Raw genomic sequence first — 72,089 nt, 5'->3', positions numbered from 1 at the left:
CATTATTTTCTTTTAATATAAATTCAACTTGTATTAATCATTGTAAATGCAGAAGCAACTCCTAAGAGAGTTTTGGAGACAATGAATATTGAAGGAGTCACTATATCACATGTAAAGAGCCATCTCCAGGTCGTAACATATATATATGATTTAATTTCTTCATTTTTTTCAAAATATATGCGTATATATATTTTGTCAATTTTTTCATATTATGTTGGGGTTAATATGAACCAGTTTTATGTTTTTACCTTCATTTGATGTATAGGACCACCAAGCTTGATGAGTATAAAAAAGGTGAGTAAGTATTGTATACATTTCTATTTACTTTATTATTATATTATAAAGAAATTGTATTTTCTATAAGTGTGTATAAAAAAAATATTTTCAGAAATAAAAAATAATAATAAAAATATATGCTCATACCAGTTGAAGTTTTCTTAAAAAAGCATTTTGTAAATATTATATAGAAAGTAAAAATCTATACACTCGCATGTCCTATGGTATAAGAGGTACAAGAAATTCGAAGGGAAAGACTAACAAGAGAAATGATTTTGAGGCAAATTCAACAACACATTCGTCTTGTTCCGTAGTAGACTTCTATACAGTAATTCATTTCTGAAGTAGACTTCAATATTCGAACTGTGTTTTTCTAGGCTCGCATACAGTGCTGCGTGGCTAAGGACTTGGCAGATATGTTTCCAATTTTGGATGATGAGCAATAGGATCCGGATATTGTCAAGATTTTCAATGCAATCCATGACCCCCAATTCAAGTTTTCAAAAAAATTATTGGGCTCTGGAAGGTGTTCTGGGTTCACACATCGTCAAGGCAAAAGCAGGAAAAAGGAGCTTTCCTTCAGATGAATCAAACCGCAAGAAAACCTGCATGCACAGCCTCTGCCTCTGCCGCCTCTTTCGTTGGTGATCAATGGGTCGGAGTTGTCGCTACTATGAAAGCGCACTTTGACCAATGCTTCAAAAGCTTCTCAAGCAAGATGCTGAATGGTCTTGGTAGCTGTGAAAAGCAGATCAAACTTCTCACCGATAAGGTTTAATCAGTAGAGCATGCGGTAGAGGAGTTGATAACAGGGACGGCTAAACACACTGACGAAGAGGTTAAAGACAATGTAGAGCCGATCCAGCAGCAGGTCACTGGATCCAAGAAGCGTGAAGGGTTTAGTACCAAAAACCCTCTGACTATACGAACACATTTCATGCGATCAAGATCATCGAAAGATAAGAACACTTAATACTAATGTCATTTGAATTTGAACATGTTTAATAGTTATATGTACTGTGTGAGCTTATTTACTTATGTTTTAAAAACTAGTTGTTTCCAATTTTCAGACTATGACGAAACATGTTACTAAATAATAGCAAGGGTGTTGCTATTTGTATATTCATGCCTTTTTGTGACAATAAACTGCAGACTAATTTAGAAAAAGAAGATGCTCCTAAGAAAGATAATGTGAACATTGGTACGAGTGAGAGTGTTAATGCCCCCGGGGATGCAAAAGGAAAGAAGGCTGTTGTGGACCAAGAAGAGGCCCCTGATACAAGCGTTTTTGAAGTTGACCCGGCGACGTGTGATGTTGATTTCAAAGCGATTCAAATTGCCAAAAATAGTAAAGCAAGAGCAGCGGCTCAGATAGTGGCCCGGGCAAAGAGTGAGAGAAATCGTCAGCTTGCTGCAACACAGTAGAGTCCTTTCCTAGGAAATAGCACCGCAAAGACGATCATTCCAACGTCGGGTTCTCACAACGGCCATGGCCGTGGATATGATCCTTTCGATCAAACCGGTATTAAGGAGAAGCATGCGACTCTAATGAAATTTGTAAAATCAAACACGTAAGTAAACTTCTCTACTTATATTTTTTTCAGTACACCTATAAGTAGACTTCATCATATCCTTATTTTCCTTTGTCTGACTTGTTCACTTATACAGTGTCTGGTCAAAACGTCCAAGACACTCTACGATCGAATGGTTTTTTATTTTACGGACACCGAGGCAATGGCTAGCTGATACGGTTTGTGTTTTAACCTTTAATAGTAGATTTCATACATAGACTTCATACGTAGATTTCATATGTAGACTTATTAAGTAGACTTTGTTTGAAGACTTCCCTGATGTCTTATTTTCATCAATATGCAGCACATGGAAGCTTATATTAGCTAACTCAGGCTTCGACTCACCAAGCAACCTGAGTGGTTTGTATCCGATCGGATTTTCTTCCCCAACTCCATGTTTGCTACGGTTTGGAGGCGTGACTACAAAGATTTCGTTAACTCTGACCCGAATGAAGATGGTTCTGGCAGACTTCTACCACCTGGCGCGTTTTCGTACTTCACAGGCGAATTACATATCTACTGCATGACGAAAAAGATGTGAGCCTATTAAGTCGACCATTTGTACTCAATGTTGAACATCACCGGGGACCTTTTGGTAGCTATTTGGGTTTCATTTGTGACAAGGCATATCACGATATGGGATAGTCATGCGGGAACCAAACATGCATCTGACGTCGAAGTTGACGAAGCTGTTGAGCCCCTGGCTGTAATGATACCCTACCTTCTTCAAACATGTGCCCTACTGAAGACAAATGGAAGTTCCCCTACATTCCTTTCACACATGCTGATAACACCGTATTTTGACCACTTTTATGTATCGTTTTGAAATACTTTTTCTATGTTTTTTATTGCTTTCAAGTACTTTTATTACTTTTTTCTAGTATTTGTAGTTCCAAGACTCTTTTCAGGAAACTTAGGGAAAAGCTTAACAAAATGGATAGAAGACCAGATTTTTATCTCAGAGTCAAACCGTCAGAAGTTCACCCTCGATTGAAGGCCTTCGCACCGTTTGATCCAGCTCAAATTTGGAGATCTCAAAGATGGAAGTATCCGCTTTCTAGCATACTTTACAACTTGGCAATCCAACAGTTCAATCAAAAGATACGCAAAGAGCAAGATGTCCCATAAACCAGCCGGCAAGCGTTTCCACCCGCGGCCAACAGGCCATTTCCCGCGGTCATAAGCTCCCCGACCGCGGCCAGCCATCCATTCCCCGCGGTCACGCACATCCCGACCGCGGCCAGCTAACTCCAAACCCGAATGTCCATTTCTGAAGCCCATATCATTTTCTCAGCCTTGATTCCGGAACCATAGACCCCCATAGATGTCTTGAGCACTATAAATACATGTTTTAGGAACCCAAATTCGTATGACCTCATATGCTCTTATTGTTTTAGAATACTTTTTAAGTTTTTAGGTTTTAGAGAGAGAGAGATTTGTCTCTTGAACCCTTGTTCTTTCTTTTTCAATTTTGGTTTCTGTTCTACTTTTTAATACTATGTTTTTGATTTCGTTTATCATGTCTAAGTAGTTTTATTGTTGGGTCTAAGGGATTTTCGATGGGGATATATATGTTCGGTGAGGATTCCATGAGCTATTGAGCTGAATCTTAGAACTTTTTCTTCTGAATTCATATTTACTGCATGAGAGTAGCGTCATGAACTACAATCTGATCCAGATGCTTGGTGACACGAAAGTGTTCATCCGGTGTCAGATCTAGTTTGGGAGAGCAAAACAAACATAGGAGTGGAAACCTACCTATGGGCGATTTGTGAATGCTGACGAGTCTTAAACATAATGCATCTTTTCTTTTCCAGGGCCAGAATGGAAACCTACTGGTCAGGGTTGAGAGAGATAGTTGTCTATGATCACGACAGTGGCGTATTCATACGTCTGTGACTCTAGTTCGAAAAGTTTAAGCTAAGATCTTATCAAATTTACTCTCTAGCAATGTTTTGAATCGTTCATACCCCTGAGAAAACTTCCCTGAACCCCAGCGCCTTCTTTCCTATAGATTTACACCGATTTTTATTCAAACTTTCGTCTAGTATCTTTACTCTTTCAATCGATTTTCATTTAAGCAATTAGGTTTAGCCGTTTTTCCGTTTTTACTCGTTTTCGTTAAATTTAGTTATTAGGTCATTTTAATTATCGTATTTTCTCTTTAAGATTCGTTTTTACGTTTTAAACACACCCTCAACACTACAAGAATATTATGTATTAATAACATTAGAAGATAGCGTTTTATGTAGTTGTGCTATGCTTGGTTTAACATTGACTTTTATATAGCATTTGTAAAACTGTAAACGCTATAAATTTGTTCATTAAACAAAATAATAAAATGCGTTAATTTTTTAATCTCTTTAATTGCACATATCTCAATTAAATGCTATAACATAGTGAGCGCCTTAAATATTTTAATTTTTAAGAGCCCGCCTCCTCTACTTTTTTACTTTTAAAAATTTTCTAAGTCAAAAACCTAGTTTCATTCTTTTATTATTTGGCTTGTCTTTCTAAAAACAAAAATAATCGTATCTCATCCTCTCTTTTCTCTAACCGCACAGACTCATCATGAGCCATCACTCTCTCTCGCCGGTCCCCTCAAATTTCTAACCCTTCTCCTAATCTCACACTCCTTTCTCTCTTGCCACCTTGCCCAGTCTCGCCGTGAGCTTGCCGGTTCCCTCTCTCGCCGACCTCTCTCTCTATCGATTTCTCATTTTCTTGCTGCCTCCACACGTCGTATGGTATACCTCTCAATTTCTCCATGGATTTCTTCTTCCTCCGGCTTCAAGTCACCGGATCTTCCAGATTCGGGATGGGAGATCAAGTGGGAAAACTCTTTACAAGGTATCTCTCCATTCTAATTTTTATGATTTTGTTTTGTGGATCTAAGCTTTTCCTAACCCCCAAAATGTTTCGATTTCGTTTTGGTATTACTGATTGTATGAATTTCGTTGTTGATTTTTGGAATTGTAAGAGAGAATCCCCTTCTTTTTCTTGTGGTTAATTGGATGATTAGAAGAATTTGATGAAACAAAATAGTCTGTCATTCCTTGAAGATTCTTGGTGTTGGAGCAACTTCATCTCTACAGGAGATACGGAAAGCATACATAAGTTTGCATTGAGGCTTCATTCTGATAAAAATAAGGACAATGAGGTTAAACACACTTGCTCTTGAAGGCCTTTTTTACTTTTCTTTGTTTCTTTGCTTTTTCTTAGTTTTCTATAGGTCCATTTTAAGTTACAGGGAAAATTGATTTCCTGGCATTTTTGTTTTGACAGGAAGCTAAAGAGATATTTCAGCAGCTGCAAAAAGTGATAGCTATACTCTGTGATGAAGAGAAAAGGGCAGTCTATGATCAAACGGGCTCAGTTGATGATGTTGTAAGTCGGCTTCTTCCATTTTCTCATATTCTTTCGTGTTTCAGTTCCAATATGAATTGGTGAAAGAAAGCTCTCAACTTTAAGAAAATTGCAAGATGTTCTTCCAAACTGGTTTTCCCAGTTTTCATCAGGATCTTTCGGGAGACGTTGTTGACAACTTGTGAGGGATTTCTTCGAGGCCATGTACATAAGGTAGCAAACACCATCCATGATTGTTTCTCTTTTTTGGACTTTACAAAGTATATGAGTTAAATAGTTAAGTTCTAAATCTCAAATTGAGTACTTTATTAACCATTTCTGATTTGTCACAGGCTGTGTGATTTCTTACGAGCTGAGGCCAGAAGCAATGATTAGGTTATTCAAAGTAAATGAGTTTCAAAGAGAAAAAGCTCAGAATTCTGAGAGAAATAGAAAAATAGCAAATTTATACATGCCTAAGTTGATATATCATTCTCTAAAGCTTTCTCTTTTGTGATTTCAGATTTAATGGAGGATCTGATGGCACACTCATGATCTGGGAGGTACAACAGTTGCTGTTGATTGGAAGTTGTGACTGCATCCAAATTTATCTTCTAATTATATACTTGTGTATATTTGTGATTTAGGTCTTTTGTAATACTTTGGCCTTTGTAATACTTTGAATATCAATAAATGTCATTTTTTTTTGCCGCAAGAACAAGCACAGCTGAACAAGAAAGAACAAGTGTAGCATAATAAGTAACATAATAAGAAACTGCTATCAATCCAGAATGCTGTGAGAATATGATTATAGCAAAATCCAAATGCTATTGTATTATATACGATTGCAGACAAAAATGTGCTATATTTAATGTTGAATCGATAGCAATGCTCAAAACCGTTATCTAATGTGCCAGACCTATTATCGCGGGTGATGATAGAGCGCTTAACTAAACGCTATTATATCGTTAGATAGCGATTTTCAGCCGCTATTAAAGCCCTTTTTCCTGTAGTGCAAAACCCTCACAAACTCGCCTTGTTCTAGACTTCCTTACTTTATATTTCTTTCGAAGGCTTTTGCAGGAAAGATCCTCCTTCCCTGTGGATTCGATCCCTAAGTACTACAATCGATCAGCTGTGCACTTGCGGCTATTGATTTCATTTAGGGTAAAACTTGACAACCCTCACCACACACCACATCACATGCGCGAGTACAAGGAATGGAGTTACCAAAAATAGTAAAGCAAGAGCAGCGGCTCAGATAGTGGCACAGGCAAAGAGTGAGAGAAATCGTCAGCTTGCTGCAACACAGAATAGTCATTTCCTAGGAAATAGCACTGCAAAAACGATCATTCCAACGTCGGGTTCTCACAACGGTCGTGGCTGTGGATATGATCCTTTCGATCAAACCGGTGTTAAGGAGAAGCATGCGACTCTAATGAAATTTGTGAAATCAAACCCGTAAGTAGACTTCTCTACTTATAATTTTTCAGTACACCTGTAAGTAGACTTCATCATATCCTTATTTTCCTTTGTCTGAATTGTTCACTTATACAGTGCCTGGCCAAAACGTCCAAGACACTCTACGAACGAATAGTTTTTTATTCTACAGACACCGAGGCAATGGCTAGCTGATATGGTTTGTGTTTTAACTTTTAATAGTAGACTTCATACATAGACTTCATACATAGACTTCATATGTAGACTTATTAAGTAGACTTCGTTTGAAGACTTCCCTGATGTCTTATTTTCATCAATTTGCAGCACATAGAAGATTATATTAACTTACTCAGGCTTCGATTCACCAAACATCCTGAGTGGTTTGTATCCGATCGGATTTGCTTCCTCAACTCCATGTTTGCTACGGTTTGGAGGCGTGACTAAAAAGACATTGCTAACTCTGACCCGAATGAAGATTGTTCTGGCAGACTTTTACCACCTGACGCATTTTCTTACTTCACAGGCGAATTACATATCTACTGCATGACTAATAGATGTGGGCCTATGAAGTCGACCATTTGTACTCAATGTTGGACATCACCGGGGACCATTTGGTAGCTATCTGGGTTTCATTTGTGACAAAGCATATCACGATATGGGATAGTCATGCGGGAACCAAACATGCATCTGACGCCGAAGTTGACGAAGCTGTAGAGCCTCTGGCTGTAATGATACCCTACATTCTTCAAACATGTGCACCTACTGAAGACAAATGGAAATTCCCCTACATGCCTTTCACACATGTGCGAGTCCCAGGAACGGAGTTACCTCAAAACTATCAAAGTGGTGATTGCAGACTCTACTTTCTGAAGTACATTGAGTGTTATGCTCTAGATTTGCCATTCCCTCCGCAACTTTATGATAAAAACATCTGAGCAATCAGGGAGAAAATGGCTGCAGAGATCTTTGAAGAAACAGGTGCTAGAGGGGAAAAGAAGTTAGATTCTACCGGGCTGGATCTCTATGATAGAAAAGCGTAGGGTATGTGTATTTTAAAACTAAATTTTTTATCGCAACTTTTGAGTTACTTGCATAAATGACCTGCAATGTGATTGCAGGTCATTTTAACAATTGGTAGATGATAGGTGTGGAAGTTTTATGGTCACCAATCATATAATTAATATGCCAAATTGATTCTAAGAGAATCAAGGGTTACTTCTAGCTTCACGTTTTAAATTTATAACTCCTAAATATCTGCAAGTGCACAGATGTACGCTGTAGTACTTAGGGGTCGAACCACAGAGATTTTGAGCTTTCAGTACGAATCAATCAAGACTTAAGACTAGTAGAACAAGCAAATGGGGGTTTTTGGTTTTGGTGTTACTAAATCTAAATGCAAATCGAAATAAAGAAGTTGTAAAACAGTCAGAACTAATCGCTGGGTCTAAAGGGTTTTCGCAGGGGTTCATGAATTGATCAAAAGACAAACAAATTGATAAAGGTAATCATCTAGTGAGGATCCCAAACTCGAATAGACACATGTAAGATTAGCCAACTCTCGTCACCATAATCATCTAATCACTCAACACAGCAATTAACTCTCGCTCTCATGCTGCGAATAAGATCATGCAATAAACAGATCATTCGTCCACGCTCGCAATTCTCTATAGGTAGCTTTCGTCTCCTATAGCGATTTTGCTCGATCACTTCTAGGTCTGGTAATTCGATACATCACTCTCGTGGCTCCAATTACTGAGATCAATTTCTAAGCGGTTAGCAACAGAAACAGCATAGGGAACAAGAATGAACGAATGACTCCTAGAAGATTATGAATCCAATATCGAATAAAGCATATGATCAAGACATGAAATTCCCTTTGAAAAATTACTTAAAAACCCAACTTGGAAATTACTCAGACATAGCTGAGTTTAAGTTCACAAAAATATTTAGAATTGCAGAGAATTTAAGTAGACAAAGGTTAGAAACGAAGAACAGATTGAAGCAGAAGGGCCGATGGTGCCCCTCTTGGTGGGTCCTCTTCTAGGCGAGACTCTCTTCTAGGGTTACTGGTGAAATATGTGGCACACCCTTCTAAATAACTTAAAAGGGGTTTATATAATGTCTTGAGTCTTCAGGAATACCTAGGGCTTGCAGGAATAATGACGGGAATGACTTGAGCTTTAAAATGGGCTTCTGAAACTCGGAAATAAGCTTCCCGCAGTCAAAAAAATTCGCACCCCCGGCGGATGAGTTTTGGCCGCGGGTGAGCTTCAGACTGTGTTGATTTGCCTTCAGTGCATCGACTATATCTGGAGATCTAACCGTTGGATTGTTTTTATTCCACTTGCATTGGAAATCTGGTTGTCTCTTCTATCATGTTTCAAAATTTTTTGATGATCAGACGGTGAGAAAGCCTCCATTTGTTACCAAACTTCCGACGGTCTAAATTTATCCAAAGTTATGCTTTTTGCTCCCAAGTGCATTCTTTTTGTCAAAATATCCTGAAAAATCTTTTGAGATTCTAAAATATGGAAATCACTTAAAAAACTTTAAAACTGAGTGGAAACACCTGCATAAGATATTAAAAGTGATCCATAAAAGTGGTCAAAATCAGGTGTTATCACAAATATACTTTAATCTCGTTTTGGATCTTGTACTGAAGTCTACTATGTTTTTAAACATGTCTAGTATTTATAACTATCGATTAGCTTTGTAACACTGAATCATGTGCAATATTATTGAATATGTACTCTTGATCATGTCTACAGAATAAGTTTACTAGAAGACACAAATATAATATATTGCTTACAATAAATATAAGTCTACATAAGAAGTCTACTACATAAGTCTACTAATGTCAATTAAACATAGAAGGTGATACAAAAAAAAATTTCACACGGTCATTCATTTGCAAATCCAGGAATTGTTTTCCAGAATATGGCACATTCCAACTTCCAGAAGTAAATACTGCATAGTTTGTCACCATATGCGTCGACAAAGTTTTCATCATCTATCCAGCGCTGGTTTGGCAGATTCATACAAACACAACTCCTTGATTGTGCCTTAGCAAAAACCTGGAAGACCGTTTCGTGAAATTCGTGAGGCTTTTTAAGTACACGGAGACCTGTTGATGTGCTGCATAGTCTTCCTCATCTTCGTGGCCTCTGCCGGAAGTAGACCATGAATGCAGTTAAATACATCATGGCTTCCATCATGGTTAAAGAGAACATAACCACGGAGTAAATAGCCATGAGGCATCCTATTTTTGATGACACCTTTATTAAATCAAACCCTGCTTGGACGCTGTCTTCAAAGAAGATTAGAGAAACGCCTCTCAGGAATTGTGATGTTGGATTCCTACACTCCAAACAGCGCCTAAAGAATGTATCAACCCTCCCATGTTGATCACAGACCCATGGAATTTTCAAGGTTATTAGATCAACGGCTCTTAAAAAACCCTCTTCATCAGAAATCTCATTTTGATATTTGAAAAAAACTCTTGCTTTGTAGAGAGCACCGTACGAATGAGATGTGGTTTTTAAAAGAATATCTCACAGAATGTCAGAAGGGAGAGAGTTGAAGTTTATAAGGTTGTACATCTTCTTGGATCTGGAATGAAACTATACTTCTTGGGCATCAATAATTTATACGCAGAAATAACATAGACAAACTGACACAACGGCCGGGCATATACACCGTTCAAGGCGTTAAAGCAGTTACTTAAATGAAGTCGTTTTAAATATAGCATAGACTAATAGTAGACTTCTAGCATAGACTTCCACTGTAGACTTCCGGACAACAATAGCAGCCTTGTCATTCTATTCCGGAGCCTACTTGTTATTATCCTGGTGAATCTTCGACGTCTAAGTGAAACACACAACAGTTTAGTAAATAATTCTATGAATATTGGATTGGACATTATTAGATGAGTAGCTCAACTTACACAATTCGGTAGTGTATGACCAAGTTACTTGCATTGTGAGCAGATGTATAGTTTGTGCAGCTTCCTTGGGTTCTTGCTTTTCCTCCTAGCAATTTCTAGCCATGATTGCCACCGAGACTTCTTCCGTCTGCCTGGTTTGCGGTGAATGTCTGGTGGCAGAAATAGTGGTAGTTGGACTCCTTGGACCACCGAAATTTCAGGATATATGTTGGCGGAGTGTGCAGCTAACAAGTAGTTTTTCGAGTAAGTAAGACATACAAGAGAATCCAACGCTATCCCACCGGCTAATGCAGCTGCAATAGCATGTGAACAAGGGATTCTCTCGATATAAAACACACCACATTCACACATTCCATGTTCCAAATAAACAAGACAATTCCTATTTCCTCATTTAACATAGTATCTCCAAGCGTCAATTCGTTTCACCTCCATTGCATCTGCATAATGTCCACGAATCGCCAGCAAATACTCAATCCCCGAGTATTATGTGTTGTGAGACTCAAAGCATCCTCTCTTCGTTTTAAAAACCACCGACCAAGCTTTTCTCATATGAAATCCAAGATGAATGATATGGGATAGCCACGGGCCTTCTTAAGTGCAGCATTTATAGACTCAACGACATTGCTAGTCTTAATATTGTATTTGTCTCCAAAAAAATGAACTCGGTGACCAAAGAGAGACATCGGCTTCTTCCAAAAAATTAGCAAGATCAGGCTTGATTTATCTTAACTCCGCCATGTATCGGATGTAGTCATAGAGGTTGTAAGCATAAGCCACATGTTTGACCAAGTACAGCAACTGCTTCCCCTTAAACTTTGTTACTATGTTATGTTGTAGATGATAGTAGCATATCCCTTGTTTTGCCCATGGGAAAACAGTTTGACAAGCTTTCTTGATAGAAAGATGCCTGTCAGAAATTATCACCAAAGGATAACCATCTGAGACACATTCACGCAGTTTAGAAAAAAAAACATTCCCATGAAGCATCATCTTCACCATCAACAATTCCAAAGGCCAAAGGAAATATCTGAAAGTTTTCATCTTGTGCGGTGGCCACCAACAAATTACCTTCGTATTTCCCTGTTAGATGACATCCATCCACCACAATAACTCTTCTCATGTACTGAAAACCTGCAATCGATGCTCCAAAGGCAAGAAATAGATATTTGAATTTGTTATTGGAATCTACATGAAGAGCTGATACAGTTCCCGGATTGGCTTTGTTAACTGAATGTAGGTAAGCTGCGAGACTCGCATATCCATCTTCAGCTCTTCCCCTCACCAATTGTTGGGCTTATATCAAAGATCTGTATGAAGTAGTGTAATCCATCTTGATGCCAAACATATGCTTCATTGAATCCTTGAAATAATGAGGTGTAAGACCATCAATGATGCCCAAATGGCTTATAAACAGCTTGCCAATATACTTCGGAGTAGACTTTCCACGCTGAGCCATTCGCTGTCTGATGTGTGTCTGCGTTGAGGGTTGTCAAGTTTTACCCTAAATGAAATCAATAACCGCAAGTGCACAGCTGATCAATTGTAGTACGTAGGGATCGAATCCACAGGGAAGGAGGATCTTTCCTGCAAAAGCTTTCGAAAGAAATATAAAGTAAAGAAATCTAGAACAAAGCAATTTTTGTAAGGGTTTTGGTAGTGTCTTTAAAACGTAAAAACTAATTTTAACGAGAAAATACGAGAATAAATATGACCTAATAGCTAAACTTAATGAAATATACTAAAAACGAGAAAAACGGCTAAACCTAATTTCTTAAATAAAAATCGATTAAGAGAATGAAAATGATGAACTAAAGCTTGAAATAAAATCTGTGAAAATCAATATAAAAGAGGCACTGGGTTTCAGAGAAGTTTTCTTCGGGGTATGAATGATTCAAAACATTGCTAAAGAGTAAATTTGATAAGATCCTAGCTAAAACTTTTCGAACTCGAGTCACGGACGTATGAATACGCCATTATTGTGATCATAGATACCTATCTCTCTCAACCCTGACCAGTAGGTTTCCACTCTGGCCCTGGAAGAGAAAAGATGCATTATGTTTAAGACTCGTCAGCACTCACAAATCGCCCATAGGTAGGTTTCCACTCCTATGTTTGTTTTGCTCTCCCAAACTAGATCTCACACCGGATGAACACTTTTGTATCACCAAGCATCTGAATCAGGTTGTAGTTCATGACGCTACTCCCATGCATGAAAAGTAAATTCAGAAGAAAAAATTCTAGGATTCGGCTTCAATAGCTCATGGAATCCTCATCGAACATATATCATCCACATCGAAAATCCCTTTGACCCAACAATAAAACTACTCAGACATAATGAATGAAATCAAAAACATAGTATTAAAAAGTAGAGCAATAATCAAAATTGAAGAAGAAAGAACAAGGGTTCAAGAGATAGATCTCTCTCTCCCTAAACCTAAAAACAAAAGCGTAAAGTTAAATCTTTTCTAAAGTATTTCGTCTCTCTCTAAAAACGACCTAAATGATAAGTATTTATAATCTCCAATGCTCCATGGTGTCTAGGGTTCCGGAGTTAAGGCTGAGAAAATGATTTGGGCTTCAGAAATGGGCCTTCTAACTCGGAGATGGCTGGCCGCGATCGGAAGGGACGTGGCTGCGGGGAATGGATGCTTGGCCGCGGTCGGGTAGCTTCTGACCGTGGTGAAATGGCTGTTGGCTCCGGGTGGAAATGCTTGCCGGCTAGTTTACAGGACATCTTGCTCTTCGCGTAACTTTTAATTGAACCGTTGGATTGCAAGCTGTAAAGGCCTTCAATCGGGGGTAAACTTCTGATGGTTTGACTCTGAGCTGAAAATCTGGTCTTCTATCCATTTTGTTAAGCTTTTCCCTAAGTTTCCTGAAAAGAGTCTTGTAACTTTTAATTGAACCGTTGGATTGCAAGCTGTAAAGGCCTCATCATCGGTAGAATGTTCTGAATTTTCCTCAGACTCCTCACCTAAATCTTCATCTGAGTCTTCCTGGTTCTCTTCAGTATCCATCTCCACTCGACTAGACATACAAAGACGTACCATATGCACTCTACTTAACGCAATCAAGCTTGAAACTTGTTTGTCATTGGTGACATGCATTGAAGATGTATCTAGAGCCATAATTTGCAACATTTAGTCTGGTAGTGAGTAGGATAACTCGATCAGCTCAGTCTTCTTGCCCAGGTTATAATTATCTTGCACCATCTCAGTAAGTTCCAACAGGTGCAACCATCGTTCAAAAAAAACATTCTTCCACCTTTGCCACTGTCGACCACAAAATGCCATGATTTCTCCTCAATCTTCCATTCCCCGTACACAATAGGAATTTAAGTCATTCTCTGAAAAATAACCAGATAAACCATATTAGCAAATACTGCAGAAAGAATTTTGTATTTTGTAGACTTCTCCCGCAAAGAACATTAGTAGACTAAACCACGAAGTTTACTTTGATAAGCTAAGTAGTTTAAAAATCAAAAATTCTGATTTCGAATAAAATGAAATAAAATTCACTGGGTAGTTGAATCACTTGCTAACAAGCATTTCTACACCAAAATTTGAAAACAAAATACTTTATAACTGTGCCTAAAATGCATTTTAAAAAAAAAATACAAAAAGTAGATTTCTACAACAGACTTCAAACATAGACTGGAGCAGAAGTCTACTTTTTCCTATGGAAGTCTGCGAAAGAAGTCTACTTAAAAACAGGTTATTTTTTTAATTGACCAAACCGTTGACTTTTCCTTCAGTAGACTTCCGACCAAAAAGGTTACTTTAGCATTTGACCGGGCCATTGACTAACAAAGTAGACTTCTATCGTAGACTTTTAGTAATAGTAGGCTTCTCTGATAGTCTACTCTTGAAGTCTACTTTTTCAATAGAAGTCTACAGAAAAATTTAGGTTATTTTTGCAACTGATTGTCTTTAGTAGACTTCACAGGGAAGTCTACTCAAAAAAAGATTTCTTCTAAGTTTGACCGGAAAACAGAAGTAGACTTCAGCAAGAAGTCTACTGTTTTTAGACTTCTTTCTGAATTCTACTGCATTTTTCCGGAGTTTTCTGTATTTTTTATTTTTTTAAAAAATTTTAGTCAAACACTAAAATGATACGTTTTTGGTCAAACTACAAAAGTAACTTACAAGTAGACTTCTTGTGCAGACGAAAATAGTAGACTTTAGAAAGAAGTCTATATTAAAAGTCAAAATACGGTCAACTACAAAAATAAACTCTTTTATTTCGTAGACTTCTTATGCCTTCAAACGAAGTTCATTAGGCTTTTTTTTTGTTTTCAAAGGATATCGAGTAGACTTCTCGTGAAGTTTAATGAAGTCTACTTTTAAAAAGTCAATTGCAAAACTAACCTTATGTTGACTAGTAGACTTTAGTATACTTGACGAGAAGTCTACTTTCGCGATATAAAAACTGAAATGTGGAGAAATTGAAGTGCGACGATTACCTTTAACAAAATTGAGCTTGCCTACAGTTTTTTTAAGCACCCAGAACTCAGGATTTCACCGAAAATAAACAACTCGGGTGTCGAGTAACCAGAAATCACCGAAAATGCATCGCCTTTGGCATTGTAACTTAGCCCAGATGTTTTGGAGAAGAAATTATGAAAGAATGAGGAAGGTTATGAGTGAATGAGCTCAGATATTTACTTATTACAGCTTTAAAATTGGTTGAGAAGCATTTATTCCATTTTCGTGGTTGTTCATGGTGGTTGAAGGAATTGAAGAAGATGGTATTTTCGTAATTAAAAGGTCTTTATGAGGTCCAAGGAGACTTTAGCCAAATTAAGGAAAATCGAAATAATAGATGTATAATGTCATTTTCGTTCATAGCTTGAGTGGGAAGGATAAAATTATGACAAAATGGCAAAAGTTGGAGAGATATAAAAAAAGAGGTTAGTTTGGTGTTTGACTTTTATTTTTATGTTAAATCTGAAACTCTCCCTTAAATGATGGGAGAATTGGTTTCATCTAATCAAGTTTTGAAATATTTGGGTTTCCTACAATAAAGAAATTCTTCTTTTTGAAAATTATATTCAGCTTTAACAAAAACAAAATTCTATTCAAACATTTGGATTTATGTTACTCCTAAAAGCTTGTAAATCTCTTTTTACTTAATCATTTTTTTTTGTCGACAGCTTAGATACCTACAACGGTTCGGAGATCCAAACAGGAGGTACCGAGTTAACATACATAACATCATAAGGGTAGACTCGAGGACTTCGTACTAAATTGTCTGCCTTCATATTCTCCGCACGTGGGATGTGTGATACTGAGAAGAACGTGAAATGTCTCCTTACTCTTTGCAATCTCCTCCAAATGTAATTCAAAAGCTGGCCATTCTTCAGGTTTCGACACCATCTTCACCAATTCAGAACAGTCTGTTGCAAAAGCTACCTCTGTCTTTTGGTTTGCACTCAGACAAAGCATAGCCCATAGAAGAGCTTCTAATTCAGCATGTAATGGTGTTAAGCTCCTCCGTACATTTCTCGCCCCTAATATTTTTTCTTCTGAACCATCCTTGAAGTAGTACCATCCTAAACCAGCCGTTTTGTCCGTTTCTTTCCAGGATCAATCTATATAGCACCACCATCCTGCATAGTGTGAGGTGGTACAAGGGATGTTTGCATTTCGAATAGTGCATTCCAACTCACTCCGTTGTGTCTCTTCCCAAATTTTTGATTCCGTTTCCGCAATCCTTAGGGTTATTTGTGGATCCTTATCTATATTTTAGTGTAATTTTTCGTTTCTTGCTTTCCAAATATACCACACTATCCATGGAAATTGTGTATTTTTGTTCTCTTTTGGAAGTCTCCAAAAGAGATGGTCAAAATTTGCAAACACCGAAGCCATTGGGAAGCCTCCTGCGGGAGTGGGTATCTGAGATAAAGCCCATACTTGTAATGCTGGTGGGCATTCAAACAGAGCATGATTTATTGTTTCTTCCTCTACTCCACACCGAAAGCACAGTGTATCACATTGAATTCCCTGATTTTTCAAGTTTTTAGCCATTGGCAAGCATCCAGTAATAGCCTGCCAAATGAAATGTCATCATTTTGGTGAGCATTTCAGCTGCCATACTTGTGTCTGTAACTTTTTTACATCCGGTCCATAATGCACCTCTTGGGTGGTATGTGAATAATAGGTCTCCACTTGGTAACCAGATTTACCTTATAACGACCGGTCTTTGTAAAATGCCAGCCTAGAGAATCCGGTCTGTATGTATTGCTTATAGGCATACTTCGAATTATTTCTATATCCGGGGGATCGATAATTGCGTTAATTAGGCCTAAATTCCACGTCTTTGTTGTTGGGTCAATCAGGTGATTAACCTTTAAATTCGGGTAATAGTTATAACTCTTACCTATAGCAGACCTCAGGCGAGAGGAAGGTATCCAGGGGTCATTCCATCAGAGATAGATGTGCCTGATCCGACTTTTTTGATTAGCCCTTTAATAACCAGAGATCGTGACGAGATAATGCTACGCCATCCATATGACGGAGAGTATGATTTGATAGGATCAAGAAGATCTGACTTCTGGAAGTACCGTCCTTTTAAAGACCCTCGAGAACAAAGACTGTGGTTTGTCTATTAATCGCCACATCTGTTTAGCCAATAATGTCATATTAACAGTATTACGAAAGCCCATTCCTCCCTCTGATTTGTCTTTACACATTTGGCCACGCCAACCAGTGCAATCTTTTTTATTCCCATTTGAAGACCACCAGTATCGCGATACCGTACTAGTTAATTTTGTGGTTACTGCCTTTGGTAGACAAAAACATGACATAACAAAAGTTGACATTGCCGATGCCACTGATTCAATTAGAACCTTTTTGCCCCTTTTTGATAACAACCTTGAGGTCCAGCCATTTACCTTATCTTGTTGTATCTCTACTACGTAACTAAAGATTTTACTCTTTGCCCCTCCAAGACTTTCTGGGAGTCCTAGATAGTATCCCATGCCTCCTATATTTGTTATACTTAAAAGCTTTTTTAGCTCGTTTTGTATAGTAACAGGAATCTTGTGACCAAATTGTACCGATGATTTATCATAGTTTATTTTGTCCCGATACCTTCTCATACTGACTAAGTATGTTTAGTATCATTTGGCATTCCTCCTTTGTAGCTTTACAAAAAAAATAAGCTGTCATCAGCAGATAGCAAGTGGGATACCGACGGGCTTGCTCCCGCAATTTCAAGGCCCGTTAGAGATTTATTTTTTTCTGCTTTTTTAATATTTGTTATTAGGACATCTGTATATAGTATAAATAAATAGGGCGATAGGGGATCTCCCTGACGAAGACCCTTTTTTGGGTTTATTTGTCCTCTCGGTTGGTCATTTATAAGAACTTTATATTGAACCGATTTAATGCGCCACATCATCCATGTAATCTATTTCTCCGTAAATCCAAACAGCTGCAGGAGATTTTCGACAAAAGACCACTCTACTCTATCATAGGCTTTACTCATATCTGTTTTTATGGCAATATATTTTCCTTTACATGAATTGTTTGTTCAAAACCCATGAAACATCTACTTAATCATTTTTATGCAAATATCCTATAAAAGAATCTAAACCCAAAATTTATCAGTAAGTTTTTCTATTATAATGAGAGATTTTTGGTTCCATATTTATTTTATCGTTCATATTTTTTGAGAGACATCTTTTTTCAGAAAGTCTAAAAAATATATATAAAGAAATTTCTCCCCCTCTGAAAACTAATAGGAAAAAAATCACAACTATACATTTATTTGAAATCTGATAAAAATAAGGAACATACAAATGAAATACAAAGTATAATTTGGGTTTATTTTTTTTATAATAACTTTTCTTTTCTCTCTTATATTTTCCTTATATTTCTTCTTAAATACTATTTTAAAAGCTGCAGCAAATAAAAAAAATATTTATACGCAAAATGAGTTGTTTATAGTAGTAACTTAAATAATCCTAGTCTTTACCAGTCATACCCCCTAACTATTTCAGTTTTTAGCTACAACTATATACAACTTATTTTGCGAATAATTGTTTTTTATTTGCTGCAAATAAATAGTTCCGAAAGTATATAAAACACTAAAAATATATAAATTTCAGATCATTGTTGGGTTATTCACGTCTCTATAGTAAAACTTCTTGTTTATTTGTATTATTCTTAATCACTAAATTTTATAGAATTTTTTTTCTACCCATCATTGTTTTAAATTTATAAAAAGTACATAATTCAACTTGGTCATTGCTGTGCTACACAGTATTGAACTTTTGATTGTCTTGACACTATATATAGGATTTTTTATTCTCTGCAGGGAAAAGTCTCCTGCAAAACTAGAAAACGCATGGGCCCAAAAAAAAGGTGTGTTTTCCGATGGCTCTTTGACGCTCAAGTAAGAAAACAGTAAAGAAAAATATACTAAGTGGCTAATCAGAGAGAGAAAAGAGATCGGAAAACTAGAGTAGGAGATGGGCCTTTCTGGGAAATGTGGAATCGACTCGGGCCTTCAAGTGGTGATGGGCTTTGTGAGATGAAAAGAGAAGAAGTATAAGAGTTTCTGGGTGGGATTGCTCCACGGTTTAGGAATTAGAAACCACCGTAGAGAGAAAGTGAAGAGATGGTCGGAGTAATGACCATAAAATATAAAGTGCTGCAGCTTAAGGATTACAAATATCTAAAGATATAATATGAGCCTTAAGGTAGCAAAAAAAGTGAACTCCTTCCTCGTTAGAAAGAATAGAGTATTTATAAAATTTTACCTGGCCCGGGTTCGTATACTAGGTCAGTCCTTAGGCCGTGAGTCGGGCGGGTCAGTTCGTAATCAAGCCTTCTTTTCGATTTCATCGAGGGTATAGACTACTTTGTCCACGGTGGAGTCTATTGCTTCTGCTTTCTCTTGAACCTTGTGTACTCCATCCCAAATCTCTTCCACATAGGAATAGGTTTGGTTGTTGTGATAGTTAATAGTCTCTTCTGCTTCACCAAGTTTGATCTCTAAGGTGCGGATGCTCCAACCGGCTTTGCGAATGCGAACTTCGTGTGCTCCAACTCGTTCTTCGATTGCTTTCATCCTCTCCTGGACGGTTTCAGCACATTCGTTTAGCTGGCTTTCGACGGTCTTGACTTGAGCTGAAAGATTTTCAAGCTTTCTGTTAAAGCGTATTGACAAGTCGTCAATTCTCTCGTCAATTGTGGATCTTGCTTGAACGTCGAGTAAGTGCGAGACCGCCAATTCTAGTAGCTCCAATCGGTGAATGGGTTGGACGTTTTCATTCTTGTGAGGCAAACGACGAGCAGGTTGTTCAGGGTTGGCCATTTGAGGTGCGCAGGGTTCCTTCTGGGATGTTCTGTTGTCTTTGCTTTGAGTTTTTTCGTAGAGATCGCGTAGATGTTTCTCTCTGCGTCTGGTGGCTTGAGGAGTGTTATAGAAACCTTCCTCATTATGTATATTTCGATTTATAGGATCCATATCTTCTGAAATGGAAACAAAATAACCAAAAAATGGAAAGTTGCAGAAAAGGGGGTTCTAGAGTCGATTTACTAACCTTTCTCGGGGTTTTGCAGAAAAGAAAACGCGTGCCTTCCCCGGCAACAGCGCCAAAAACTTGATCGTGTGGTGTGACTTGATGTGTGTGTGTCGAGGGTTGTCAAGTTTTACCCTAATTGAAATCAATAGCCGCAAGTGCACAGCTGATCAATTGTAGTACTTAGGGATCGAATCCACAGGGAAGGAGGATCTTTTCCTGCAAAAAGCCTTTGAAATAAGTTAAAGTAAGGAAGTCTAGAACAAAAACGGTTTTGTAGGGGTTTGGTAGTGTGTTTAAAATCTAAAACGAAATATTAAAAGAGAATACGGGAATTAAATGACGTAATAACTAAACTTAATGAAAATGACTAAAAATAATAAAAACGGATATTCTAATGCTTAAATGAAAATGAACTAAACAGGAAAGACAATATTGAACTAAAGCTTGAAAGAAAATCGGTGTAAAACAATGGAGAAGAAAGCGTTGGGGTTCAGGGAAGTTTTCTCAGGGGTACGAACGATTCAAAACATTGCTAGAGAGTAAATTTGATAAGATCTTAGCTTAAACATTTCGAACTGGAGTCACGGACATATGAATACGCCATTGTCGTGATCATAGACAACTATCTCTCTCAACCCTGACCAGTAGGTTTCCACTCTGGCCCTGGAAGAGAAAAGATGCATTATGTTTAAGACTCGTTCTAATTCACAAATCGCCCATAGGTAGGTTTCCACTCCTATGTTTGTTTTGCTCTCCCAAACTATATCTGATACCTGATGAACACTTTCGTGTCACCAAATTGTAGTTCATGACGCTACTCTCATGCAGTAAAAACGAATTCAGAAGAAAAATTTCTAAGATTCGGCTCAAAAGCTCATGGAATCCTCATCGAACATATAAATCCCCATCGAAAATCCCTTAATCCCAACAATAGAACTACTCAGACATAATAAACGAAATCAAAGACATAATATTAAGAAGTAGAATGGAAACCGAAATTGAAAAAGAAAGAACAAGGGTTCAAGAGAACAAATCTCTCTCTCCCTAAAACCTAAAACTTAAAAGTATTCTAAAACAATAAGAAAGATAGATGATATTTGAATCTCTTTAGTTGTGATATCGAGTAGGGTTCATAAAACATGTATTTATAGTAGCTCTGGACGTCACTTAGGGTTTCTCCAAATGAGGGAATCATTGTGGGCTTCAGAAATGGGCTTTTGGGCTCGGAGTTGGCTGGCCGCGGTCGAGAGTGCTCTGACCGCGGGGAATGTATGGTTTCCGCGGTCGGGATGCTCCTGACCGCGGGAAAATGCTTGTTGGCCGCGGGTGGAAGTGCTTGCCGGCTGGTTTACGGGACATCTTGCTCTTCGCGTATCTTTTGATTGAACCGTTGGATTGTCAAGCTGTAAAATGCACTGGAAATCTGATACTTCCATCTTTAAGGTCTCCAAATTTGAGCTGGATCAAACGGTGAGAAGGCCTTCAATCATGGGTGAACTTCTGACGGTTTGACTCTGAGCTGAAATCTGGTTTTCTATCCATTTTGTTAAGCTTTTCCCTAAGTTACCTGAAAAGAGTCTTGGAACTACAAATACTAGAAAAACGTAATAAAAGTACTTAAAAGCAATTAAAAACATAGAAAAAGTATTTCAAAATGATCCATAAAAGTGGTCAAAATACGGTGTTATCAAACAACATTACAGAATTAACTAACTTACGACAAATGCCACTAATATGGCAGTTATATCATTGTTCCCATGCATACGAATACATGTTAGTATGCTCTAGACTGCATCGAAAACATGTTAGTATGCTCTATGCTCAATCTCCATGCTAAAAAAGAAGAATGAAAAATGAAAAACTATATGATTTTTGTAAACTATAACTGATGTATGTAAATTATAATATATATATATATATATATATCATCAGAGAGAAAAGAGAGGGAGAAGTGGTTTCTTTATTATTGCTACTTCACTCACGTTACAAAAGGGGAGGAGTCTTCTATTTATAAGAAGATGAAAGCATAAAATATTACAAAGAGATGGTGGTAAAAACCACACTTATCAAAGACAAGGTTGGTGAAATATGTGGTGGAGAATCATTTCTTAACACTCCCTCTTGATTATCCATCACTAATAGCATATTACGCACTGCCTCGTTAAAAACCTTATCATGGAAAAACCCATTGGGATAAAAACTATGACCAGGAAAAAATAGTACAGTATCGTATTCTCCCTCAGGAAGTGATGAATATAAATTTTCTTCATAGATCTTGCAGTCGGCGCATTCCAATACTATGGACATGTTTTCTGACTGATGAAGTGGGAAGCGCCTTTGTAAAGAGATCTGCTGCATTTCCACTCGATCGAACATATTGGATATTCACTTCCTGATTCTTCTTGAGTTCTTGAGTGTAAGAGAAAAACCTTGGAGTAATATGTTTTGTTCGATCGCTCTTGATGAAACCTTCCTTGAGTTGAGCAACACATGCAGCATTATCTTCGAACACTTTTGTTGGTTCCTTATCAATGACTATTCCACTTGCACCTTGAATATGTTGAGTCATAGATCGGAGCCATATGCATTCTCTACATGCTTCATGGAGAGCAATGATTTCCGCATAATTTGAAGAAGTGGCAACCAAAGTCTGTTTTTGAGAACGCCACGAGATCGCCACGAGATCGCCGTTCCACCAATTGTGAAAACATAACCAGTTTGCGATCTAGCTTTATGCGGATATGATAAATATCCTGCATCTGGAAAACCAACTAGACCAACTTCAAGGTTTCTGTGATAAAATAAACCCAGATCAATCGTACCTTGGAGATAACGAAAAATATGTTTTATCCCATTCCAATGTCTGCGCGTAGGAGATGAGCTGTATCTTGCAAGTAGATTAGTAGCAAAGGCTATATCTGGTCAAATACAATTTACAAGATACATAGATCCACCGATAGCGGTCATATAAGGTACTTCAAGACCTAATACGTTTCCGCTACCTTCACAAGGTCGAAATGGATCCTTGTTAATATCAAGTGATCTATTGACCATTGGAGTACTCAAAGGAGTTGTTTTATCCATTTTAAAGCGTTTTAACACCTTTTTAATGTAATTTGATTGATGCACAAATATTATATCTTGGAAATGCTCAATCTGGAGCCCTAGACAAAATTTTGTCTTTTCAAGATCTTTCATTTCGAACTCTTCTTTCATGTGAGTTCTTACATCATCAATCTCCTTTTGAGTTCTGATTATGTTTAGGTCATCGACATATACAGCAATGATCACAAATCCTGATGAGGATTTCTTAATAAATATGCTAGGGCATATCGCATTGTTGATGTATCTTTTACTCAACAATTATTCACTCAAGCGATTATACCACATGCGTCCGGACTGTTTTAATCTGTAAAGTGATCGTTGTCATTTGACCGAACATATATCTTTAGATGCTTCAAGTATCTTTGATCCTTCTGGGATATTTAATCCCTCTGGGATTTTCGTATATATATCACTATCAAGTGATCCATATATATATGCAGTCACAACATCCATAAGGTACATATCTAGATTTTTAGATGCCGTTAGGCTCATTAAGTACTGATAACACCGGATTTTGACCATTTTTATGGATCATTTTAATATCTTTTACAGGTGTTTTTACTCCATTTTCAAAGGTTTTCAAAGGATTTCTATGTTTCCGGATTTTAAAAGACTTTTCAGGTAATTTGGGATAAAGAGGCACAAAATGGAACAAAAAGACTCTTTTGGATAAATGCAGATCGTCAGAACTCTCATGGAGAGAGGAAGACCTTCTCACCGTCTGATCACCCTCAAAATTGGACAACTTATAGAAGAATCAACCAGCTTTCAAATGCACTTGGTTTGGAGACATTCCAACGGTTGGATCTCAAGATATTTCATTAGCCCCGGAGCCATTCGAAGTTGGTCAGCAACTCACCCGACCACGGCCAACAAGCTATTTGCCGCGGTCAGAAGCTTCCCAACCGCGGCCAACAAGCTATTTGCCGCGGTCACAACACTCCCGACCGCGGCAATCAATCTCCGAGTTAAAGCCCACTTATCTGAAGCCAAAGTCATTCTCAGCCTCAATTCTGGAACCCTATAGACCATGGAGTATTGGAGACTATAAATACATGTCATTTAGGTCGTTTTTAGAGAGAACCCTTCATACTTTACAGAAACCCTTTTCCTTTAGCCGTTTTTATGAGATTTTTGTAGAAGATTTGTTCAAGTCCGAGTTCTTCAATAGAGAAGCTTTCTTTATCTCTTTTCTTTACTGTTTTTCATTACTTTTATTAAAACCAATGATGATGTCGAACTCAGCCATGTCTGAGTAGATCCCGAGTTGGGCTTAGGGTTCCCGAAAGGGGCTCACATAATCGATTAAGACATCTAGGTTTATAGATCTGGGATTTCGACCTGTCCTCTGTTTATTCTTGTTCTTATTGCATGTATGCTTGATTGATCACCTAGTATCTGATCTAGATAGTTAGTGTTGCGAAAGTTTTCATTAAGTATCAGCCCTAGAATGAAACAGGCGATTTTTCCGTAGGAGTGGAAACCTACCTGCGGTGAGATCGTGAGTATTGACGAGTCTTGTGCAGCTCTTGCGTTCTCTCCCTTCCAGGGCCAGAGTGGAAACCTACTGGTCAGGGTTGCGAGAAACAGTTGGTTACGATCACGACAGTGACGTAGTCATACCGCCGTACTCTAGCTCTAGAACCCATATATCGTTATCTGTCAATCCCAATCTATCTACCTTAGTGTTAAAACCGATTATGATCCCTTAGAGTTCCCAAAAGCTCAGCGTTTTTAGCCATAGTTTACAATTCCATCGATTTTTACTTGCTTTCTTAGACCTGCATTTCAATTTCCTTAGTTCATTATTTACTTGCTTTATTTACTTTTCATGCGTTATCTTACTTGCCTTATTAGTCTTTCATTCGATATTTGCCTATTCTAATTGCATTCCATTCGATTTTCTTATCTGCTTTTTAGGATAGATTTATTTACTTTCTTTTGTTTTAGTTTAATTCGCAAGAAAAACAACCAACCTTTAAAACCAATTTAGTCTAGACATAAAGTTAAAAACCGTAGAAGAATACCAGGCACACAAATCTCTGTGGATCCGATCCCTTAATACTACAACTGATTAGCTGTGCACTTGCGGCTTTCATTTGTTTTGTTAAGGGTAAAACTTGTTCCCTCACGTAGTTGACACGAGCACATCAAGTTTTTGGCGCCGTTGCCGGGGATTTGTTTCGCTGCCTTTTGCTATTTTTCTTGTTTTAACTTCTGTTCTAGACACCTGATGTCTAGCTCGTTCTTAAAGTTTTTCTGAACTATCTTTCCCTTCTTTTGTTTTTCTCTGAGTTGCATGAATACCAGGCGTAGACCTGCAGGAGACATTCCAATTCTAGACGAGATAGACAGAGACGAAAGAGAACTTCGAAGACTTAGACGAACGCAAGGAATGGCCAACGACAACCAGCCTGGAGATCCTATTAATCAAAATTTAAATATGGACCAAGACGGGTCCGAACATGGAGAAAACGAAGAGAATGATCACATAGAAGGTGATCATGCTCGACAAGATGGAGAGGAGGATGAGGTTCTTCCAAGAAACCACCAGAACCGAGAGAGAGAAGGACGTGAAGACTTTGATCCACCCATCAATGCAGCCGATGGTGACCACCCAGCAATGCAGCCGAATGAACGCATTCACCGCCCCATTCCGCCAGCAAATCAACACCGAAGACAAGCCAGGAACCATCGCATAGCTGATTTTGATGCACCTACTCAAAATTTTCAGAATCGATCTGCGATTCAAGTACCATTTCCAAACCGGAATGAGTTTGAAGTCAAGCCTCAAATCATCTCATTGGTGAAGCAAAACCAGTTCCATGGAGTTCCTTCTGAGCACCCAATGGACCATATCGAGCTTTTTGAAGAAATTTGCAGCATGATGAGAACAAACCAAGTTCCACCCGACTATTTAAAGTGTAAGTTGTTCCCTTTTTCATTAGCAGATAAAGCTCACCGTTGGTTGAAGTCTTTGCCTGCAGGATCGATTACCAATTGGGAAGAATGTAGAACTGTTTTCCTAAACCACTTCTACACTAAGTCAAGGTCAAACAATTTGAGAACGAAGATCTCAACCATTCAACAAGGGCCAACTGAATCTTTCTATGAAGCTTGGGAACGTTTTAAGGAATATGAACGTGACTGCCCTCACCATGGATTTCATGGATCAAGCCTGCTAAGCACATTTTACCGAGGTTTGCAACCAAAATACAAACTTTCACTTGATACAGCTAGCAATGGAGATTTTGGGAAAAAGACGATAACCCAAGGAAGAGCTCTCATCGAAAATTTGGCTCAAGCCAATAGCAATGACTGTCCTGAATACGATCGATCGATGAAGCAAGCCGGAACAGACAACAAGGAGATAACCGATTTGAAAAACATGGTGAGCCAGCTTCTGAAGAGCAACAATCGCCCGATCCATGCTTGTGAAACCAACAATGGCGCAGAAGAGGAAGGACATAGTGATATTGATCACATTAATCAAGCATTTCAAGAAGAAGATGTGAACTACGTAGGAGCACTGGTGCCATACCAAAATCGCTCCAACAACAACTTCAACAACAACTTCCAGAATGTAAATTACAACAATCTCTCTTACCGCAATCCAAATGTGGAGAATCCTCAAGATCAGTACTACCCACCTCAGCAAAAATCATTCCAAAACAAGTTTCAAGGTGGAAACTTTGGAGGAATAGTACCATATCAACCGCGATAGCCATATAACTACCAAGGTACGAGTTTTAACAATCAATTTGTACAACAGCAGGGAGTCACGACGAACCAGCTAGCTTCGTAAATCGGTAGACTTGAACAGTCAATCCAACAGCTCGTTATGACGAACGAAAAAGCATCTAAAGACGTGAACGTGAAAGTGGACTGCATGTACAATGATCTGAATGGTAAGTTTGAATCTTTATCTTCGCACGTAAAAAAGTTAGATGTGCAAGTCGCCAAACAGCCGACTCTATGAAGAGGCAAAGTGGAGTTCTTCCAGGAAGAGTTGAAGATAACCCTAAGAAGTTTTGCAACGCCATAACCACATTGCCCGAAGAAGAGTCTGGAACCGATGGAAAGAAAGCAGAAACCCCAATCTTTATACCACTGTACAAGGATATCGATCCCAAGCAGCCACCGTTTAAGGTACCTGAACGATCACCGTTTCAAAGGCTTACCAAAGCCGATGATCCGGGACGTTTTTTTTTTCAGTGTTTCATTTCAGGAATCAAGTTTACAGACTGCTTGTGCGATTCCGGAGACAATGTCAACATCATGTCTAAGACATTTGCCAAAAAATTGGGCATTAAAACCTTAAAGACATCGACGGTTAAGGTTATTTTTAGAGATTCATCTCAAAAAGATACTGAAGGGGCGATTCATGATCTACAAGTTCTAGTGGGAGATAAGATTGTTCCAGCAGATTTCCAAGTCCTGGAGATGGATAAAGACAAGGAGATACCACTCATTTTTGGGAGACCATTCCTAGCTACAGTAGGAGCAATAATCGATCGCGCAAACCGGCATGCTGTTTTCCTCAATGTGGACCGAAAAAGGTATTATCCTACTATCTTAGATGAATTTCCAAGTAAAGGAAACAGGCCAAAAGAGAAAGAAAAGGAGAAGCCGAAAGCTTTTGCAAAGATCAAGATCATCATCCCACCAGATGCAACAGAAACTAGTGAGGACCAAATCCAGGAGCTTATCGAAAACACAAAAAGGGTTTTGAACAACATTAAAGTCCGGAAGAAGAGTAAAGGTAAGAAGACTTCTCCTCAAGGAGAAGAAGTAAAACCTCCAGCAACCGGAAGTGATAAAGGCACATCAAGTGGAGTGCCATTCAAATCAGCCTGATTCCTCATGCTTACGTCGAGCTAAACGACTTAAAATCAAAGCGCTTAATGGGAGGCAACCCATTTAGGTACTCTTTCTTTTAGTTTTCTTTTCCTTTTTACAATTTATGCTTTCTTTTTCTTTTTAAGTTTTAGGTATGTTATAAAACAAAAACACAAAAACAAAATCAGAAAATTAGAAAAACCAAGAAGAAAAGGTAGGTTTTTAGCCGCTCGGCCCGGCAAAAACTAGAAGATTGGACAATAGGCCGCAGGAGGAAGAGCCGCGGTCGCGACCCTTTGACCCGCGGCCAAGGGTGCATCGACCGCGGCATCGTGAACATGACCGCGGCCGAGCCCTCGATCACCGCGGTCGAGCGTCTCCTGACCGCGGCCGTTGGTCGTTGAGGTGATCCCGTGGATTTCTGCCATTTTTCGGTATTTCCCGGTGTTGCCTGGTGATTCTCGGTGTTTCTCGAAATGTTCCCGGTAAAACCCAAAAAGATCCTCCGTAAGTTTTAAACTTTCCTAATGTGCAAACAAGAAAAGGTAAGTTCCCGTAAACTTAAAAATTTCCAGAAATTTTCTGTTTTTGCTTCAAAAATGCTTTTTAAAGAAAAGAAACAAACTTTTTGGATCAAAACTCTTTCTTCTCTTCTCTTCCAAAAGACTTAGAGATTTAGGAGAAAGAACACATTTTTCAATTCTTAAGCTTTTTAAGAGATTTTTGGCTCAAACCTCACTCTTTTTCAAAGCTGATTTCAATTCTGCCATCAATTCTCTCTTTCCAGCAAGGTATGAACCTCAAACTCACCATTTTTACTCGATTTTGAACTTAGGGTTTTCTTTAAAAACCCAAAATCTTGGTCTATTGATGGTGGGAATAGCTTAAGAATGATAGATTATCCATTTAGGTTATCTAAAAATCGATTTTAGCACCTAGCTTAAGAGAAATTGAGATTTTTGAAATTTGGATTCTACATGCTTACTAAAAATCGAATTTGGAACAGCAAAATTGATGAATTTGATTTAGTCTTGTGTGATTAGTGATTAGTATTGGGTAATCTTTAGAATTTACATGGAAATTGCTCATCAAAACCGATTTTTGGAAAATTTATGTGTTAAGAACATCAAAAATCCGAATTTAGTCATGAACTACTTAATTTCTCTGATTCAATATAAATTTTGCTTGCTCATGGTTTTAATTAATCTCTTTATACTAGTATTAGTATAACAGATCTTAATGTGTTAAAATCAGCATCCATATTCATTCTTTTTCCAAGAATCATTTCATTTTGCAGAAAATGGAAGAAACCAAATCCCGAAGGAGCCGTCGCACTGGTGGCAGCTCCGAGGACATTCCCGATGATGCTACTCTAGGAGAGTACATGCTGAACCAAGCCAGACCAAGAAGAAGAAGCTATGTGATGAGATTGCTCCAGCACTCAAGAGAAACACGAGCAGCTCCCGAGCCACCACAAATTCGATACATTGGGAAGGAGACAAACCCGAGAGTGGACTATGCAAGGCGTTTCAAGAAGCTGAACATCAAACCCACGCCTTGCATCGATTATCATACACTCGAGATGCTTGGAATCAGAGAGGATGTGATCTGGTACATCGATGCACTTAAGCTGAGACCCTACATGGAGCTGAACCTTCCGACTTATCCTGAGCTAGTCCGTGAGCTTTTAGCGTCTATTACACTCCACCACACGAAGAGGAGGAACCCCAGAGCATCAGATGGCATCTTGTCATTCTCTATCCGCGGACAGCCTTATTCACTCACCATTTCCGAGGTTTGTGAAGCTCTTATGTTTCCATACACTGATGGCATTTACCTTGAAGATGAACCTGATCTTAACCTGTGGAGAGAGATAGGTCATGGAACCTATGATAGTGGGAGATCAAAGTCAGCCCTTCTTAGCCACCCAGCAGTGAGAGTTGTGCACAAACTCTTAGCACACACGATCTTCTCTAGAGCCAACATGGGAAGTGTTTTGAAGACTGAGCTCATCGCACTTCAGATTCCGTTTATGGATGATCCACGACTTGCCTGCTTCGCATGGATCATAGCGCAGAATATGGTAAAGGTGAAGCATGATTTACATGGTTGCAAGGACGCTACTCCAGCTTTCGGGAGTGCTATTACAGCGATACTACAGGCTGTAGGATTCGATTTCTCATCTGATGATCCACTTCCCGATGTCTGGTATGATCTACTTTATCTCTTTCGCGATCACACTATCTCTCGTGCCGCTTTCGATCCAGACAGGTTTGGTTACAAGTATTGCACTGGCACCGAGGAGCACCGAGTCCGCTTACCTTCAGCGTCTATCCCGAGATTGTGCAACGGAGGACGCCCACGATGGACTCCGGTATCCGATGATTTTCTGCCATCTGTACCTCGTCTACCATTCACCATTGGCCAATACATAGTGGCCAAGGCGAAGCGTGATGCAGCTGCAGCCCGTGCTCATTTTCAGCCATCTATTTCGACTGGCCACACCTCATCATCTACATCATCACACACTCATTCCGATCTCGAGCACAGAGTTGAAAGACAGGGACGACGCTTTGAGCGCGTTGTCACCTTCTAACAGGAGCAGCACCATTTTGCAGACGACACTTCGGAGGATGAGTGATTGATCAGCACTTCACTACCATCACGGTTCTATTATCATTTTCTTTTCTTTTATCTTATCTTATTTTATTTTGCTTTTATTCACCATTTTCTCACCAACTTTTTCACACTGGGGACAGTGTGATTTAAGTCTGGGGGAGGATGTCTATCCGTACTAATCATTTCCCTGCTTTGCTTTTAAATTTCAAGTACTTTTTAAATTTTAATATGTAACTTATTCGACATTAAGTATTTTTCAGGAATGTTTGACGCAAAACTATGATGATTTAGACCTGCACACTTCTACACTATGCATGATAGCTCATTTGTGGTTAGCACTAGACTAGGCGGTAGCTAGAGTACTTGCACTACGAACTCCCACCAGAGGACTTCTATTCATGGAGATTCTTTCTGACAGGATATACTAGCTTATTTTATTTGGACTTAATATTGATATCTAATTTTCTCATCATTGATTTTAGGCAGACATCGACATACACATCTAGGACATCTTTTACCATCACTTTTACCACTATTTGTCGTCCTAGATGACCAGTTTATCTTTATCTGGTACCATACCCTAAACCCAAAACCCTTGTTTTCAATCTTCATGCATTCTCTCTTTAGTTTATATCAGCAGATATGTGCAAAAACGTCGGAGAGAAGAGGAGCGACGCAGTTTTCAGTCACTCACAAAGGAGACTGAATGGAATTGGGAAGGAAGAGTATCAGAAACATAATAAACCTTTACGAGACAGATATTAACTGGTAAATTCGTGCTCTCTAAGACTCTAGATCTAAAGATGTTCCCTTTCTTTAAAAAAAAAAAAAAAAAAAAAAAAAAAAAAACGTGAAAAGAGAAAGGGAAACAAAAAGCCTAATGAGTCTTAGATTGTCGAAATTTGTGGAGCAATGAGCAACCACTATTCGTTTAAGGAGCTATTGTTTTGAAAGATTTACAAAAATCTAAGTCTGGGGGAGTTTGGAGAGAACCTGAGGAAGAAGACCATGAATCTATGTCAAGAAGAAAGTGACTGAAAACTGTGGATACCAACAGCTTCACTCTCTCTTGCGGTTTTGCATAATATCCTGCATCCTCCAAATCTTCAGGTAACCCGTAAACACTTTAAGCCTTACCCCCCAAAATAATCCTTCTTGACACCTAGCCTAGATCGCCTTGCCTAGGTTTTCTTTGATGAGAACCACCGAGTTTTTTAATGAATGTTAAGAGCTAGTTGACTGGAAGTTAGATCTTAGTGCATAGATTTCTGCATGACGGATTAACGGACTAGTTATGCCTGTATTGCTAGTGAGAATTTTCTAGGCTATTCCCGATTGATGCATACTGATTGATATTGGTCTAGAAGTTTGGTCTCTGAGATTTTGTTTAGTTCCTGCGTTTTCAAACCTCTAGCCGAGATTTAACCTTTGTTTTGTTTGAGGACAAACAAAAGACTAAGTCTGGGGGAGTTGATAATACCGGATTTTGACCATTTTTATGGATCATTTTAATATCTTTTACAGGTGTTTTAACTCCATTTTCAAAGGTTTTCAAAGGATTTTTATGTTTCCGGATTTTAAAAGACTTTTCAGGTAATTTGGGATAAAGAGGCACAAAATGGAACAAAAAGACTCTTTTGGATAAATGCAGACCGTCAGAACTCTCATGGAGAGACGAAGACCTTCTCACCGTCTGATCACCCTCAAAATTGGACAACTTATAGAAGAATCAACCAGCTTTCAAATGCACTTGGTTTAGAGACATTCCAACGGTTAGATCTCAAGATATTTCATTAGCCCCGGAGCCATTCGAAGTCGGTCAGCAACTCACCCGACCGCGGCCAACAAGCTATTTGCCGCGGTCAGAAGCTTCCCAACCGCGGCCAACAAGCTATTTGCCGCGGTCACAACACTCCCGACCGCGGCAATCAATCTCCGAGTTAAAGCCCACTTATCTGAAGCCCAAAGTCATTCTCAGCCTCAATTCCGGAACCCTAGAGACCATGGAGTATTGGAGACTATAAATACATGTCATTTAGGTCGTTTTTAGAGAGAACCCTTCATACTTTACAGAAACCCTTTTCCTTTAGCCGTTTTTATGAGATTTTTGTAGAAGATTTGTTCAAGTCCGAGTTCTTCGATAGAGAAGCTTTCTTTATCTCTTTTCTTTACTGTTTTTCATTACTTTTATTAAAACCAATGATGATGTCGAACTCAGCCATGTCTGAGTAGATCCCGAGTTGGGCTTCGGGTTCCCGAAAAGGGCTCTCATAATCGATTAAGACATCTAGGTTTATAGATCTGGGATTTCGACCTGTTCTCTGTTTATTCTTGTTCTTATTGCATGTATGCTTGATTGATCACCTAGTATCTGATCTAGATAGTTAGTGTTGCGAAAGTTTTCATTAAGTATCAGCCCTAGAATGAAACAGGCGATTTTTCCGTAGGAGTGGAAACCTACCTGCGGTGAGATCGTGAGTATTGACGAGTCTTGTGCAGCTCTTGCGTTCTCTCCCTTCCAGGGCCAGAGTGGAAACCTACTGGTCAGGGTTGCGAGAAACAGTTGGTTACGATCACGACAGTGACGTAGTCATACCGCCGTACTCTAGCTCTAGAACCCATATATCGTTATATGTCAATCCCAATCTATCTACCTTAGTGTTAAAACCGATTATGATCCCTTAGAGTTCCCAAAAGCTCAGCGTTTTTAGCCATAGTTTACAATTCCATCGATTTTTACTTGCTTTCTTAGACCTGCATTTCAATTTCCTTAGTTCATTATTTACTTGCTTTATTTACTTTTCATGCGTTATCTTACTTGCCTTATTAGTCTTTCATTCGATATTTGCCTATTCTAATTGCATTCCATTCGATTTTCTTATCTGCTTTTTAGGATAGATTTATTTACTTTCTTTTGTTTTAGTTTAATTCGCAAGAAAAACAACCAACCTTTAAAACCAATTTAGTCTAGACATAAAGTTAAAAACCGTAGAAGAATACCAGGCACACAAATCTCTGTGGATCCGATCCCTTAATACTACAACTGATTAGCTGTGCACTAGCGGCTTTCATTTGTTTTGTTAAGGGTAAAACTTGTTCCCTCACGTAGTTGACACAAGCACATCAAGTACCTGAATGTGATTGCATCCATGACCGGGGAATATGTATCTTCATAATCAATTCCCGGTCTTTGAGAAAAACTATGTGCCACAAGTCGGGCTTCATATCTTGTGACCTCATTTTTCTCATTTCTTTTTCTCACAAAGACCCATTTGCACCCGACTGGTATTACATCTTCTGGTGTAATGATTATAGGTCCAAAGACACTTCTTTTATTCTGGGAGATTAATTCATTTCTTATGGCCATCTGCCATTTCTCCCAGTCATTTTTTAAGTACCGGTTCAAGATATCTAATTATACTTGGTGACATATAGCCGATATATATTCCTAATCTCCTTTGTGGCCCCATTTTTGTTCTTTGTGGTGGGGCTATTGGGACAAAGACCGCACAGCCAAAAATACGGAGATGGGACACATTTGGCTCCTTGCCAGATGTTAACTGTATTGGGGAATATTCATTATATGCACTTGGCCTCATCTGGACCAATGCCCCAGCATGCAATATAGCATGTCCCCATACAGTAATTGGGAGTTTTGTTCTCAATATTAACAGTCTTGCAATCAACTGCAACTGTTTTATCAAAGACTTAGCCATGCCATTTTGTGTATGAACATGTGGAACAGGATGCTCAACATCGATTCTTAATGATATACAACAGTCAATAAATGCCGCTGATGTGAATTCACCAGCGTTATCAAGCCTGACATTTTTTATGGCATAATCAGGGAATTGCGCTCTCAACCTGATTATTTGGGAAATGAATCTTGCGAAAGTCATATTTCTTGTGGTCAATAGACACACATATGACCATCTACTAGATGCATCAATTAATACCATAAAATATCTAAATGGCCCACACGGTGGGTGAATCGGCCCACATATATCACCATGTATTCTCTCTAAGAATACAGGAGATTCATCCCCAACTTTGGCTGGCAAGGGCCTAGTTATGAGTTTTCTTTAAGAACATGTCTGACATGAAAACTCTTCCGATTGAAAAATCTTCTGGTTTTTCAATGAGTGGCCACTCGAATTTTGCAGAATTCTTCTCATTATGACTGATCCAGGATGACCAAATCTTTCATGCCATACTCAAAATGTACTAGTAAACCCCAGGTTTACTATAACATAGGATTCAGTAATATTTATTTTTGTGCAATATAATCTAGAGGACATCATTGGTAATTCTTCCAATACATGTTTTCTCTCAGATGTAATGCAAAGATATTCAATGCCATTCTTATTTATACTTGCTATATGATATTCATTTCCTCGGATATCTTTAAAACTTAGCAAGTTGCTGCTAGATTTGGGGGAATATAACGCATCATTTATTTCAAATTTTGTCCCCCTTAGCATTAAAAAATTAGCTCTTCCGGAGCCTATTATAATATTTGCATTACCAGATATGGTACTCATGCTTCCGGCGGAGTCATTTATTTTGAGACAGGAGAAATAATTTTTATCTTTAAGTATAGTATGTGTCGTAGCACTGTCTACTAGATGTGTATCTCCATCCTGAATCTCAAACGATGACATGTTCTGAATCACAATATGTAATAAAATGCATTAATAAACCAAAACATGATTTTAGATATTATTTTATATTAAGAAAAACATTTTCTTGTTAACAAAAATATATTACATTTTTATTTAAAATTACATTGGCTTTTCTTGTCCTCTTCAAGAAAACTTTATATTACATCGATCTTAATCGCTTTGTTTCCGTTGATTCTTCAAGATCAACAAGAAAATCAGCGATATCAAGATGAGTATAATCACTTATGCCATCAAAGGAAGGTCCATCTTCATCAGAGATGAAATTGATTTCGAAATTCTTTCCTTTATCCTTTTCTTTGGCATCTTGTGATGCTCGGTACAGATCGGCAAATGTCTTGGCGTACGACAGGTCTTTGTCCAATGATTTTTCATGCCGCATTTGTAACAAGCAGTTTCTTTTTGCTTTCTTGCTTCCCTGCCAACATCATTTTGTTTTCCTCGTCCGCGACCGCGGTTACGGCCTCGACACCGCCCGCATCCACGTTCGGTTCTATTATTTTGACTGGATGACGCAACATTCGCTTCTGGAAATGGCGATGATCCAATTGGACGAATTTGATGGTTTAACATCATGAGCTGATTATTTTGTTCTGCTACAAGGAGGACTTGCATCAACTCCGAGTAAGTGGTGTAACTTTTTGCCCGGTATTGTTGTTGCAGGATTACATTTCCAGGATGAAATGTTTGGAGAGCTTTTTCGATCATGTCGAAATCACTTACCTCCTGTCCACATAACATCATCCTGGAAGTAATTTCGAACATAGCAGAATTATATTCACCAACACTTTTGTAATCCTGGAACCAGAGGTTCAACCACTCATGTTTGGTTTTCGGTAAGATCACATATTTCTGATGATCAAACCTATCTTTGAGAGATTGCCAAAGATCTGCAGGATCTTCTTCCGTGATGTATTCCTCTTTTAAACTATTATCGATGTGGTGGAGCAAAAATATAATGGCTTTCGCCTTTTTCTCATCTAATGTCGTTTCCGACTTATCGATGGTATCGAGAAGCCCGTTTCCTCTTAGATGCATGTTTGCACCTACTGCCCATGACATGTAATTTTTACCAGACACATCAAGGGTAGGGATTTCGAGCTTCGCCAAATTTGACATGATAACTGTATGTATATCATAAATTTAGAAAAAATTTTAATTTTAATTTTTGTTTTTAAAGAAATATGATAAAACAATTTTGAATATGCATATATAATAAAAAATATATTTTTAGGCAATATAAAAGCATAAACTTCTATATAATTGAGGAGGTAGAGCCTACCATAATTTTAAGGAAGAGGTATAACCTTCTACTCCACAAATATAAAATCAAGGAGGAGGCTTAGCCTTTCATTCCATATATATGATCCGAGAAGACATAGTCTACCATATGATCATATGATCGTGAAGACATAGCCTATTATAACGATCGGTTTGGAGAAGGCAGAGTCTATCATCCCGTAAACTTGAAAATAAATTGAACATAAATTTAAATCAACAGTTCTGGAAAGGCAGAGTCTATCATCTTGAAATAATACGTAAACTTGAAATAAATTAAACATAAATTTAAATCTTACCTCTTTGAGTATAAGAACGAATCAAGAGGCATTCGTGCTGGTAACGTTTTGTAAACTATAACTGATGTATGTAAATTATAAAGTAAGATTTGTTATATATATATATATATATATAAGCATCAAAGAGAAGAGACGTAAGAGAGAGAAGAGAGGGAGAAGTGATTTCTTTATTATTGCTACTTCACTCATGTTACAAAAAGGAGGAATCTGAAGATGACAGCATAAAATATTACAAAGAGATGGTGGTAAAACCACATATATCAATGATAAGGTTAGTAAAATATGTGGTGGACAATCATTTCTTAACAATGATTTGTTTTTTATTATTGCTTAGATTTTTGAAATAAATACAATTTTTCCTTTTAGTTTTTCAATGTAAATAAATTACACACAATACAAGACTTAAATCACACTCGGCAAAAAAAAAAATCAATTTTTCATAGCTTTTTTAGTCCTAAGATTGAGATTTCGATGGGACAGTAGTTAAATCCTTGAATGGGCTTTGATAAATCTAAAGAGCCCACTTCACATACTACGTTTGTATAGATATGCATATACATATATATATATATACACGCATTTAACCATATCATATCATATCATGCAGTCGCGGAAACATAGCTAGTGCCTAGTACTATTGGTGGAATTTTAGATCTTATGAGCTATGAGCTCAATTCTTACAAGTCAAACAAACTCATGTGTCATATGCGTTCTTTTAGGATCTTTACCTTAAATAATGGATCAAATCAACTCTTAGTTTCAGATAGAAGTATATGTAAATATATGCATTTAAGTGGAAATATTGTTATCTAGTTTTTTTTTCATCTTGAATTTTTTTTCCTTTATTCATCTCACCCAATCAAGAAAAGAGGGCAAAGAGTTGACCTTTTTAACATTGATTCCAATTTATAACTCTGTACAGAAAGTATATTTTTTTAGAAGGTCTTTACATTTTTTTATCAAAATCATATGTTGAGGTACACCATATTATATTTATAACTCTTGTCAATAAGTTAAGGCAGACCATTTCATATTAATTTATAGCATTCTCATCATTGTATATGCGTACAGAAAAGTCGGTTCTGATTATCTTCTAGATGAGAAACATTTAAGAAAATCCCAAGAAACTATGTCCACCCTTACTTGAAATCTAAGTTGGGCTTTCCATAATGATATTAAGTTTCTCCACAACCTATACATTATACATTATACATACATATATACTAATGAATGCATGTGCAATAATATTATATTAATGTAGTATATAGTTTCAAGACACTTTATCGAAACTGAAGTCGTGAGAGCTTGATTCTACTTTAAGTCTCTGTGTTCATATCAATGTGATTCTTTACAAAATAACAATCGCTTTTAAGTTTTTTTCTTTTTTGGGTTTAAAATCGTTCAAATCGTCTTGAAACTTAAACAGAACAAAACAAGAACGAATATCATGATGATGAGTAATCTAAAACTCGGCGTGGACGTGATCGGAGCACACAATCTCTTCCCAAAAGACGGTCAAGGAACCTCAAACGCTTTCGTCGAGCTTTACTTTGATGGTCAGAAGCACCGAACAACGATCAAGGATCGAGACTTAAACCCTGTTTGGAACGAGAGTTTCTTCTTCAACATCTCAGATCCATCTCGGCTTCACTACCTCACTCTTGAAGCTCAAGCTTATAGCCACAACAGATCTACTAATGGACGTTCCTTCCTTGGCAAGGTATCTCTTTCAGGAACCTCTTTTGTTGCTCATTCTGACGCTGTTGTTCTTCACTTTCCCATGGAGAAACGTGGGATCTTCTCTCGTGTGAGAGGTGAGCTTGGATTGAAAGTTTACATAACCGACGATGCATCTTTGAAATCCTCTGCTGCTTCAGCTAATCATATAGATAACCTAGATCCGGCCCTCACAACAGGTACGTCTTAAAAATATGGGTTTTCCGTTTATTTAGTTCCGTCCAATAACATTAAATCTTGATTTTGTTTGATTTTGATCCACTTTATTTGGCATAAAAATTAAAAAGAAAACGTTATAAACAAATAATGTTTCAACTTAGGTTTTAATTTTTTTTTTTTTTTGGTTCGGTCCGGTTTTATTTTTTATCTACTCACTTCTACTTATTAGATTGTTTAGAACATCAATTGATATATTCTTTTTGTGACAGTTTCAGCTATGAAGGTAGACCATAGATCCGACAAACGACATGTCTTTTACAACCTCCCAAACAATGCTCAAGAACATCAACAACAACATCCACAAGGACCTAATCAATCTTCTTCCTCCAGTACCGCTGAACCGGATCATCATAACGAACATCATCACCATTACGTTCCAAAGCATCAAGCAGACGAAATGAGACCCGAACCAGCACCACCTTCAAAGCTTATCCATGCGCATTCAATTGCTTCGGCTCAGCCTGCGGATTTTGCGCTTAAGGAAACAAGCCCGAATCTCGGTGGTGGAAGAGTCGTTGGTGGGCGTGTTATCCACAAAGACAAAACCGCTACGAGTACTTATGATCTTGTCGAGAGAATGTATTTCCTCTATGTCCGTGTCGTCAAAGCTCGTGAGCTTCCTATAATGGATATTACAGGAAGCGTTGATCCTTTCGTTGAGGTAAAGTAAATAATAAGTGTCTTAAGAAACATTTGATTCAAATCAAGAATTATTTTTCATTAACCATTTTGTATTATCTAGGTAAAAGTAGGGAACTACAAAGGAATCACAAGACATTTTGAGAAGAGACAGCATCCAGAATGGAACCAAGTGTTTGCATTCGCAAAAGAGCGAATGCAAGCCTCTGTGTTGGAAGTGGTGGTTAAGGACAAAGATCTTTTAAAAGACGATTATGTTGGTTTTGTTCGGTTTGACATTAATGATGTCCCTCTTCGTGTGCCTCCGGATAGTCCTCTTGCTCCACAATGGTATAGATTAGAGGACAAGAAAGGAGAGAAGATCAAAGGTGAGCTTATGCTCGCTGTTTGGATCGGTACACAAGCCGATGAAGCTTTCTCTGATGCTTGGCATTCTGATGCTGCAATGCCTGTTGATTGTACTCCAGCTATCTCTGCGGTTCTACGTTCAAAGGTACAATGGCCTCAATATTTTTCTTCTCTTTACGTTAGTGTTTGTATTTTACGTTGTTATTTTATATATGTTAGGACCATATCAAAAGTGAAAAAATCCAGTAATAGTAACTTATCAACAAATATCTGATCAAAAAGGTAATCTTTAACTTTTATCAAGACAAAAGTATAGCTTGAGCATTTATAGGCAGATATAAATGTTCAAATTTGTGTTTAAAATATCAATGAAGGCAATATCATTTTACGCTCTGTTTGCTCTGTTTTTACCAGTCTTCCTCGTCAAGTTACAGACTAAGTGTTAGTCTTATTTTTTTTTGTAAATAACATTTATTGTTGAGGAAAAAAATTTGAAATTTCAACCAAACAGGTATAATTTTGTGCTAGTTTTATTAAATTTGAAGCAATCTTGATTATTTGTGTCATTGTTTTGGTTATGTTTAGGTCTATCATGCGCCACGTCTATGGTACGTGCGTGTGAATGTGGTCGAAGCGCAAGACTTGGTTACGACGGAGAAACATAGGTTCCCGGATGTTTATGTCAAAGCGCAGCTAGGAAATCAAGTCATGAAGACAAGACCATGTCAAGCTCGTACCCTTGGTGCGGTATGGAACGAAGACTTTTTGTTTGTCGTTGCAGAGCCGTTCGAAGACCATTTGGTTCTCACCGTTGAGGACCGGGTTGCTCCGGGAAAAGATGAGATACTTGGCCGCACTTACATTCCTTTAAACACAGTAGAGAAGCGAGCTGATGACCATATGATACACTCGCGCTGGTACTGTTTCTAATTATGAGATTAGACTCAAAATATAAATAAGAAGGTTTTGATTTATATGGTCATTTTGAAATGTGTTTTGATAGGTATAATCTGGAGAGACCGGTTGTTGTAGACGTGGACCAGCTCAAGAGAGAAAAATTCTCGATGAGGATTCATCTTCGAGTTTGTCTTGAAGGAGGATATCATGTATTGGATGAGTCCACTCACTACAGTAGTGATCTACGCCCATCCGCGAGACCGCTCTGGAGACAACCGATTGGAGTTCTCGAGCTTGGAATCTTGAACGCTGTTGGACTCCACCCGATGAAAACCAGAGAAGGCAGAGGAACTTCTGATACATTCTGTGTTGCTAAATACGGCCAAAAATGGGTTAGAACAAGGACGATGGTGGATAACTTGTGTCCCAAGTATAACGAGCAGTATACTTGGGAGGTATTTGATCCAGCGACAGTTTTAACCGTTGGTGTCTTTGATAACGGGCAGCTCGGGGAAAAGGGAAACCGAGATGTGAAGATTGGTAAAATCCGTATTAGGCTGTCTACTTTAGAGACGGGACGGATTTACACGCATTCTTATCCGTTGCTTGTTCTTCACCCTACTGGAGTGAAGAAAATGGGTGAGCTGCATATGGCCGTGAGGTTCACATGCGTCTCTTTCGCAAATATGCTTTATCAATACTCAAAACCACTTCTTCCCAAAATGCATTACGTAAGGCCGTTTTCGGTTATGCAACAAGACATGCTTCGGCACCAAGCAGTCAATATAGTGGCTGCAAGGCTAGGCAGAGCAGAGCCTCCACTGCGGAAAGAGATCATTGAGTTTATGTCAGACACAGATTCGCATTTGTGGAGTATGCGTAAGAGCAAAGCCAATTTCTTCCGAATGATGAATGTTTTCTCCGGCGTTATCGCGGTTGGGAAATGGTTCTCCGATATTTGCTCATGGCGAAACCCGATCACGACCGTTCTAGTTCATGTTCTGTTTCTGATGCTTGTTTGTCTCCCCGAGTTGATCCTCCCAACGATGTTTCTCTACATGTTTTTAATAGGACTCTGGAACTACCGGTTCAGACCTCGGTATCCACCGCACATGAACACTAAAATCTCTCAAGCCGAGGCGGTTCATCCGGACGAGCTTGATGAAGAGTTTGACACATTCCCGACAACTAAAAACCCTGACATGGTGCGGTTAAGGTATGACCGGCTTAGAAGCGTGGCCGGGAGGATTCAAACCGTAATTGGGGATCTTGCAACGCAAGGAGAACGTTTTCAGGCACTTTTAAGCTGGAGAGATCCACGTGCGACCGCAATATATGTTATATTCTGCTTTCTTGCGGCTATAGTTTTCTTCATAACACCAATTCAGATTGTTGTTGCGTTAGCTGGTTTCTTCGTCATGAGGCATCCTAGATTCCGGCACCGACTTCCTTCTGTACCGATTAACTTTTTCCGCCGGTTACCTGCTCGAACGGACAGTATGCTTTAAGTCTCTTGTATTGATGTATGGTTGGATGTATTTTTATCATATTGTCGGATGATAATTAGATCACTTAATTATTGATTGGACTATGGTGTTTGTTCGTTTAGAGTTTCTTCTGTATTTTGGATTGCGATTTATAGTGACAAGCATTAGACTGAGTACATATCTCAAAATATCAAATTAAACTAATGATTGTTTTTTTATTTATATAAGTGAATTTTAGGCATATAATTCAAAACTAAACAAGCAGTATCAGAGTGGTGATTAGTAGAATCAAGATAAAATATGGTTGAACTCAAACAAACAAAAAAAATACAAAGATGGTTACAACCTATGAAAATGGATGCGAATCACATCATAAAGTAAAGTTCTGTAAGAATTAAAGTTTGCAAGTAATATCGCAAGGATCGATAAGAAAAATCATCTTCAGAACTTCACTTATTTCCTCTCCATTTAGCTCACTGATCTCTAACTTAATTTACCCTTTTTTCTCGAGTCTCTTTATTATTCTCCAGAAACTTGTTTTCTCCTTGAATCATTATTTCGTTGAAACCATAGGTGTCAAAATGTAGTGGGATATTGAAAACACTCGGCTCAACAACTAGAGATGATCTACTAGTCTCCCATGTTTATTCTGCATTGCAAAGGAACAGTAGCAGGTATGTTCTCAATGAGATTATTATTATATGTGGTAACGACCAAATATTACTCGAAAGAAGAAGAACCAATATCAGGATACCTGACTGTCCAGTCCATTTCATCAGAGCTCCAAAAAAAAAAACTCTGACATGCGATAACTATAAGAAAACCTACAATGAAAGTAGTGAACCCGCTTATGATTTCAACAAAAGTAAAGAGGTTGCAGAATACGAGGTTGGTGCAAAGAACGGAGAGAGAGAAAGAGAGAGAGAACTAACCATGTCTTCTAATTGGTGGAAGAATAGGCTCAGAACGGTTCACCTCCAGATTATAAGTCTTTCCAAACCCAAGCACGTTTTGTTTTTCCTTTGAGTATTGGATAAGAGCCCTTGTTAAATTCAACAAACACATAATGCCTTCTCGCTGTCATTGACGCTATACTCGTAGCGAAATCCGCATCCGAAGTTATTACTAAGAACTTTATAGGATCTCCTTTTGCATCAACCTGACTACAATGCATTAACGTTTTCAGCAGAATGTGAGGTAGATCACTCTTACGTTGCTCATGTGTACATCCTGAAGATATCTAACAAATTTAAACGATTCATCAGAAAATAACAATAAACAATGTTTAACTAAGTAGCAAAAAACAATATTAGCTCACGAACACCCGCGTGCTGTTATCGTGATAGTAACCGTCGACAAAGAATTTTCTTGGCCAATTAGTGATTTAAAGGAGGATGATTATATAATACCATCACCAGTTAAACTTAGAACTAAACAAGTGGCCAGTCATCCCTTATGGGATGTGATGCAACATAGAAGTAGTGTTTATAAAAAGTTAAGCACAAATAGAAAAAGTTATTGGAAGACTAGAAAACTAACCTCCGAGTCCTCCAAATTTGAACAAAGTTGGAAGCGACATTTCAAATGCCTCAGCAATATCGATGACACCAATACAATACAAGTAATGGCAGGGTCTTCCATGGGGAGTTCATGAAATTTACTGTTCTGGACCATGTTTATGAGGTTTGCTTTGACCACAAAGTTATTGTTCTCTAGAGTCTAATGTCGCTACCATGTACAAGGTAAAGGGAAGACGTCTTTATAAAATGAGTCGTTTGAGTTTGACAAGAAACCAACACAAAAACATGATGCTGCTGGCAGGGAAGCCTACTCTGGCCACATCAATTGAGGGAAAAATAATTTTTGTCCTGCAAAATTATTTAAATCAACTCAACAATAAATAAAAAAAATATCGAAAGAAAAATCAACAAGAAAGAAAAAGCAATTACACCTATAAGAATGAGAATCATTATGAAGTAGGAAGAGGGTTTTCTAATGTTGAAAAAAAAAAAAACTCTTCTTACGGAAGATCATTGCCATGCAACAAAGAAGTCTTTAATCGATGTAATGAATGTGAATCATATCTATAAAGCATGATTGAATTCATACAACTGTAAAATTTCTGTACAAATTAAAGTATGCAAGTAAAGTTTTATACATCTCCCCAATTTCTTAAGGATTATTAATATAGAAGCAAGGAGAAAATTGTGATCATTTTTTTTTTTTTGAAAAGAATGTAAAATTATATTCCAAATAAAAAAAAAAGACGTTTTTACGACCCGAATGTGTGACTGTCTGCTAAACAAGTGCAGCTGAAAAACAAATGGCTAATATAAGACTATTACATTGCAAAACTCATAAGCATTATCGGGTAGCAAACCAAAGTTGAAGCGCATCTTCGTATATTCGGTCTCCTAGGTCGCGAATAGTCTGAAGCCTGCATTTAACCAGTTTGTCAATGAGAAGGTGAAGCCGAGCAGCTGTAATGGGGTCTTCACCATGACGACGAGAGTTTCGCTCTCTCCAAATGCAGTGGATCGCCGCTTGAAAAGAGTAGCGAAACAGAAACAGGGTATTGCCTTTTAGTTGAGAATCCGAGAGCAGTGCGAGCAGAGCATTCCAGTCTAAGGAGAATCGTTCTCGTAGAAGATTCTTCATTAGCTTTGTCCAAACTTCCTTCGTGTAGCTACAAGAGAAATAGAGATGATCTCGAGATTCCAGAGCAAGATTACAGAGAGTGCAGGTGGTATCTGCAGCTGTATTCCAACTCTGCATTCGATCTCCAGTGGAAAACCGGTTGAGCGTGGCTAGCCAAGCAAACACCGAGAACTTTGGAGTAGAGTGGGTAAACCAAATCCCAGAGTGCCAAGTAGTTTTAGGAGATGCAGCACGAATGAGGAGCCACGTGTTTCTCGAGTCAAACCGAGGTTTGAAGATTCCATCTCGATGTTTCCACAAGAAAGTATCATCAACTGCAGGTATGAGGCAAACAAGCTTCGAAGACAAGGCGTTTTCAATCGCCATGAGCAGGTCACTTCGATGTCGACGTCTCCTTCTCTGCTTAAGTGAAGCAATTGAAGCATGTAATGGGATTCCAAGATCGATTGGTCCTCGGGGACCAATTAGATCAAAAATACGTCCCAAATCCGACCAAACGTCAAACCAAAAGCTTGTCCTTTCCCCATTCCCGAGATCCACCTTACAGAAAGAACTTCCGAGCTGTCGATACTTAAGGATTTTACGCCACATCCACGAACCTGAAGCAGGACTCTCTTTGATCGACCAAAAATTACCTTGACGAATAAGGTAAGTCTGCACCCACTGAACCCAGAGAGAAGAGTGAGAAGAAACAACTCGCCAAATCAACTTTAAGCAGCTTACAGTATTGGCCTCCTTAAGAGGTCTGAGTCCAAGGCCACCTTCTGATCTCAGTTTACACACGTCCTCCCATGACACCTTATCTTTATGAGGATTTAACTCCGGACCTGACCAGAGGAAAGCAGAACAAAGCTTGTCAATGTCCTTGAGACATTCACCCGGGAGTCTGAAAGCGGCCAACCAGAAATTAGTGATGCTGTGAATAACAGAGCGTATGAGTTGCAATCTTCCTGCAATGGAGAGAGATCGAGCAGTCCAGGAGCTAATCCGTTTACGAATTTTCTCCACCAAAGGCAAATAGTCCTGTTTCCCCATCTGTTTGGTCAACAAAGGTAAACCGAGGTAGCGCACAGGGAGTTGTCCAGCTTGGAAGTGAAATTTCTCATCAATCTCATTTCTCACGGCCTCCGAAACCCCTGCAAGATAGATAGTGGAATTTTCCATGCTTATCTTAAGACCAGAAAAACGGGTGAAATCATCAAAAACCTTAACGATGCCTTCCACTGATCTCACTTTTCCATCAGTCAATACCATGATATCATCAGCAAAACTAAGGTGAGTAAGGCTGAGATTTTTGCACTTGGGGTGGTATCCAATGGCTTGAGCACTCGCAGCTCTGTCTAGAAGTTTCGACAATACATTCATACTGATGACAAACAAATATGACGATAGTGCACAGCCTTGCCTCAAGCCACGCTTACTACGGAAGAAGCCAGCGAGCTCACCGTTCACTTGAACAGAGAAAGAAGCAGTAGAGATGCAGAGGGAGATCCAGTGTATGAAAGCTCCTGGGAAATTCATAGCTTGAAGCGTGTTCAGAATGAAAGACCATTGAACAGTATCAAAGGCTTTCGAGATGTCGATCTTGATAGCACAACGCGTAGGGGCCGAGTCTTTATGATAGTCTTTAACCAATTCCGTCGCAAGAAGAAGATTCTCAATCAATAATCTATCTTGAACAAAAGCAGACTGGTTCATTGCGATGAGATAAGGGAGAACTGTCTTGAGTCTGTTGGCAATGATTTTTGAAATAACCTTATAGAGGACATTACAACAGGATATTGGGCGGTAGTCTCTTATTTCCACAGCAGACGTCTTCTTTGGAATCATAGCAAGGATCGTTGTGTTAACGCCTTTTGGCAAAAAACCTTTTTCGAAGAAAGATTTAACCGCAATAGTGAACTCTTTCCCCATAATAGACCATGTTGCTTTGTAGAACTCCATATTATACCCATCAGGCCCAGGTGATTTGTTGCTCGGCATCGAGAATAGAACTGAGCGTACTTCCTCATCTGTAACCACTTCGATAAGATGATTTCTCTCTTCTTTCGAGCATCTGAATTGAACCAAATCCTGCAGATCATCCATCGAAATGCCCTCATAGTCAGTCGGGATGTGCTGAAGGAATTCAGAAAAGAATCCTTCTGCCTCTGCTTTGATATCCTCAATACAAGAAACCACAACACCATCACGACGTTTTTATTTCCTGATAGTATTTGTAGCCTCTCTTGTTGCAACTGCTTTATGAAAAGTCTTGTTGTTGCCATCCCCGATCTTGAGCCAGTGAATCTTGGATCGCTGTTTGAGCAAGTTTTCCTCGAGCTTTGAAACATAATCCCAGCGCTTGTAAGCTTCAGTCTCCTCTTCAACCCTTTGTGGAGAAGGGTTATTAGCGTTTGCGTTCTGCTTCTCACATAAAGTTTCATAAGCCTCTTTCGTCATGCGAGTAAGATTACCCATTCTGATCTTTGCCAGAGAACAAATTAGAGGTTTAAGGGCCTTTAATTTTTTGGTGAAATGAAACATGGAAGACGTAGAGGAGAAGATAGATGGGGTGCTTCCCCAGAATGACTGCACCATCGGCAAAAACTCGTCCAATTCAGCAACTGCATTTATAAACTTGAAAGGTTTTTTCCTTTCTGCACTCCCCGCGTCCAGATGAAACCGACATTGTAAGTGATCTGAGCAACCTCCAGCCTCAAATACACTGTACGACTAAGGAAAAGATAGATCCCACCTGGTGTTTTTCAGAACCCTATCGAGCTTTTTCGAAATTAAACCTGTGTCACGTCTGTTACACCAAGTGAACAACGGACCATGAAAAGCCATGTCCTCTAGATGACAATGTAACACCAGGTCTTGAAAATCCCGCATACCCGAAGTGATGGTTGGAGCATTTTCGAACTGAGAGTGTTCCTCTCCATCTAAAATCTCATTGTAGTCTCCAAGACAGATCCAAGGTCTGTTATTGATGATTGGAGAGTTATGATGATCACGAATGTCACTCCACAATTCCCTCCTCTCATCAGCAAAATTTGAAGCATAGATGAAGAAACAAAAGAATTCCTCATCTTTATCCTCAAGCTTAACCGAAATTGTGATCATCTGACCACTTTTGAAGAATAGAGTCAAACGCGTCTTGGGACTCCACAGCACCGAAATCCGCCCAAGACGATTAAACTCGTAATTAGTAATAACCGACCAATCTCTACAAATTGAAGTCGCTACCCTCCCAGCCTTTCCTTCTTTAACTCTGGTCTCCAACAAAGCACCAAACTGAAAACCTTGATTTTGAACCCACTTACGAACAATGGAATGCTTAGTTGATTTGTTTAAGCCTCGGACATTCCATACAAAACCCGACATCGATTAGTTTTTGTTCTTTGGGTTCCTTCTACTCGAAGTATTAGGCTTTGAGTCCTTAGTACTTGGAGCAACGTAGTCAACCAAAGATTTGTTCACAGTTTTCGATGCTCTGGGGAGTGGAGGACGGATTCCAGACACCTCAGATTTGTCTCGCTGCAATCTCTTTTCCGCATGGCAGATAGTCAATTCCCCACCCAAACCACTCGGCTCCTCACTGTTACTAGAAGAGAGATCATCCTTCATCTGTGAATAAGATGGTAATTCCTCTGCATTTACTTGGTCCTCAGTACCAGCAAGTAGTAGAAATCGCGAAGGAGAAACAGAGACATCAGACGCCACTTGCTTCTCAGCTGGTTTGCTTAATTTTTTAGGAGAGCACCATTCTCCTTCTTCTTTTTCTTCTCCAACTGTAATATCAATGACGGCATCGATGACCGGTTGATCACTTTCTGAGTCCACCACTGATGAGCTTTGAGATTTCGATACAATGTTCATGCTCTTACTCTGAGAGTTCACATTCACCACCGACTCTTGCTCTACAACAACCTCAGGAACTAACACCGTATTCTCGACCACGGGTAGCTGAGCAGTTGCTTGGCGCTGAAGGATAGTTTTTGGGCCATTCTTCATCATACAAGCATCTCCCATGTGACCCCATTTAGAACAAGACGTTCATCTAGGAGGGAGCCACGGGTATTCAAATTCTACCACCGAATCTATACCTTTAGCTGAAGCAAAACGAAACTGAGCTGGAAGCTCCTTCGATAAGTCGGCTTCAACAAAAACTTTCGCCTCGTCAAAACTCTTGCATATTTCAGTGTCCGGATGGAGCCGCTTTGGCACCCCACAGCACTAGCTAGAAACCCTAAACTTTTCTCATGGAACAACTTGTGAGGAACGTTCTTGAGACAGACCCATAGTGGCATTGATTTGATCTCAGGTTGAGCTTCCTCCACCACTGGAGACCATTTAGAGACCACCATAGGGACATTAGCAATATTCCACATCCCCCTTCTCAAGATCCGATTGCGTGTTGCGACGTCTCGGATTTTGAACTTCATTGTAGTCTGGTCTACTACGAACACATCGACTTTGGTCTTTGATCCAAGCGGCCAGATTTTATTCACGATAACATGAACTTTAGCGACATGGGAAGCCGCCGATAGAAACTTTCCAACCAGAATTTCCTCCCACAGGGGAGCAGAACCTTCGATGATATCATCCGGGATATCGACTGTAAGAGAACCCTCAACCATGGATATTGATAGATCGTGCTTTGACAACCCTAATTTGTTTTGAACAATGGAAGAATAGAGCGGCTTAGCAGGAGGCTGCGAAGTCGTCTCTGGATCCGATGCTTCCTCAATGAGAGACACACTTGTGACAGATGGTTCCGGACAGATACTGATCGGAGGAGGTGGTGGAGATCCCGCCGGGGCCGCCATGCTTGCGGCAAACGAAACTTTGAGACCCAAAACCTTAATCGCTTTTCCAATCTCCACGCCACGTCAGCACGTAAAATTGTGATCATTAATCCAGGTCTCTTTCGTTATATGTTTCAATAAGAAACATGAAAACAAAAAAAAAACATCAAGAGTTATGAAACTAAACAAGTCGACCTAAATAAACGAAAAAGTTTGACACATCTTACCATTTGAAATCACTAAACTACTTTTTAAAATACCGACAAACATAAAAAAAATGCATTCAACTCCAAATGCAAGTGGAGTTTGTACTACTTAGGGGATTTTCTCCTCTCCAACTCTGTTTTTCTCTGCGATGTATTGGATTAAAATTTTAATTTCAAGTTTTTTTTTTGTCAAAAACGATTGAATCTATAAGGTGAACCAATTTGTTATATATATATTTTTTATTAAAAAATCATTAATTTGCTGCATGATTGAGAGACTTGGATAGAAGATAAATTCGGCTAAATTAGTTTCAACACCATCACTGGTATTTGAATTTCCATGTTCAAATTATTGGTTTGTCATATGTTTTGGGTGTTATTCATTTGTGTATTTAGAGCATCTCCAACCTATTACTCCATTTTTTACTCCATAAATGGAGTAACTTCATAATGGAGTTGGTTTCTCTCCAACTATATTCCATTTTTTACTCCATAAAGAATATTCTAGATATATTTTTTTTCCATTAAATTTATAAATTATTTGCAGATATACTCTTTTATTTGTCAAACTTATGAATTGAACCCAATAACTTTATTTTAATGATTTATATTCAATAAAATGAAAACTGTTATTTTTAATAAATTTTTTTTATAAATAAATATATTACATTACACAACATAATAAAAACAATAATAACTTAAGAAAATAATATAATTTAATTTAATTATCATCATTAGTATATTTTTCCCACAAATGATCAATTAATGCATTTCGAAGTGAAAAATGAGCTTCTTTATCTTTGATTTCTCTAAATCGAGCAAGAAACTCTTGGAATCGAATATTATCATCCTCTGCCAATTGAACCTCTGGAGGTGAAGCTTCTCTTCCAACTTCAATCGGAGCATCAAGATCACGTTCATCTTCGATTATCATGTTATGTAAAATTACACATGTAGTCATTATATCATGTAGCACATTCTTTTGCCAAAAACGAACTGGACATTTCACAATAGCAAAACGCGATTGAAGAACTCCAAATGCACGTTCTACATCTTTTCTACATGCTTCTTGTTGTGTAGCAAAATATTTCTTTTTCGGACCCCTTGGCTCATGAATAGTTTGCACTATGGTAGACCATTTTGGGTATATACCATCAGCCAAATAGTAGCCCATATTATATTATTTTCCTTGAATGATATAATGAACCGGAGGAGCAATACCTTGAGCGAGACTGGAAAAGAGGTGGGAAGACTCCAACACATTGATATCATTATTGGTGCCTGGCATTCCGAAATATGCATGCCATATCCAAAGATCATAATCTGCCACCGGTTCAAGAATTATAGTTGGTGATCCACTACGACCTGCATATTGTCCAGCCCAAGCGGTAGGACAATTTTTCCATTTCCAGTGCATGCAATCTAAGCTACCTAGCATACCTGGAAAACCTCGTTTTTCTCCAATGTGAAGAAGTCTGGCAACATCACTAGCCGTTGGTGATCTTAAGTATTGCTCTGAAAATATTTCCACGATGGCTCGACAAAATCTTTTCATGCTTTCAATTGCCGTTGATTCAGCTATCTTAACGTACTCATCTGTCGCATCTGCTGGTAGACCATACGCTAGCATCCGGAACACCGCTGTGACTTTTTGTAGAGGTGATAATCCAAGTCTTCCAACATTATCCCTTCATTGTGTGAAGTAGATATCATGACCTTCAACTGCATTAACAATACGAAGGAATAGAGAACGAGACATACGATATCTTCTGCGAAACATAATATCATTGTAAACCGGAGTCTCTGAGAAATAATCATTGAACAACCTACTATGTGCGCCTTCCCACTCGCGATGGATGAACGAACGTCCGGGAACTGAACCGCCATGGATCACCTGGTTATTTTGTTGGTTTAGAAGAAATTGGATGACTACATTGTTATTAGCAATTGCAAGATGTATTACTTCTTCTTCATGATCGAGATTATTGAGAATTTCCATATTATCATCATCAGAAGAAGATGATGAAGAAGATTGAAAATCAGAGAAATTTTCAGAATTAAAATTCATTGTGAAAAAGAAATTTTATTAGGAGTAAGATAGAAATTATATATGATATTGTGATGACTAACATGAAGTTGTAGTAGTATTTATAGAAATCTGATGAATGATTCTTAATTTTAGATTTTTTCTATGTTTTTTGTAGATGTAGGTATACATTTGATACATATTAAATGTAATAGTATGTGTAGCTGAAAAGAAAAGTTATGGATCATTTATTCAATATGTGTAGTTAGACTGATATAAATGTGAGAATTTAATGTAAAGCTCTTTGTGTAGTTGGATAGTCAATTTTATTTAAATTACGTAAGAAACCTTATAAAACCTTTACGTGTAGTTTGAGAGATGGATATGAAAATTTAATATAACTTTTATTTGTGTAGTTGGAATAATAAATATGAGGATTTATTCTTCAAGCATCTATAAATATGAGCATAGTTCTCTATTCTCATTCAAATATTAAATTATTCCTTCATATTTACACTTGATAAAAAATGTCTGTTCGTTCTTGTGGATATTCTCAAGAAGAAGACAAGTTTTTATGTCAAGTGTATATGGAAATTTCTCAAGATCCAATCAAAGGTGTTTATCAAACATCAGATGTATTTTGGTCTCGGGTGGTGGAAGCTTATGAGAGAGGAAAAAATTCAACTTGGAGTGAACGTACAAAAAAATCTATTCAATGCCGTGTTCAAACTATAGAGAGAGCAATAGAAAAACTACATGCATGCATCAAACAATGTGAAAATAGACGTGCAAGTGGAGCTTCAAACGATGATATTGTAAGTATTAATACATATAATTTTCCAATTGAGTTATCTTTAAAAAAAATAATTTCTTTATTTCAAAAATGATATGCAGTTCAATCAAGCCAAATTAATGCTAGCAGAAGATCCAAAGTTCAAAAAAGGTTGGAAATTTGATCATATTTGGAACATTATCAAAAAATTTGAAAAATTCAAAGATGGTGTCATCCATGCTAGAAGAGTCTCAAACCTAAGTGGTTTTGGGTACACATCTTCAGAGTCAGAAAATCCTACACCTGATACTACACAAGGATCTCCAGGTTTGTCTTCGTTTTCTTTGAACTTAGATGACGATGATGATAGTATTGGTGGATCTCCTTCTCAGCGACCAATCGGAGTTAAAAAGTCCAAATTGAAGAGAAAAAATGATGATCAAACATCTCTTATCATCAACACTTTAGAAGAAGGAAATAGGCAACTTGTGGAGCAATTGAAGAAGACAAGTGCACAAAAAGAATATCATCTAGAGATTCAAAATAAGAATTATGCACTGAAGAAACTCAAAGAAGAAAACAAAATTTTACTTAGGGACTTGAGTTCCATACAAGATCCAAATATCCGTGCATATATTGAAGCTGAACAAAGACAGATTTTACAAAACCGGGTTGATCAACAACAATCTGAAGAAGTTACCCCTCCATCTACTTCATTTGGACAATATTTTACTGATCTTGGTGCATTTGGAAGTGATTTGCCAAATTACTAATTTGTTGTTGTGTTTTATCTATTTTTATGTATTTGTAATTTTAAAGTTAATTTTTTGTTGTGTTTTGTCTATTTTAATGTTTTTATAATTTTAAAGTTAATTTGTTATTGTATTTTTCTTTTTTTATGTAATTTAAATTTTAAATTTTGTGTGTCATTGTATTTTTATTTATATATTTGTTATGGTTGTTTTTTAAAAAATTTTATAATCTAAAATAATTAGTTTTATCATTTATAATAAAACTTATATGTCAAAAATAACAAAGTTTTTGTTTAAGACTTATCTGATAACATATAATAGGTGAGGGATAAAACTATAAATAAAAAAGGGTCCACTCAAAAATAAAGGTGATGAATAGTGTCACTCCATATATAGAGGCATACTGTTCATATCTCCATTTTGGAGATGAAAATGGAATAGGGTTAGAGAGGATTTTACTCCAAAATGGAGTTTGGAGGTGGAAATGGAGTAGGGTTGGAGATGATCTTAGTTAAAATTTTCAAATAACAGTGGATTTTAGTTAAAATTTTTAAAAATATTTACAAAATTTAAAGATTTCAAAATCTAACATTGCATTTTCATTAAAATTTAGAAAATTATACGTTTTTTTGTTGGATAAATCTTTGCATTGATAGTTTAAAAATCTTTTCGAATCCATTAATATTCACATCAAAAATAAAACAAAATAATATGTCCAAGTTTAGGCCCAATGTGAACAATAATATTCTCGAAGGCCTTTAAAGGTCCGAAATATCGTAGCGTTCACATTACGCCGCACGGTAAAACGCAACTGATGAGGTAAGCACACCGAGCTCCAACGTGGCGTCCTCTATAATCCCCACGTGTCTTTCCCATTCTCCAACCACACTGAACACGGAGAAAGTAGCTGAATAACAAAATTTTGATTTTTGACTCTCTAAAATAAATATCTGTGAATAAAAAGAATCTTGTTTAGCAAATGTTGAGATCCTCATTTCGGCTTCTCTATATAAGAACCAATCATCTGGTTCGAGTTTCATCATCATCATCATCATTATCGCTTTCTCTGTTTCCATCTAAGTTCGATTCTGCGAAACCTCTTTTCAACTCTCATCGGATTCGTCCTCTTCCTTTATCGACAACGGGAGCTAAACTTTCTAGGTCTGAACATTCGATGGCTGCTACTTCCGAGCCTAAATCCGTCTATGATTTCACCGTCAAGGTTCGAATCCTTGTTTTCTCAGTCTGTAGTTTGAATTGTTTGATTCTTTGTGACTGTAGATGAATATCATGGATATATCTGTAGATTGAAGATTGTGATTGATTAGGTCCTTAATCATATCGGAGATTTTTGTTTGATGCTGGGATTTGAGATCCGATTATGAACGGTTTGAGTCTAAATTGAATTTTTGCGATTTGTGATTTCTTAGGATGCGAAGGGAAATGATGTTGATTTAAGCACTTACAAGGGGAAAGTTCTCTTGATCGTGAACGTTGCTTCTCAGTGGTAATTTTCATGTTTTTCTTCACTCAATTTCAATTTTTGTAAGTTGGAACAAACTGCCTAGGTTTATTTGTTAGTGACTGAGTAAGTTTAGTAAATGTTTTGGTATTTTTTTTCGTGCAGTGGCTTGACTAATTCGAACTACACTGAGCTTGCGCAGCTGTATCAGAAGTACAAAGATCATGGTATAATTTGATTACCAATTGTTTCGTTTGTTCGTTTTCGCTGTAGAATCAAAACGTATAGGATTATGATTGTGTTTCTTGATGTCACAATGTTTCAGGGTTTGAGATCCTTGCATTCCCGTGTAACCAGTTTGGTAACCAAGAACCTGGCTCTAATGAAGAGATTGTTCAGTTTGCTTGTACCCGTTTCAAGGCTGAGTACCCAATATTCGACAAGGTAATCACTTTTCTTGTTCTTGACTGCAAAATGCATGATATGAGATAGCACCATTCAATTGTTTACTATCTGACATGAATCACATGTTACATGAGAATTCTGCAACTTCGTATACTATTGGTTATATGTTACTGAATCGTATTCATATCATAAAGTTGTTTGTTTCTTGATTGTTAGTTCTGTTCTTGGACTTGATGTCTAGCTTTGCACTATGTAATGCAGGTTGATGTGAACGGTGACAAGGCTGCCCCAATCTACAAGTTTCTAAAATCAAGCAAAGGCGGGCTTTTTGGAGATGGCATCAAGTGGAACTTCGCTAAGTTCTTGGTTGACAAAGATGGAAAGGTCGTTGACCGTTACGCGCCAACTACATCTCCTCTCAGCATCGAGGTAATGTTTCACATATAATCATAAACTTAAGTTTTGATTTAGAGACCCAATTGTTTCTCTAATTTGTGTTCATTGTTAATCCGCAATTGCAGAAGGACCTGAAGAAAATGTTGGGAGTTACTGCTTAAGCAAAGGAAATATCAGTCAAATAAAAGTTTGTAGTATTGTATTGCCAATACTGTAATAAGCTCTGTCTGAGTTCTTGAGTGTATTTGGGATTAGTTGTTTCCTACTACTTAAACACGTCATTAGTAACTAATCTATGTGATATCATAGATCTAAATATCAGATTTCCCTTTACTGTATACTGCGGTTTCCGAAGAAAACAAGAGACGAATGCTATCAAACCAATTTGAGAATGGAGTGGTGTGGGAAACGAAATATATTTTGTATTCATAAAATCCGATAAAATCATTCAATTTTATAGAAAACCATTCAATCGCCAATCTCAAACTTGTCGACTTTGACCATCATCGGCTGCGAAACTTGGGAGGAAAATATGTAAATGTAAAAGAAGGTTTAAAAATTCTGATGGAAATCACCAAATTTAGTAATATTGTCCCGACAAATTTGTTCTTCTAATTATCTCTCTGCATTGAAGACGAGGATCTCATCATCGCTAGTTCGCTACTGAGAGGTAATCTCATATACTCCTTGGAAGTTGGAAACCAAGCAACCATTTTGGTGTTAAAATATCAAAAAGGTTGCATTATGCCTTAATGTATTTTTGGTTTTGGAATTTTAAAAGCTTGTTTGATTGTTTTTTTTTTTAAGATTTGAATTTTATATAGAAATAAATTTAAGGTCCACACAGCCCATACATGGCCCGTTTTGCGATAGAATCTGCAACAACATTTGCAGTTCTGGAAATAAACATAAATTTGATAAAATCAAACAAAGGAAGACAGAGGGCAATATCAGAGAGAATACCGTGAAATTCCGAGATTTGTAGGCTGGAGCTGATCACTTTGATTGCCTGTTGAGAGTCCGATTGGATCATCACTTGTTTGAAGTTTGCCGCTTTTGCATGTAGAATTGCTGTCTTTATCGCTAAGAACTCAGCCATCAAGGGAGAGCCGACAAAACGGTGAGAATCTTCGAATGGAGTTGGTGGATTGTGCCTTCCCCTTATCGAGATACCTATCCCTGCAGCTAGCTGATCTCCTCTCCAAGCCGCATCGGTAGAAATGATCACCAACTTCCTCTCCTGAGTGAGGGTTTGAGTAGATGTAGGCCCGACTCGCATCTGGGATTGTGGAGAAGGAGTTTGTGAGATCTGCGCTAGAGTCCATTCCCTCGCCGCACATACAGCTTTCCTGGCTGTCTCCTCTGCTGGGATGGACCGATTTTCAAAAACTCGGTGGTTCCTTGAGGTCCAGAGATACCACATAATCCAGGGGTAGAGGTAGCCTTTGTCTAACCCACACGGTGGGAGGGTAAAGTTTCTTTTAAGCTCAGTCAGACCGGCTACAGTTGTCTCGACATCAGTCAGTTTAAATTCTAGTGCCCATGGGATTTGTTTCCATACTTCGACAGCATAGGGGCAGTAAAACAGGAGATGGTTAGTCCCAATCTTCCGGCTTATCTGAATAATTCATGAAATAAACAGTAAAAAAATCAATGAATGATGCCTTAATTTTTCTTCTTGTCACAAAAAAAAAAAAAAATGTACATCATTATCTAATATTTCAACTTTTAGCTAAAAATAACCAAATATAACTATGACTTGTTTTTTTTTGTCCAGAAACAAAATTAATGCAAAATCTTTATGACTTAATCTTATATTTAGCTAATACATCAATGGAAATCCAACTTCAATAAATTTTGCTAAAAAACTAAAGGAAAAGAAAAGAAAATGTAGTAAACTTGCCGTTGAAAAAACTCGAGCCTTATCATATATTCATATGGCTTCTTGACCAAAAAATAACTTATTCCCTAAGAATTCATAATTCTTATAACAGAGAAGGAACTTGCTTTCGAGAGAATCTGCAACTGTAAGAGATTTATCATTAAAAAATACTACAATTGGTTTATCATTTGTCTGCTTGGGAAAGAAAAAATTTGAAGTGTCAGACAAACGGAATAGTGTGTATAATTATGGAGCTTGCATGCTTAATGGACACTATAAAATCATTTTTTTAAAAACAAAAATGTTTTTCTTCCTTTTTTTTCTTGTTCAAGCTCTAATGTGGATGCAAGAATTTATCTATCAAAAATGTTTTCAACCTCTTTTTTCTCTCATTTGTCTGAATGTAGTGGAAACGTGATGGATAAAGTAAACAGCTCAAGAAAGTTTCAAAATGTGCAACTCTGGACAGAGAAAAAATGGTTCAAAAAAAACTCTGGACAGAGACATACTTGCCATGACCTTACGAAGGGAACTTCACGCGTCTGAATCTCTTGGTTCTTTGCCTCACACAACAAAACTCTATGGAACACCATCGATCCAGCGAAGTGTAAGAAGTTAATTTAGAGGAGACAAATATTGCAATATAACAAAACGATTAGAGACACAGAAAAACGTTTTATAAAATCGGATTAAGGAAAAACGAGAAGTGGAGGCGAGATGATCTCTTTCCTTAATTCAAAATATCTCCCGCAGTGTGACGGTTAGATGAGATAATGAATCCCATGATACAACCACTAGTATTCGTATAATCGCAGCACCCGATTATAGAATGTGACGAACTAATATTCTACGATATACTCTCGGACACTTACTCTTGAAAGAAGAAAAGAGACGCAGTCTCGAGAGATTGAGGAAAGTGTGAACGACTTTTTGTCTGTAAATTTTTGAGGCAGTGAGTGAAAATGGAAGAGGAGAAGTCAATATATATAGCAAAGGAGAGAGGAGCGTCGCACTTAATCAGCGTGTTAATAACGTGATTAATTATGCACTAATGATGCGATTTGGGCGTTAATCTTGGCGTGATTTTCGGGATAGATATTTGACTGTAGATTAATGTCATGATTCTGTCAAGAATTTGAACTGAAAACTTTAGAAATTTGGGCCAGAAATGTTGACCCAAGACCCAAGACCCGAGACCCGAGACCCGAGACCCGAGCCCGAGCCCCACTCGGCTCGGCGGCGGCGGCGGGGCGCGAGGGGTCCTTGGTTCTCCTTCACACACTTTGAACTATGTCATGTGTGTGTCTATATTTATATGACTCAAAAAAATTTCAATCCTCCAATGTGAGACAAAATGATGTTCCTCACATTTTAAGTTACCTTGAAGGGCTTTATTTTCATTCACACTTAACCAAATTTTAAAGCATTTGGGCTTTGTAATAATTTGGGTCCAACAATTCCCTACATGAATAGAAATAACTCTAAACATACGACCGGACTGACTCGATAACTTGACTAGACCAGACGGACTTTCGAGAGTATAAACGAAAATTCCACTGTGTTTGAGATAGTAGTATGTTTCAACCTTGAACCACTCAATGTTAATATCTGTCGGGCTTACTCAGCCAGGAGGTGAACATGATGTCTTGAACCACCCAGATTTTGATGTAAACCGAGACAACAAATACAATCCAGTTTCATTTTCTCGTAGAACTAAGTTCTCTATTGTGTTCATTTTGGCCTTGAACTTGCCTGGTGAATCATGAGTGAAGTTGGAGAATATAGCCTGTTGTTTTTCCATTCTCCTAGAAACGGTCCCATTTCACACTCACTAGGTGATTATGCCAGTAGTCTTTGTTTTAAGAAGTGTTGTACTTCACTGATATATCAAAGCTATGGTCTTATCATTAAAAGCTATGCTTATTCTTTGTAAATATACAATGAAAAATTGTATGTAAGCACTGTCAATCATCTTGGGACCTAGGTTAAGACTATACGTCTTTCAGTGCGTTAGATTTTGTTTGATTTAGTTTTCTCTTTTGAACCATACATCTTGGGATCTCCAGTCATGTAGGTGGGGTTTCCATCAAACAACCTCTTTAGTCATAGGCTTTAAACCCATTCCCTTTGATGACTTGAGAACTTGATCACGAGCTAGACCCTTAGTGAATGGATCTGCTAGATTATCAGCTGATTTTATGTAATCTAGTGAGATTACTCCGGTTGTGATCAAACTTTTAATGGTTTTATGTCGCCTTCTTATGTGACGAGATTTACCATTATAGAGATTATTCAGTGCCCGGGCGATAGCTGATTGACTATCACAGTGTACATGTATTGCCGGGACTGGTTTCTCCCACATTGGAATATCTTCCATGAAATTTTGGAGCCTTTCGGCCTCCTCTGCAGCTTTGTTTAAAGCTATAAATTCAGACTCCATGGTTGATCGGGCCAATAGAGTTTGTTTGGAAGACTTCCAAGAGACTGCTGCACCACCCAGGGTAAAAACATATCCACTTGTGGATTTCGAGTTTTTGGTGTCAGATATCCAGTTTGCATCACTGTATCCTTCCAAAACGCTGGTTCTCTTCCATAGTGCAACCCATAACTTTTAGTGTATCGAATGTAATTTAATACTCTAGTTATGGCTTTCCAGGGTTTGTGTCCTGGATTACTTGTATAGTGACTTAGTACATTTACCGCGTGTGCTAGATCAGGTCTAGTACAATTGGTTAAGTACATAAGGCTACCAATTATTCTTGCATACTCTACTTGTGACACTGCTTCACCTGAGTTTTTGGTCAAGTGAAGTTGAGAGTCAACAAGAGTTTTTGCAGTTCCATTTGAATGTTTTAAACCGTTCAAGTATCTTTTCAGCATAATGTGCTTGAGACAAGGTAATCCCATCAGAAGTTCTTGTGATTTGTACCCCGAGAATGACATCTGCTAGACCCATGTCTTTCATGTCAAATTGTGCACTAAGCATGTTCTTAGTTTGTTGGATTATGTCATTATTGCTGCCAATAATTAACATGTCATCTACATATAAACATAGTAAGATATATCCATTAGGGGTCGTTTTTATGTAAATGCATTTATCACATTCGTTTATGCTGAAGCCATCTGACATCATCGCATTGTCAAAATTTTCATGCCATTGTTTTGGTGCTTGTTTAAGTCCATACAATGACTTCACAAGTCTACAGATTTTGTGTTCTTGTCCCGGGACTACAAATCCTTCGGGTTATTTCATATAGATTTCCTCGTCTAATTCACCGTTTAGAAAGGCTGTTTTGACGTCCATCTGGTGGATTTCCAAATTTCTTAAGGCTGCAATTCCAATCAGCATTCTGATGGAAGTTATTCTTGTTACTGGAGAATAAGTATCAAAGAAATCCAGACCTTCTTTTTGTCGGAATCCTTGCACTACAAGTCTAGCCTTATATTTATCAACTGAGCCATCGGTCTTCAATTTCGTTTTGAAGATCCATTTGCACCCTAGAGCTTTAAACCCTTCAGGTAACTCAGTGATTTCATAAGTATGATTCTGTCTAATGGAATCCATCTCACTATTGACTGCTTCCTCCCAAAGAGGTGCATCGGGAGTGGACATAGCTTCAGTAAATGTTCTTGGTTCTTTCTCGGTGAGAAAGACCATCAAGAATTCAGGACCGAAGGATTTTTCCTTACGAGCTCTTTTGCTGCGTCTAGGTTCAATCTCTTCGTTTTCTGAAGCAGGAACCCCAGATGTGGTTGCCTCATCTTCCCGAGGACGTTTTAGATTTTGTCTATCCTTGCATGGGAAAATGTGTTAAAAAAACGACACATTTCTTGATTCCATTATTGTATTCACCTGAATATCCGGTACATCTGATTTGTGAACCAGAAACCGATAAGCGCTACTGTTGCGTGCATATCCGATGAAAATACAATCAACAGTTTTTGGTCCTATGGTGACCTTTTTAGGAGGTGGCACAGCGACCTTTGCTAAGCACCCCCACACTTTCAGGTATTTGTACGAAGGTACTCTACCTGTCCATAGTTCATATGGCGTTTTGCCAGTTACTTTGTGCGGTATTTTGTTGAGGATATTGTTTGTAGTGAGAATTGCTTCCCCCCACAGATTTTGGGGTAGCCCAGATTCCTGCAACATTGCATTCATCATCTCTTTAAGAGTTCGATTTTTGCGTTCCGCAACTCCATTAGATTCTGGTGAGTAGGGAGCGATGGTCTGATGTATAATGCCTTTTTCTAGACAGAAAACATTGAATGGACCATCATATTCGCCTCCTCTATCACTCCTAACAATTTTAATAGTTTTACCGAGTTGATTTTCAACTTCAGTTTTATATTCTTTGAATTTTTCCAAGACTTCATCTTTACTTCTTAGTAAATAGATGTAACAGTATCTTGTACAATCATCAATGAAAGTTACAAAATACTTTTTACCTCCTCTAGATTGTATTAACTTTAAGTCGCACAAATCTGTGTGTATGATGCCTAGAGGTTTGGTAGTTCGATCGACATGAGGAGATGGAGTTTTTGTGAGTTTTGCTTGTACGCATGTCTTACATTTATTTTTGCTTATTTTGCATTTGGGGATTAAGTTCGAATTTATTAATCTTTGTATAGATTTATAATTCACATGTCCTAATCGTTCATGCCATAAATCAAAAGACTCAACCAAGTAAGAAGATTCATTCTTATTAATTGAACTGGTAGAAGGTACATCATTTTTGAGGACAGTCATTACACACATTTTGATTAAGTCCTCCTTAACATAACCCTTCCCAATAAAAACCCCATGTTTCCTTAAAATCAGCTGGTTAGATCCAATGCGAACGTCGAATCCGTGCTTGTTGATCATGGTTCCAGAGATCAGGTTTTTCCTCATTTTTGGCACATGCTTCACATTGGTGAGGGTGACTTCTTTTCCCGAAGTCATCTTTAAGACCACATTGCCTATGCCTTCAATCTTGGAATATGACTCATTTCCCATCAACAAGTGCGCATTGTTCTTGCATTTCTTGTAGGTTGAGAACTGGTCTTTGTCCATGCAGATGTGAGTGGTTGCACCAGTGTCATACCACCACGTTTTTGGGTTTGGCTCAACCATGTTGACTTCTGTGACCATTGCACACAGATCAGCTCGAGTCAAGTTGGCTTGGCCTTTGTTGTCCCTCAGCCTGCTTCGACATTCATTGGAGGTGTGTCCCTTCTTGTTGCAATAGGTGCACTTCCCAACAAATTTGGTTTTGGGAGTTTCCTTTTTGAAGGAAGTGGATGATGATGGAGCAAACTTGTTTTGCCTTCCTTTAGGAGGAAATTTCCCGTTGCCTTTGACTTTCTCTTTTCCCTTGTTCTTGAACTCTACTACATTTGCATTGTAGGAGTGAAATGGTTCAAGGTTCACAGGCGCGGCAGCTTTTACCTCTCGTTTCAAAGACTCATTTTGCAGCTTGGAAATCAGATTTGACAAGGTCATAGACTTCTGCTTATGATCCAGATAGTTTCTGAAGTCTACCCAGCTAGGAGGTAGCTTGTCGTTGAAGCAATTCACTATGAAGGTTTCACAGATCTTCATTCATTCATCAGCGATTTCTTGACAAATCATCTGAAGTTCATGGACTTGTTCCATGATGGGCCTTGAGTCCACCATCATGTACCTAGTAAATTTGGAGGTTGCATACCTTCCAGAGGATACATTGAAAGTCTTGTACTTCTTATCCAAAGCTTCCCAGAGATCCTTGGACGACTTGATTTCGCAATAGACATTGAACAATTGGTCAACCAAGCGGCTCTGGATGTAGTCTTTGCAAAGGAAGTCCCCATGGACCCATGCTTCAACGCTTGCAACAGCACGCACATCAGTATTCCCAGCAGGCAAAGCAGGATTGTCCTCGGTGAGATACCTATCCAAATGCAGAGTGCACAGGAAAAAGTGCATCTTTTGCTGCCACTGTTTGAAGTTGGTACCATCAAACTTATCCGGTGAGATACCTGCAGAGATAGCGCTGGGTAAAGTCGGAATGTTTGTGGGCAGGGATTCGAGTGCTGCATCTCCAACCGCTAAGGGTGTTGATTCAGCGACATCCTCTTGTCTTCCATCAACGGATTTCTCCACATTTTTCGACATCTGTTCCAAAAAGAGACAGAAAAAATATCAGATTCGTTGAATAGAATCGATAAAATATCGATTAAAAATAAGAGTCAATAATTTTTGCGTTCTGCGGAAACGCTATAGAGCGGTCGTAAAAGCACATTTGAGTTTTGAACTCAAAAAAACGTTCACGAATTTAACCGAGACAATTTACAGGCGCGGAAAGGAAGTTATAAAAACTGTCCTTGTGTGGTCCAATAGCGTTTTGCGTAACTTGCCAAAGGCCTTCGCGGAAACGGTTTCTTGTTTGTAAAACAAATCGTTTTTTCCTTAAAAACGTTTTTTGAAAATCGTTTGTAAAGCAATATAGGATCTGATTGAAGCGATAAGCAGGAGCGGATTAATTTCAATTAAAACTGTAAGAAGTAAATTTAGAGGAGACAAATATTGCAATATAAGAAAACGATTAGAGACACAGAAAAACGTTTTATAAAATCGGATTAAGGAAAAACGAGAAGTGGAGACGAGATGATCTCTTTCCTTAATTCAAAATATCTCTCGCAGTGTGACAGTTAGATGAGATAATGAATCCCATGATACAACCATTAGTATTCGTATAATCGCAGCACCCAATTATAGAATGTGACGAACTAATAATCTTTGATATACTCTCGGACACTTACTCTTGAAAGAAGAAAAGAGACGTGAGAGATTGAGGAAAGTGTGAATGACTTTTTGTCTGTAAATTTTTGAGACAGTGAGTGAAAATGGAAGAGGAGAAGTCAATATATATAGCGAAGGAAAGAGGAGCGTCGCACTTAATCAGCGTGTTAATGACGTGATTAATTTTACATTAATGATGCGATTTGGGCGTTAATCTTGTCGTGATTCTGTCAAGAATTTGAACCGAAAACTTTAGCAATTTGGGCCAGAAATGTTGACCAAAACGTGGCCCAAAAAGAACATCTTTTGTGGGCCGAAGGCCCACATTCACCATGACCCAAGACCCAAGACCCGAGCCCGACTCGGCTCGGCGGCGGCAGCGGCGCGCGAGGGGTCTTTGGTTCTCCTTCACACACTTTGAACTATGTCATGTGTGTGTCTATATTTATATGACTCAAAAAAATTTCAATCCTCCAATGTGGGACAAAATGATGTTCCTCACATTTTAAGTTGCCTTGAAGGGCTTTATTTTTATTCACACTTAAACAAATTTTAAAGCCTTTGAGCTTTGTAATAATTTGGGTCCAACACAAAGCTCCAACAAGTAGATGAAAGCTTAAGCCTTGTGAGTATTTTGATTAAGATCATCAAAAATTTTGACATTAATGAAGCACGCAGCAGTCTCAGGATAATCACCAAGTTTAGTCGTTGTGCCCCGAAGAATTTTTCTTTTAACTTAGATTCCTATATACAAGAGGAGGATCTCATGTTCACTGCTGAGAGATAAATCTCATCTTTACAACTGATTCATAAAAATAGATTTGTGCGCGCGATATGGTTCTCATACTTTCTTTTGTTTCTTAGAATGCTAATTGCCAATCATAGAGAAACTTATTTCACTGTGCTGGTGCTTTGAAACCAATAACTCATTCCGATTTGTGTGCAGTTAATGGAAAAAAACTTAAAACGCTCTAGAAAATATGTGAAAAAATATCCTACATCGAAAATTAGAAAAGATTTTGAGTAATATATAAGAGATTTAGACAATCCATCATTACCAATTGGTTTTGAATTGGAAATCCAAGAGACTTAACACTACTCCACCGGATAATTTGTGTTTCAACTTTCAAGCTGTGAAAGAGAATTGTAGTAACCTCACCAACCTTAAATATTTGGGTTATTTGGAAAAACACATCTCCAGAATCTCAAGACGTTGAGTTTGCGATGCTCTTTTGTCAGCAATAAAGGAGTTTTGTTGCTAATCACAGGCCTCCAAAACCTTGCAATCCTTAATCCTTCACATTGCAACAAGGTTGATCGTAACTCATGATAGAATCATGGAACCAACGGATACAATGGTTGAACTGCGAGTCGAGGTTCAGGGTGAGGAACAGGACCAAGCCACTGACCCAGACAATGTCCTGGTCGTACCAGCCGGTCCTATGATCAGATCACGTACCATAATGCTTACGGGAGCGATCCAGCGTGTGCTTACCGGTCTTATGAGCCAAAGCCAAACAACAGACCCAACACCGGAACCAAATCACTCAGGTCCGAACTAACTTGGTTGGGATGCTGTCTTGATACTCTTTTTCTTTACATTCGGGTTTGTTCTACTGGGTTTACCGAATGGGGTTTTAAGAGGTTAAGGCATCACCCATCTAACGACCATGGTTCGTTCGCGGCTTGGTACGTTACTTAGAAGTTCAAGAGTTTTCTCGGCAACCGGATGCGAAAGGTCATTCAAGTAAGTTTGATCGTTATTCAACGTTTTCTTGTTTTCATTTATTTCCTTTTATTTCCTATGTATGACTGATGGTCTTCTTAAGCCTCTATATAAAATCATCATTGTACTCAGACTTGGATCATCACTTTCTCTTAATAAAATTTATCTTTGAGTTTTCTCTTTTGTTCTTCGTGAACTTCTCGATATTTGATGGTTAGCCATTTGATCGTTCTGGTTTATCAAGTAGTCCTCATCCTACTTGACGCAGCCTTCACTAACAGAGAGTGAGAGAGATCGTAGTCATATCTGGGGCTTAGGGATTTTTGGGACTTGTCTCACACCCTAACATCCGATTTCGCGACCCTTATCCTTCTTTGTTCCCATCCCCTCGTTTTCGTTCTTTTCTTTGAAATTGGGCCTAAGGATCTTCGGGTTTACACTCACGCCTTAGCATCTCTTTCTCTGAATCGATCTGGAATCAAAGATCTATCAACCTCACCTAATCAAGTGCGTGACAATTCTAGGATGGATCTTATCAAGTGGTATCAGAGCCACACACTTGCAGAAAATCGGTATTATCTTTTTTTGTCTTTTAAAATTCAGTCTTTTCTCATCTGTCTCCTATAAATCGTTTTTTTTTTTTAAAAAAGATCAAAAGTCAAAAAAAAAAGAAGTCCAAAAGTTTTTTTTTTAAAAAAATGATTCAAATTCTTTTCTATCTATCTGCTCTTCCTTGTCTCTTAAGTTTCCAACTTGCTTGATTCACCGTCTCGGTTAAAGGCTTAAATCGAGTTGTCGATTTAGTTTACCTAGAACCGGAGAGAAACTCTAGTGTGTTGTGAGGTCTTTAAGAGAGTGAGTGAATCAAAGAGAGAAACACTAGTGAGGAATATTTGTACTAATGTATTTCTTCATTTTGCGAGGTACTTGTATGTCATCCGACCTGTCTCTGAACGACTGTGAGTTCTACACGTTCCGCGACGGTAATCACGTACGGTGATATAGTCCCAAAGAGATGGAGGCGAAGTTCAACCAGATAACCGAGATTATGGAGCGAATGAGCCAACGCATGGAACGCCTTGAAGGTCAGTCGAGACAAATGGAAGGAAGAGGAAGCGACCAAAATCGCGAGGAACCAATACATCTACGAAGAGACCGGAATTTCGAACAAGAGATCGACAACCCATTCTATGCCAATAATCACTCATCAGGAAGTAGCCGGGTGAGGACGCGAGGCAACCGCGGGGCACACCGTGGACGATCAGGAGGAAACCGAGACCGAGGAAAACGCTTTTCCCGCAAGAAACCCAAACGAACGCTATGAAGGTGGGCGAAATCAGTAGTGATATGAAGCCGAAACGGCTAGAGGTCGGAACGACAATGACCTAGGAGGCATGAAGCTTTGGATCCCAGCTTTCTATGAAAAGAACGATCCCGGCGCCTTTCTAGAGTGGGAAAAGAAAGTTGATATCGTCTTTGGCTGTCAAGATCTATCGGAGAGGAAGAAGATAAATCTAGCGGCTTCAGAGTTCAACGGGTATGCAATAGATTGGTGGGATCAGATAGTGACCAGCCGGAGAAGAAATGGAGAGCGGCCGATAGAGACATGGGAAGAAATGGTCATTCTACTGCAGCAACGGTTTGTGCCCGCGCATTATCATCGCGAGTTGCACACCAAGCTCAGGAGATTGACTTAAGGCACTAAGTCTGTAGAAGACTACCACCAGGAGATGGAGCGACTAATGCTAAAAGCCAACATTTTTTAACCGGAGAACGCTATGATGGCGAGGTTTTTGAGTGGCTTAAACCGAGATTTGCAAGATTGAATGGAACTACATGCATGAAATGTTTCATAAGGCGATCCTTGTCGAACAGCAGCTCAAACGCAAAGGAACGTATCGGTATACTTTCAGGTCCAGTTCTCGGCCAACTTACCGGGAAGACAAAGCCGTATACCCTACGCGTTCTGAAAACAGGCCCAAGATAGAAGCCAAATCCAGCCAAAACTCCACAGAATACAAAGGCAAGGCCGAAGCCACTTCAGCCAGGACTTGTGACATCGAATGTTTTAAATGCAGATGCAAGGGATATTATGCGAATAAGTGTCCAAACCAAAGGGCGATGATATTAATAGAAACCGGCGAAATCATATCCGAAGCAGAAGACGACCCCGAGCCGATATATGATGATGAAGCTGAGGAAGAGTACGCGGCTGAAGGAGAATTGTTAGTGGCACGGAAAATGTTGGTATCACAAGAACCAATCCGGGAAGAAGATCAAAGGGAGAATCTCTTCCACACATGGTGCTTGGTCATGGGAAAGACCTGTAGCATGGTCATCGATGGAGGGAGTTGCACGAACGTTGCTAGCCAGAGGCATCTGCATCCTTATAACCTCTGATGGCTTAACAACCAGAGGCAGCTCAAAGTCACCAAGCAGGTCACGGTTCCCTTTAAAATCGGACGATATGAAGATGAAGTGCTATGTGACGTCTTACCTATGGAAGCTGGGCACATTTTGTTGGGACGGCCGTGGCAGTACGACCATAAGGCGATCCACGACGGGTTCTCTAACAAGCACTCGTTTGAACACCAAGGACGAAAGGTCATCTTGGCCCCTCTGTCCCCACGTGAGGTTTATTTGGATCAAATCCAACTGGAAAAGAGCAGCAAAGGAAAATCCACACTGAGCGACCCCCTAAACACATCAAACACCAAACATGTGAGCGAGAGTTTGAGTGAACCACCCAAAAAGGCCTTAATCAACAAACCCGTGAGGAGAGAGACACTTTTTGTGAGGCCAAGAGAGATCAAACAAGCCATGAGTGATAGTAACCTTTAATTTTGCTCATGTTCAAATCAGCTTTGGCTAGCACCTTTAAACCAGAGCCGGAGTTTCCGAGCAAAATTTCTTTGGTTTTGCAGGAGTACGCCAATATTTTCTCCAAAGATAATCCAGGAGGTCTACCGCCGATCCGAGGCATAGAACACCATATAGACCTCGTGCCTAGAGCGTCCCTACTGAACTGGCCCGCTTACCGAACTAAACCGATGGAGACTAAAGAGTTACAGTGTCAGGTCAATGAATTGATGGCAAAGGGCTACATCAGAGAAAGCATGAGTCCATGCGCTGTTCCTATACTTCTGGTGCCAAAGAAAGATGGGACTTGGCGGATGTGTGTGGACTGCCGAGCCATAAACAACATCACGGTAAAGTATCGCCATCCCATCCCACGCTTAGATGATATGCTAGATGAACTTTATGGGTCTAGCGTGTTTACAAAAATCAATTTAAAAAGTGGTTAGCATCAGATCCGAATGAAGGAGGGAGATGAATGGAAGACCGCATTCAAAACCAAGCATGATTTGTATGAATGGCTGGTCATGCCGTTCGGTCTAACGAACGCACCTAGTACCTTTATGCAATTGATGAACCATGTGCTTAGAGCGTTCATAGGCGTCTTTGTAGTTGTGTACTTTGATGACATCCTGATCTATAGCAAGAGTCTAGAGGAACATGTGAATCGTCTAAAACAAGTGTTAGAAGTACTTAGGAAGGAACGCTTGTTCGAAAATTTTAAAAGTGTTCTTTTTGTACGGATAACGTGGTGTTTATAGGCTTTGTTGTCAGTTCTCATGGCATACAGGTGGACGAAGAGAAAATTAAGGATATCCGAGACTGGCCAAGTCCCAAGACGGTTGGAGAAGTTCGAAGCTTCCATGGCCTGGCTGGATTCTATCGCCGATTTGTCTGAGATTTCAGCACCATCGCAGCCCCTGTCACAGAAGTCATCAAGAAGGACGTTGGATTTAAATGGGAACAAGCCCAGGAGGAGGCGTTCAAGTCACTTAAACACCGGCTTACCCACGCACCTTTATTATCTTTGCCAGATTTTCTCAAGACCTTTGAGATAGAGTGCGATGCGTCCGGTGTGGGAATTGGAGCTGTGCTCATGCAAGAGAAACGGCCAATCGCTTACTTTAGCGAAAAACTTGGTGGTGCTACGCTCAATTACCCGACTTATGACAAAGAGCTGTATGCTTTGGTTCAGGCCCTGCAGATGTGGCAACATTATTTGTGGCCTAAAGAATTCGTGATATATACTGACCATCAATCGTTGAAGCATCTCAAAGGGCAGAAAAATTGAACAAGCGGCATGCAAGATGGGTTGAGTTCATCGAGATCTTTCCCTACGTGATCCAGTATAAGCAAGGGAAGGAAAATGTTCTTGCCGACGCATTATCCCGGCGATACATCCTGATCACTACGCTTGATACCAAAGTACTTGGGTCCGAGATGATTAAGGAGGCCTACGCGACCGATCAAGACTTCCAAGAAGTTTATCTCGCCAGTTCTAAGTTTGCCCATGGCAAATATTTCCAGAGTGACGGTTACTTGTTTCATGAAAATAAACTTTGTATACTTAACATTTCTTTGTGGGATTTGATTGTCAGAGAGGCACACAGAGGAGGCTTAATGGACATTTCAGGGTTCTCAAGATATTAGAGCATGTACATCGCGGGGTCGTCGAAGGAAGCGGGCACGAGTTCATAGGAATTAATGGGTTAAAAAAAAAGATTTAAAGCCTAAATTCGACGGATCAGTTCATCCGGACGACCCTGATGAACCCGCCTCTTGTCGACGTGGCGTGTCGGGAGTGGTCGAGAGATTAGGGTAATTTTCGGGAAGGGAAAAAAATGGAGGGCCAAAAATCTCATTTTCTTCCCCGAGTTTTTTCAAATGTTCTATGTTTTTAATTTTATTGTAATAATTTTTTTTACTTTTTAGCTGTGTTTAAAATTTTATGTACTAAATTGTATTTCCTTTTTTAATTAATGGTGTGTTAAAATTTATTTGTTTTAATAAGTTTAATTTAAAAAATAAAAAATTTATTCCCAGATGAACCCCTTCTTGGGTTCGCTATTGGAACCCCCACAAACACCCGGGAATTAAAAAAAAAATAATGATTTTAATTTCTGATGAACACCATTAAGGGGTTCAGCAATGTACATGCTCTTAAGTGTGGTCCAAGACCATTTTTACTGGCCACACCTCAGAAAGGACGTAGAGCGGATCTGCCATCGGTGCACAGTGTGCAAACTTGCCATAAAACGGACGATGTCTCAAACATAGCCGATCTGTTCTTTAAGGAAATCATTCGCTTGCATGGAGTTCCTAGAACCATCGTATCTGACAGGAATACTAAGTTCCTTAGTTACTTTTGGAAAACCCTTTGGGCTAAATTAGGAACTAAGCCGTGTTTTTCCACAACTTGTCATCCTCAGACCGACGGTCAAACATAAGTGGTCAATAGGAACTTGTCAGCTCTCTTGCGATCGGTTATTAAAAAGAACCTTAGGACTTGGGAGGACTGTTTACCTCATGTTGAGTTTGCTTATAACCGTGTTGTTCTTTCTACCACTCTGTTTTCACCATTTCAGTTAGTTTATCGTTTTAATCCTTAACGCCCTTGGATCTAACCCTTTTACCTTTGACCGAGCGTGAAAGTATGGACAGGAAAAAGAAAGCGGACTTGGTGAAAAAGATGCACAAGAAAGCAAGGCAAAACATCGAAAGGAAAACGGAGCAATTTCAGAAATACGCCAACAAAGGAAAAACCAAAAAAGTGTTTGAGCCCGGAGTCCGGAGATCAAGTATGGATCTATCTAAGGAAAGAAATGTTTCCGGAAGAAAGAAAGTCTAAAATTATGCCGAGGGTAGACGGACCATTCACCATTCTGGAGCAGATCAACAACAACTCTTACAAGATCGACCTCCAAGGTAAGTATTCCGTCAGTTCCAGCTTTAATATCGCTGATATCATTCCTTTTCATGCAGACGAAGTATACTTGAGGACAAGTCCTTTTCAAGAGGGGGGGGATGACAGAATCATGGAACTAACGGATACAATGGTCGAACCGCGAGTCGAGATTCACGGCGAGGAACAGGACCAAGCCACCAACCCAGACAATGTCCTGGTCGTACCAGCCGGTCCTAT

At 38.6% G+C, this 72,089-nt stretch overlaps 3 protein-coding genes, 1 non-coding gene and 1 pseudogene across 7 annotated transcripts; 2 read left to right on the top strand and 3 right to left on the bottom strand.

The window, feature by feature from the left end:
- Positions 1-26,270: 26,270 nt before the first annotated feature.
- On the bottom strand, positions 26,271-26,377 carry LOC112085737. The gene has a single exon (XR_002899036.1). It is a non-coding gene; the product is annotated as a small nucleolar RNA R71 (small nucleolar RNA).
- A 9,114-nt stretch (positions 26,378-35,491) lies between these two features.
- On the bottom strand, positions 35,492-36,468 carry LOC112085262. Its single transcript, XM_024154462.1, has 2 exons — positions 36,073-36,468; positions 35,492-35,767 (listed from the first exon to the last, which is right to left on the bottom strand). The coding sequence occupies exons 1-2, from the start codon at positions 36,466-36,468 to the stop codon at positions 35,492-35,494; spliced, it is 672 nt and encodes a 223-aa protein (XP_024010230.1).
- A 1,905-nt stretch (positions 36,469-38,373) lies between these two features.
- Positions 38,374-42,274, top strand: LOC18014676 (FT-interacting protein 1). 4 transcript variants are annotated; one of them, XM_024154417.1, is made up of 5 exons: positions 38,374-38,842; positions 39,110-39,543; positions 39,625-40,014; positions 40,455-40,786; positions 40,873-42,274. In XM_024154417.1, exons 1-5 carry the CDS (start codon positions 38,374-38,376, stop codon positions 42,272-42,274), a joined length of 3,027 nt encoding a protein of 1,008 aa, XP_024010185.1. The 4 variants fall into 4 exon arrangements, with proteins under 4 accessions (XP_024010185.1, XP_006396881.1, XP_024010184.1 ...); XM_006396818.2 differs by having other exon boundaries at positions 39,098-39,543; XM_024154416.1 differs by having other exon boundaries at positions 39,092-39,543.
- Positions 42,275-44,617: 2,343 nt separating this feature from the next.
- On the bottom strand, positions 44,618-49,722 carry LOC112085261 (annotated as a pseudogene).
- Positions 49,723-54,348: 4,626 nt separating this feature from the next.
- On the top strand, positions 54,349-56,060 carry LOC18014675 (probable phospholipid hydroperoxide glutathione peroxidase 6, mitochondrial). Its single transcript, XM_006396817.2, has 6 exons — positions 54,349-54,679; positions 54,888-54,964; positions 55,085-55,146; positions 55,245-55,363; positions 55,586-55,753; positions 55,846-56,060. Exons 1-6 carry the CDS (start codon positions 54,437-54,439, stop codon positions 55,879-55,881), a joined length of 705 nt encoding a protein of 234 aa, XP_006396880.1. The 5' UTR covers positions 54,349-54,436; the 3' UTR covers positions 55,882-56,060.
- The last annotated feature ends 16,029 nt before the right edge of the window (positions 56,061-72,089 follow it).

The sequence above is a fragment of the Eutrema salsugineum genome, unplaced genomic scaffold (assembly GCF_000478725.1).
Source record: "Eutrema salsugineum unplaced genomic scaffold, Eutsalg1_0 scaffold_3, whole genome shotgun sequence".
NCBI lineage: Eukaryota > Viridiplantae > Streptophyta > Magnoliopsida > Brassicales > Brassicaceae > Eutrema > Eutrema salsugineum.
This window is presented reverse-complemented; position numbering and strand designations above follow the sequence as displayed.

Excerpts from the sequence above, each read along its gene's own strand:
- LOC112085262 (XM_024154462.1), bottom strand. The coding sequence starts at position 36,468 with ATGTCAAATTTGGCGAAGCTCGAAATCCCTACCCTTGATGTGTCTGGT. Across the intron at positions 35,768-36,072 it reads TGATGTTATGTGGACAGGAG|GGAAGCAAGAAAGCAAAAAG; the intron begins GTAAGTGATTTC and ends TGATGTTGGCAG.
- LOC18014676 (XM_024154416.1), top strand. The coding sequence starts at position 38,374 with ATGATGATGAGTAATCTAAAACTCGGCGTGGACGTGATCGGAGCACAC. Across the intron at positions 38,843-39,091 it reads AGATCCGGCCCTCACAACAG|TTTCAGCTATGAAGGTAGAC; the intron begins GTACGTCTTAAA and ends TTTTTGTGACAG. Across the intron at positions 40,015-40,454 it reads CTGCGGTTCTACGTTCAAAG|GTCTATCATGCGCCACGTCT; the intron begins GTACAATGGCCT and ends GGTTATGTTTAG.
- LOC18014675 (XM_006396817.2), top strand. The coding sequence starts at position 54,437 with ATGTTGAGATCCTCATTTCGGCTTCTCTATATAAGAACCAATCATCTG. Across the intron at positions 54,680-54,887 it reads TCTATGATTTCACCGTCAAG|GATGCGAAGGGAAATGATGT; the intron begins GTTCGAATCCTT and ends GTGATTTCTTAG. Across the intron at positions 55,147-55,244 it reads TCAGAAGTACAAAGATCATG|GGTTTGAGATCCTTGCATTC; the intron begins GTATAATTTGAT and ends ACAATGTTTCAG.